The sequence below is a fragment of the Gymnogyps californianus genome, chromosome 10, assembly GCF_018139145.2.
Source record: "Gymnogyps californianus isolate 813 chromosome 10, ASM1813914v2, whole genome shotgun sequence".
NCBI lineage: Eukaryota > Metazoa > Chordata > Aves > Accipitriformes > Cathartidae > Gymnogyps > Gymnogyps californianus.
In genome coordinates, this window is record NC_059480.1 from 26,779,415 (window position 1) to 26,851,503 (window position 72,089).

Here is a 72,089-nt window from a genome sequence, read left to right on the forward strand (position 1 = left end):
GGAGGTCACCCACCACAGGACCTGCTAGCTGTAATGCATTAGGTACAGCTACATAGCTGAGACCTTTCTCAATCTGTGTACTGTAAAAATACATCATGAAAACGCAACATTTTGCCCCTTATCCGTAAGTACAGTTTCTTCTGAAATTATACTGACTGTAGCAGGAAGAGGTATTAATATGAGAAAAGGCAACCTGCCCTGGTTTTAAGGTCAGCATCAAAGCAGTCACATCATTCCAAGTTACCGCCTGACTTCCACTGTCAGCTCCTGCTCAGCCACAAAAAGCAAGTTACCACCAGAAAATAGACCCATTAAGAGAGTATTAATAATCCAGCCATGTCTTCTTGGCCATGAATAAATTATAACATAAGCATAAATTAAAACATACAGTAACTGTTGAATACAAGATGTCTGCAAACTATTAGTCTGCTGTGAAAATAGGACACAATATTGCACAACAGAAGGGCACCTTAAATCCCTTGGCAAGGCTTCCTGATCCTGTCCTTGAACTAAATCAGCACCCTAGACAGTCGTGCAACATTATGCATGTGTCCATATAAACACATATTCTTCACCAAAACAAAAGCAGACCACTACAAAAAGCAAACAAATTATTTCTGTTGCTGCAAAAAGTTCAGGATTCCCAGACCTCCGCTCATATATAGGCAGTGACCTGACAATCCAAAGGCTGATATTTGCTCTCCTTCTGGGAAGAGTTCCACAAATTATTTCCCCATGAATACAACATCCCCTGTGTGAAACACCATCAGATATGCACAATGATTCGGTTCTGGGGTTTGTACCAACACAAACTCCATCGATGTCTCTCAGGAAAAAAACAGCACAACAACTTTGGCAAAAAATAAAACACACACATACCTCTTAATTGAGGAGAAAAGCTACTTTCAACACAAAAATATAACTGATGCTTATTTTAAGATGACAGGGGACAGAAATAGCTGTTTGCAGCAAGCCACAAGATTCCAATACTTGTTTGCTTTGCTAAGCATACAACCATACCCCATCGTGTTGGGCAAGGGGAGCTCAGGTCCCCTACACACTAGGCACAGGTTGACTCTGCTTGCTTGATACCAGCTCGCATCAAGGAGGATTCACAGCTCCATCACAGCACCAGTCCCACCCAACCAAGCCCTCAAGCTGCTGGGTGGTGCCAGCTGGGAACGCCGTGGGCAGCATTGAGGGAGCCCCCCAGCAGCTGCACACGCGGCAAAGCTGCGTTTGGCTGGGATGGGTTACTATCCTAAGCCATATGAAAGCAGGTAGCTTGCTGCTACTCCAAGACAGCTTTCTCACATCTTTTTTTCTATGGAGAAATTAAAAAAAAAGTAAACTAAATTCAGATATAAGTTTGGCCATGCACACTTTCATACATGACATCAAAAAGCATCTCTCTATGAAGTATTATACATATATTTCTCATTTTGGGAACACTCTAGATCAAAAAAAGTTTAAAAAAAAAAATGTTATAGCAATCTGGTATTCAAAGCCAGTCCTAGGAGCAACCCCGACCTAACTGGCATGTGACAGCAGAAGGGGAGAGTCAGCAAGCAGCAGTGAAGGCTGAAGAGCAGGGCAGACTTCAGAGGGATGTTACCAGAAAACAGGTTTCCAGTCACACAGTGGGGAAAGACATGCTTGGAACAGGAGATTAAAAAAAAAAAAAAAAAGCAACATGGACCACAGAAGAAAATCCTCCTCCAAAAAAAAAAAGTAAAAGGAAGTAGACTAAACAAGAAAGAGCATATCCTAAAGAGCATCAAGAAAGTGTTGTGAAGTGCCTGCCCACTCAAAGTACGGCCACAGGGGAGGTCTGGGAGAAGATGCTGATAGTTCTCTGCATCCAGAAAGGTCAGCCTGCTCTGCTAGGCATCTCCAGTACAGAAATCATCTTCACTAAGTGGCAGCAGGTTTTTTTTGTTTTGGAGGCCTTTTATCCTGATCTGATCCTTGCTAGTGGTGCCTTAAGGGGGATAAAACTTTATCTAGGTAGAGATATCTCACCCTTTAGGGTCAGACTGTCCAGTTCCCAGGCTCAGACTGAGCCTGTAGCATTGGGGACACTCTCAGAGGCAGGTCACGTGTAGAGCAGACAGCTATGTGCAGCTGATCATCCTTCTCCGACATTTAGACCCCTACACTTGGTGTTAGGTAGTAGGTTAAATCCACTGCATGTGTAAGGGAGTCACTGCAAGCTTAATTCCTGAGCCCCTGGATTCTTAGTCTGCATATCCCAAGTACCACTTTGAAGTAATTGCTAATTTCAAACCCAAACCCAACCCAATATTTGGTATGAAACCAAGAGGAGCAACAGTTGAAAACAGCACACTTGCACCTCAGATTAAATTATGTGTTGCAGATTAAATTACATATTGCAGTCATTTTTACAAAATGGTTTTAAATACTTATTTTTCTCAGAGAAAACACTGACATAGTTTAAAGAAGTTTTAAACATCATTAGTTTAAAAAAAAACAAAGAAATTTAGCATGTAAAAAAATTTATTAACAAACTCAGCTGCCTTGAGTCTCACTTTAAAAAAATTGTCTAGAAGGCACCTTGCTCAAAAAGTTGATGTCCTTGAGTCTGAGCTCACTTGGATAGAGACCCAGCACAGCTGGAAAGGAGGGATATCACTTTGCTCCTTCCTTGCACCACACAAGCCTCCTATCTGTGACTCTTCTCCAGGGTCCACAGAATGAAAGCAGGGAACCTCCAACACGGAATACTGGTGTAAACAACTAATCCAGAAGTCAGACATCACTATTAGCAGATTAGGCTCCCTTGCCAAAAATCACTCCTGCTTCCCCGGCGCCTTCCAAAGGACAGAGCGCAAAAAAACAAGTTTTGGCATGGAGGGAAGCTGGTTCCACCGGTGCTGCCTCTGAAGCAGCACAGATCCACTGCAAAGTCTTCTTGGGCAGGAGCTGAATTTTATTTTTTACAAGTAACTGCTAGACTTCAAAGGCCCTGCAGCCTAGCTACAGTACTTCAGACACCGTATTCACTATTGCACTCTGTTTCAGGTTTGCAACCATTTTTCAGTGAAAATAATGGGGAAAAAATACTCTTCTGTTTAGAACAGGAATGGGTAAAACTGCACCACATTCTGGTTTCCCAGGGTTTGCTTCTGATAGTCTGCAAAGGGCTTCTGAATTCTCTAGACTTCTTCCATGTTTGCTGAATAGCAAACAATTAAAAAATCAAGTTATGTCCATTTGTTTTAATGTATTTTAAGGATGGAGTCTGCGACTGAGCACCCAATGCCCTTCCTTTATATTTGCAGCTGGAAGGCACCATATCCAGTGTTATTTGTTTTAATGACAAAACTGGTACAGACAACAGTAGTGTGTTAAAGACATGAAAAATTGAGAGTTAGCACTACAATGTTTTGGTGTTGGTTTTTTTATATCTATCAGTTTTATTTCAGTGATTCATCAGTATCCATGCCTTGTGCCTGTGTGCATAAAGTGTGTTTATGAGAATGAGATGAGTTTCCATCTGGGATGGCTGTCTTGACTTGATTTAGGAGAACAGATTTAATAAGTGGTTATCAAACATTTTTTTCAATTCTGCTTTTAATGTAGCACGGGCAGAGATTTAAGAGTCCTGTTGATAAACTAGATGTGAGGGACACAATGGCGTTTCTTTTTCAAAGTGCTTTTCAAATATCTTGTAAATATTGATAGATAAAATGAGGAGAATTTATGAAAACATAAAATAAATCCCCCCTTCCTATAAAACTTGATTAGATGTATTGATTGTATAATAAAAGCCTACAGTTTGGTTTTAATAAGCTACAAATGATGTGTCCAAAATGAGGAGCATCCTCTTTAAAGTTGCTGGAGAAGTTGCAGCATCCCCCCCTTTCTGAAGTCTTTGTAATCCTGTTCAAAGCCAATGGGATAAGTAAAATCCAAGTCAGACCTTTAACATACTTCGTTTTTCTAGTGATTAATGGTATTGGAAGAACTCTTACCAGTTACAGCTGGCTTTGAGTCATGCCCCAAGCAGAGCTCAAGGATAAATCCACACCGGCGATTAAAGAGAGGCATTATCTGGATTCTAAATACTTGCAACAAGTTGTCCACAAGAAATCCATGGGCTAGGATGTATTTGCAGAATTCATTAAAAAGCTAGCACTGACTTTCAAATGAGCTCAAGAAAAATCTTACGGTGTTCTCAGACAATTTGAAATGAGAAAAAGTTATATTTCCTGGATAACTTCTTCACAGTGATTATGCATTCATCTCAAGCGGCATTTTAGATACAGACACACTTGGGCTATAAGATAAAGCAGACATGCGCTTATACTCTGAGTACATCTGCAGCATCTCAGGAAAAAATTCCACCTTGGATCAGCCTGGGGTTCATTGAGACTGAATATCCAACACATGATTTTTCGTGAGACAGTGCAAGATACCAAGAAACAACAAAAAAAAAGTAGATGTAGAGACTGGGATAAGACCAGAATAGCAAGGAAGTCACCTGCAAGTGACAAGTTGTTTCTAGCCCTGCAACCTTGTCTGCTAAGTGTTCATTGGTTAGCATGCAATAACAACCACTCTGGACACACTTAATGAAAACACTAAACAAATTTTCACACCAGCAACACCACTGTAGAGCAATTGCTGGCAGGTACGTTTCCCTACACAAGCAGCGTTGAGTCAGAGGCGCTAATTAGCATTCTAGCAAGAACAAAACCAGGAAACAGTAAGCAAGACTTGGGGGGACAGATCGCATGAATGTTGTGAGGAGACTCAGTATCTGTTACAAGTCTCTGCAGTTGTTACGCTAACACTTCAAAAATGGGAGATGCTAAAGAGGGCGGAAATTTGGCCAAGATGAAAGAGCATGTTGGGAGAAGAGCTAGCAATAGAGAAGCAAGGAAATGGGAATTCCAGAAAGAATAAGGAAAAAAGAAAAAAAGACATTTGAATACTGAAGTCTAAAGCATTTATACCACTTAATGAAACAAAATAGAACAGCCTAAAGCCAGAATATCTTCTACTAAGTTTACCAACAACTAAATTCACCCTGGACTAATCAAGCTGGTCTGATCAATTAGTCTGTTGTCTAATGGTGAAGCCCTTTGAGAGGGATTATCCCACTCCCATTTAGTTGCTGGTACATTATCTGGTTAAACAGACCTTCTGTTCTTTCCTGCTTTGCCATGCATTGTATGATTTGGGGATTCTATGATCCTGGTGTATAAAATATTTAAGATATGCAAGACTTAAGTATCACTTGTAAGTGCTTTGCAATATTGATATCAATCATGTTAGATGCTAGAATATTCTGTCACTGGCTCAGAGAAAAAAAAGCTCACTATTAGAGCATGGGTACAATTTAATAAAGCTCACTGAAGGCTGGTGCACAGCCTGAAGGGACACAGGAACACGATACACAGCAAGAGCTATTACTTAACTACTTTTTTATTACTTTTTAATCACTTTTTTTGAATGGGATAAGCAATCAAAAATTTTATTTGCAGATGGCTCTAGCTGGATTTCTGGTAGTCCTACTCAGGAGTATAAGGAAGACTTTAATGGCAGAGAGAATTAATCATTGCTGCATCCTGACACTGACATTACACTGAATGGAAGAACTGACAAAATGTAAATCTTCTCTTCTTCAAAAATGTCATCCTTTGCATTTTGTTTCCCCTCAGACTTTCCTGGTATTAAAAAGCTGATTCTGCTTGAGAGGAAGCAAATGGCATGAAGACACCTCCATTCACGGGAGCTTGAAGGGTTGTCAGTGGTGGGAAGCGAAATAATCAGGAAGAGCCGAAAAACCACCATGTGGCAAAGTTCCTGCTGCAAAGCAATAAAAAGCCCCTGTAATAGAAGACTGGAACCTCAGAAAGAAGAGTGTCAGGTTGAGAAATGCTTTGACAAAGATAATGCACAAATAATAGCTAGAATGTTTGGGGAGAGGCAGCAGTGGAAAGGAAAAATAAAAACAATTTATACATAGCAGAGGCTTCAGTAAGTGCTCAAAGCATGAAGTAGACTAGACAAAGTTTCAAAACAGCTGCTGGAATGATAATACACAACCTAGCAAAATTGTGTTAAAATTAACCGACTTCAAATACCAGATCTGAATCCTCTTTACCTCGTTCCAACCTCCATTTCATGTCTGCGAGCTGCCTCTTCAGAGAGAAACACAAACCCAAAAGAGGAATGAAACTGCTCTCACTTTTGTACCATTTCCCCCCCAAGAGCAAGAAATTGAATTTTTTTTTATAACTTTAAATTTGGTTGCAATGCCTATGCGACAGGGCAGATACCACAGGCCTGAAAGCAGCTCTGAATAAGTAATTTAGGGTTTGATCCCCTACCCTGGTTAGGGCCAGGAGAAGATACCCATGAATAATATTTCTCACACCTTTCTGGTGTCACCAGCATTTGTCAACATCAGCCACGTACTTCAGAGGGAACAATAAGCTGCCTTGCACTAAAACGGACAGTGTTTGTACAGAGCATCAACTCAGGGTGGACTAACACACAGAGCCAGGCATGGGCCTGCTCAGCTGCCTGCTCCTGCCATTGCAAACGCATCCTCAAAGCTTGGAACAGGCTGGAATTACAGATTTTTACTAAGCTCAGTTATATATTGCAGTTACCAACCCGCTCCCAGCCCAATCCAGAGAGCCGGCATGGCAAAACATAACATTTTTTTACACAGCGCACATAGCAAATCATTCGCAACGCTCCCTGAGGACAAGCCATATGCTCCTCAGCACGTCATCCAGAGCTGCACGTAACCAATTCTTCCTCTGCACAGCCCGCAGCGACAGCTCGGATAGCCATGGAAATCGCCGTGTCGAGATCTGAAGGGGCTGTTTCAGGGTCCCATCAGTTCACGTCCCACGTCTCCAAAACCCCTAACCCAGCGATAACCTGGAGCATCCAGAAGCACTCACAGCAAAGGAGGTCTTACCTCCCCGCTTTGTGAAGCAAACCTGCACCGAGATCCTCTAGGAAAGTTCTCCTCAAAAGGGCAGGTTTGCCATCCAAAGATAAACCTTATTTTCCTTTTGCATCCCGAGTTCATTCACACTGAGAGTAAAAACTCCCACAGGCTTTGGAGACCTCTTACAACACGTTACACATGTGGAGAGGCTCTGAAGAACAATTTGCACCTGAACAAGACAGCTCAATTTGGCTTTAAATAGCTCCTTATTATCCAAGGCATGGAATTGCAGATTTCTGTTCAATTGCATGTTGTACCACACACTCCCCAGGAGTTAGGGAGCTGCTCTACACCTTTCTGCTGGAGAGAAAAATGGTTTTATTTATTTTGATTAATAAAGACTTGCTCAGATAATGGCATTTCTAGCATTTGCAAATTTGAAAACACTGTAAATCCCCAAAGCTTCCCTGCTCTAAGTCTTTTAAATCTCAGGCAGATTTGAAGTCACTTTAAATCTCACGGAAAGTGATTTGCCATAAATCCCAGCACAGCCAAGGTGCGTTGAACACATTTTGGCTGATAAGAATACCTCGTGAACGCACAGCTATCGTAACAGGTCCAGCACACCGATCCTGCTCACGGCTGCTATAGAATTCATAGGAAGGGCTGGCTCCAGCAAAACAGTGAGTGCTCCTAAAGCATTATAGAAAGAAAACCCATCATTTTCTGAAAGTATAATTTTTTTCTGCCCCACTAAACTTTTTAATGTTTTCAGCGGTGCCGATTTATTAGGATTGCTTTGGGAGACAGCACTCAAGCATCTTCTGCTGTAAAATCCTGATGACAGAGAATAACTTTTACATCACTCAAACCGACTACTGTGAAAGACTTTTTCATTAGGATGAAAGTGTTTAGGGATTTTCACTGTAATATGGAATGATAACCCCTCAGAGAGCACACTTGGGCTTGGTTAGGAGCTCACGAATGAGGAGGTACTCCTAGACGGACAAGTTACTCTTTCAGCAGCAGATATTTCTCTGTTTAAATTAAGTAAGCACTAGTGAAGAAATCCTGCCACCAGCAACTCACTGTATAAAGCTCACCAGGATATTTTTTTTCCTTGAACTGGGATCTGTAAGATCCAGCAAGGAAGCAACAAAAGGACAGAAAACTAATTAGCAGATCTCACATGCAAACAGTGTTTGCCATATCATGCCTTGGACTTTTAAGGCAAAAGCGCTAAGAGGTGGCAGCACCAAACTTCCACCGGAGCATAGAAACACAGCACGGGGACTGCACCGCAACCCCCATCCCTGTGCCCTGGCATCTGAAAGTAATTCTGTGATTGCTTTCTTGGAAAGCCTGTACATGCCAGGAAAACCTAGACAGGCACGTGGCATCGGCCGGGAGAACATCACCCTTCCCACCCCGTCCAACAGCCCAGCACACATAGGGCTTGTATAGCAGATTATTCTGTACATTCAGTGGTGAAGGAATAGCTATACTTTTTACACCAAGAAAAATTTTGCCCCACGCATATTTGGCTTTTACACAAAAAGAAGCCAAAATTGCTGGTTTTCCATTAAAACTACACACAGAAAAAGCCAGGACAATTTTCATATCCCATACTACTAAAAGGTATTTTTTGTATCTGTTACACATTTTGTTAATGCATAAATGACAACAGAAAATATTTTCTGTCTTCATCAAAGCCCTTCCAGTGGCATTAAGCAGCTCCTGTGACAAATAAAGGCTCCACCAGGAGCCAACACATCTGGAAGGCCACAGGTTTGCAGCTGGCTGGCACATATGCTGCACGCTTCAGCTTACCTGCATCAGGCTGCGCACCTCTCGCTCCAGAGTGCTCAAGAAACTCTGAAGTACCCAGGAAATTAATAAGCAGGTTATTATCTGGGGAAGGAAGCATTGCCTCTTGAATACCTTCATTTGTAAACAAGAGAGGGGCATGTGGAGTTGAAATCTGAGTGCTGTTTTCCGCACTGAATTCACATAATTTCAGATACTGGTGTCTGTGGGTTCACTTTAGATACTGGAGTTGTTGAGATTCCTGTAACTTCAATTATAACTTGTTTACTCAAAATAAAACAGAGATGTGGATATAACTCTAACCTGATAGATGGTTTGACCAAGCTGACAGTTTGTCACCAAAAATTGTTTTTATTGTAAGTTACTTTCTTGCTCAAGTGCTTTATTTTAGTTTTAAAATAGCTTTCCAGTGCCTGAGATCTTTTTAGTTTTACTTCTTGATTACTCTTTTTGGCTGCCAAGAGATGCTATAACTCTAAACATGTTGCAGATAAATTTAGTCTCCTTTGGGAACAGCAGCTCATATATGGGATTTTTTTTTTTTTTTTTTTTAGTTTTAGGCAAGGTTTTATGAACCTCTGAAAGAATATATTTAGACTTTTTTTTAAGTTATTTTCCTTAAAGTGACTGAGTCAATTACAACCAATTGAGTGGAAACATTTATATTAAACACGGATAACAACAGTGAGTAAGAAATGGGAAGATATATTTGGAAATAGCCAGAGAGACTGTGACATGGCTGTTTATAACTGTGATTACTGCTTTAATAGCTTGAGGTTCTTTCCCATTATTGTTATTCAACTGAAAGTTCAGTTGCGCTCAGTTTCAACCTATAAAGTCTAATTCAGGAATAAGAGTCATGATTCGGCGTAGCCAAGCCCAAGCCTCGGAGCATCATGAAGGTGTCCTGCCTGCAGCCGCTGGGCTGAACCTAAAGCAAAATTTCTGCTCCTTTTAAAGGGCATTGGAGCAAATTTCGAGGGAGAGGTCTGAAAGTCAATAGCACTCGGCAGCCCTGCCTGCGTGAAGTTGAGAGGAGTTAAGGCAGAGTACAAAAGCTATCTTCAAAAGCCACACGTAGAAGCTAATGGCATCAAGAGCAGAGTGCCTGCTAGCTGGGAGTCTCCTTTTTGCGTGAAGATTGAACAAAATCAATCAATTTTAATTATTCTTTATGTTGTCTCAAGTGCAGGAAGGTAGGCTAAACTTCCCCATTTTGGCGCTGGGATCACACGTTCAATAGGACTGCAAAGCACTGCTACACGTGAAGTTATTGGTCCAAATTATCTTTGATCATTAATATTCCAGATTAACAGTGAAAACACAAGCTAGGACGTACTGCCTGCCAAGAGGCAAACACAGGAGTTGGGCTGACCCCCCCATCGGGCATCAATGCAGCCACCTCACTTCCAGCTTGCGAGTAGCTCAGTGGCAGCCAGCATTGATGTCCCCAAATTGTGTTTCACACAATATCTCTACGGGTGTGCCTTGAGCCTGCAAAAATAAGCGTTCAAGCCAGGGAAGGACGGACCCTCTGGAGTCAGCGAGATAAAGCCCATGAGTAACAGAGCAGAAGCCACACGTACGCAGAAGCAAAACAGAAGACCAGCATCTAATGTCAATACCATCATCATCTTGAGTCAAACACACAAATCAAAAAGCCTGTTCCCTTCCAAAAAGCGATGTAGTCTTTCTGCCAAGGAGCAGTTACCCTTAATCTCAATATCAAAAATAGCACTAAAAAGGCCTGGAGAGAAAACCGCACTCGTACAGAAAGATCAGCGTGCTATATTATCACGATGCACAGCAGATTCTCCAAAAGAAAGTACATCACACTTTACCATTCATTGCAAGTCTGTTTGTCCAGTTTTCCAGAGCTTTATCAATACATTTTGGAAGCATAAATTCCAAGTCTGATACTTATCACCGGCTTAGAAGACAAGTTTGGGGGGGGGGGGGGGGGGGGGGGGGGGGGGGGGCGGTGTCGGGATTCCTGGTTAATACTCTCCTCAGTGACCTCCTACGAGTGCACAAGAGGAATTTTTTTAAAAGAGTTTGGGATACCTCAATATTGTGTCATTCTGCACAGTTGTTATACCACAGAACACGCACCACTCTCGTGGGCCACAGCTGGATCTGGAGTGTCCAACTCATTCATAAATACATTCATAAAAAGGTCTACTGCAACGGCTGTAAACAGCAAGGTGATTCCACAAATACACTTCTTCCAATTCACCTGCCACGGTTAAATAGTATTTCCAAACTATAGCCACTGGAGGAGTGTTTTTAAACAAATTCTTCATGAAACCGAAGTCGCAAAGTCTACCAAGCAAGTCTCTTTATCCTCAACACTTTCATCCAGATTCCTCTCACCTGGAGTCACCAGTAAGTAAACCTTACAGAAAAGCCTTCAATGCTGAATATACAACGCACTAGAGATGGCAAATACCATTTGATCTTCGTGAAACTCTGGTATTCCAGAGCTCTGAGCTTTCAAACACTATTTGTTGCACCTTGGTATCTTTATACAATAGCAGTGCAAGTAAAACTACAGCAAATAGAGCCTGTGACTACTTCTCACACACTAAATCCACATGAATAAATCTTATTAAGCTTAAAGGCAAGCGGTTACTGCACCCGTTTGATAGATTTATTATCCCCGAAACCTAGTGCACTGATGCGAAATGCAGGTATGAATTGAATAGTTACACCGTACAAACAGCCAGCTATTAGTTATATTATGGAAACAAGAAGAACGTTGATAAGGTGCTCCATCGGGATATTTAACAAGTGTCAAAGCCTAGATTGAAAGAGGCATTTGTCTACGAGAGTCAATGAAGACACACGTCCTCGTACCACAACTAAATTTCACTCATATAGCGCACAGGAAAGCAAAGGAGGGGAAAAAAAAAGAAGGGGGGAACCCCCCCTTCTATTATGTTAATCAGCTTTCTGTAGATGACACTACAGGACCCCAATGAAGCTACTATGGCTTCAAAGTTGACCCTGCCTCAGTTGGGTGGTGGACCAAAGACCTCCAGAGGTGTCTTCCAACCTAAATCGCTCAACAACCTTGCTTCCACAGCCAAGCCATGCGTCAGCCCCACCAGCCCGCTGCGAACTGCCAGTAGCCACAGGTCCTTGTCAAAGCATCTGATAAACTGGGGGTGGAGGTTTGGGGGGACATGCCAGGTACCTCTCACCTACACCAAAAGTCCTCACTTAAAAGCACAGATTGAGCTTTCTAGGAACACCAGAGAGCACTAAAATTGTCTGACCTTTGGGAGCCAGTGATTAAATACTGTAAAAGAACCACCTCGGGGATGAAGAAAACTCAGCTACCTTGTAGAGGTGGTCTTTCACTAAAAGTCACACTGTTATGCTACACACACACTTTAAAGCCTTGCTCAGTGCAAGCAACCCTCACATCTGGCTTCAGTCTATTCTACACGACTTAATTTCTTTCCTCAGTGCTGTTAGTAACGCTTTTGTCTTCTCTTATATGCCCACACTATTTATGTTCTGTCTCCTAATGAGAGATTTTGCTGGTGTTACTCATTTGGGTCTTCTGACAAGACAGGATTTGTTCTTTCCTACATATGAACTGTGTGAAAAATCAGCTTTAAACCATTTGACTTTAAAGGCTACTTCCATTAAGCTATACTGAATCAAAAAACCAAGATGTTCATCTCGTCTTACTCCCATCTGCTTCAGTACATTTCAGAGAACATTACCATATTAGAGATTTCTAGTGAAAAAAATAATTATTGCTATTCTAAAATAGCTTAGACTGTTGTGAGTGTTACTGACAGTGTTTAAGAAATCATTGCATTGCAGCCTAATGAGGAAAGAAGTCTGTGGTGTAAGAGGTACTTTAGAAAGAAATATCATTTTATGTTTGTCTGAAGCTTGGCAGCATAGTAGGAATTAAAACCCCAGCACAGAGCTCTTCAGGGGCCACAGTCCAGCCCAGATCCAAATTCAGCATTTCTACAGTGTTTGTTATGGGCTGTTATTCCTGCGGTCAGCATGCACTTGCCAGTTGTGAAACTGTACAAGATACAGAAAGAACAGATTTAGGAAATGTGATGAGTTCATATGTTAATCATCGTTTTGTCCAAGAGGATTTCCAAAGTCCAGCTTACAGCTGAAAAGAGAAAATAATGTGGCTACCCAATTTTGATGCTCTCTCACTATGACTTTTTTTTTTTTTTTAAAAAGCACACAGTTCTTCAAGTGGACAGACAAGTGGCATCCACAGCGTAGGAGCAGGAGGGGACACAGGCAGGGCAGCGGGCAGCCTGCCATCACAGCACAGGCAGGGCTGGCGCCCAGCTCTGGGGTTTGGGAAGCATCCACCAGTGCTGGGTGTCAGCCTGCATCACTGGGGGTTGGTGTCTTCAAATATAAGGTGTCTTTGGGTGCTCAGGAGCAGATGCTGCATGAGCTACAAGCAGACAGAAAAGCCAAAAAAAGAAAAAAAAAAGTTTTCCAAGCACACACGGGGGTTGGGGAAGGGAGGGCAGGAACAAGTGCTATTCTCTCCCTTGCCCCAGAGTCTCACAGCATAAAAACAGCTTATTGATTAACCTCACACCATCCAAAACGAGTCTGCCTCTGCCCAGCTACGCCAGGGGAAATACCTTGTGAAAATGAGATTTTTTAGTAAATGGGAAAGCTCCAAGGCAGAGCTTTTAAGGGAGGCTTATGTCATCCTTCACAGTGGAGGCAGTAGTTAAGGACACAAGACTATAGCAGATCCAAATCCTGGCTCATTCAAAAATTAGAACAGATCTTCCAAAATAAGAGCATGAAATTAAAGAGAGCTAATATAGCCATCAAGTTAATCACTCACAGTGCTTGCAAGCTCTTCCTGAACAGTGGAAAGCACAATCATTTCATAATGCATCTTCCTGAAAAGCCTTCACATTGTGTTGCAAACAAGATATTTACTGGTTCACCCATATTTTCTCAGCTGTCAGTCACCAGATCGGTCATGACTGCCATTCAGTTATTTTCCACTCTTCATTCACTAGCTTCTGCTAATACCTCTGGGCCCAGGCAGGTTGCTCGGAGAGGATCCACTCCCAGTCCAAGTGCTTGGCTGCTGTATTCACGTGCCCTCGCTACTCACAGCATCTATTTCTTCAGCTTGGTGAGAAAGTCAAGACTTCAAACCTTCTGGCACCCAAACTAGGAAATACTAGTGGGGTCCTTCAGTCCACAAAGCACAGAGAAGTTAAATTCTGATTTTCTCTTTGTTCGTTAGGCCAAGAATTAAGCAAGGGGAAAATATACTTTTTTTTTAATATAGAACTTTCCACAATCTCCAGTGTTTTGAGCATGCATGAGTTGTGAAATAGAGGCACCCAGTAACAGCTCCTCAGTGCCATACAACTATATTTGAAGATATGCAGAACACGGGCCTGACACGGTTTCATTTGCTTGGTAACCATAGCCCTGTTCTTCAAAAGAACTCCCACATTGCCCCTCTTCTCCCTGCTTTTCCATCCAAAACGAGCTCCAGTGCAAATGAGGCCCCTGGGAAGTATCAGTACCTGCAAAGAAACTGATAACATCGTTTCCTCGTTCTCCAGGCAGTAAAAGGGAAAACAGAAACATCTCTCACATTGAAAACCCACTGGATTTATTTATGCTTTCGGCTCCAGAAAGGCTAATGAACTTTTTTTTTTTTAAAAGACTGCTGGTACATAATTAGAGGTGATTTGTCATCCAAAAATCAATTGCAGGTGCAGATAACAGCATTTGGATGTCTAACTGATGAGTCTCACAAATCAAGTAGATGTCCAAGTGCTGTATGCTGCACTTAGAGCTTTTCTGCCTCCTAATTTTGCACATGTGGAGACACAAAAAGTGTGGAGTCTTAGGTTTTGTTTTGCTTTTAACACAGGCCTTATATGCAAAAAAACCCCCACCACCAGAGTCCCCCGTGGGGTCACACACTAATTAAGACTCTGGACTGCAATGGTTGGGGAATAATGCACGTATTACGTGCTGAGGTTTGCACTCCAACTCTCTGCATCCCAAGCTCCCACCATGGACACATATCCTCTGCAGTAAAACAATGTTTCATTCAAAATAAAACACAAAGCTAAGTTCAGGGATTTGATCAACATTCATGAGTCCTCAGCACCACCCCTCTTGAAGATGCCTGCATGCTTTTGCAGGCCATATGTAGGTCTTCAGCATAGCATGCCATGACGACTTATGTCACATAGTTTATTATATGGCTCCCAAATAGCAAGGCTAAAGAGGAAGAGGCTGGAAGAAACAGGCAGGTACAGAGGCATCGGGAAATCCCATTCTTCATGTCTATAACAGCCCTAAAATAGACATAGGGAGCCACCGACAAGCATGAACCACCCCACTCATGGACCCAAGCTTGGCCTTTCATGCAGCTTCTAGGGCATAAAGCCATAAACTGACCTTCCGTAAGTGGAATGGACACCCTGGTAACACCCCACCATCATGACAGACCCGAGCCCAGCGCTCTCCAGCCTAGCCAAAATATCAGCTAATGGCAAAGAGGACACAGTGAGCCCGAGGATAACGGACAAAGCAGCGCGCTATGCGGAGCCTCGCTGTTACAGGAAGCCTGTAGACAGGTTCATCATCAGAGCTGTCTGTACACTCCATCCGATTACACCGGAGACCAGAACCAACCATGCAGCCCCAACTCCAGCATAAAGCCCCTCTCTGCACCCACCCCACCAAGGTGGGAACCGAAGGTAGGTCCTACACAGTAGCAGCTGTCTTGATTTCAGGGGACTTTGTAGGCCTGAGCAGAATTTCCTCGAATTTGCTTGTCCATTTGTAGCACCACATTGCCATCTGCTGTCCCTCACCATCCCTGGCAGCCTTGCCAATAACCAGGTGAAATACAGCAGCACAGCTAGCGCAGTCTAAACAAAGCTGTTCAAAATGCAAATAGAGCCACGATCCATCACTTAATTAAAATGTTAAAATCCATTTTAAAAAACTATTTAAGAAATACAAGAGATGAGCTGGTGTGGTGGGTTGACCCTGGCTGGATGCCAAGTGCCCACCAAAGCCGCTCCATCGCTCCCCTCCTCAGCTGGACAGGGGAGAGAAAACATAATGGAAGGCTCATGGGTCGAGATAAGGACAGGGAGAGATCACTCAGCAATTGCCATCACAGGCAAAACAGACTCAACTTGGGGAAATTACCTTAATTTATTACCAGTCAAATCAGAGTAGGATAATGAGAAATGAAACCAAAGCTTAAACACACCTTCCCCCCACCCCTCCCTTCTTCCCAGGCTCAACTTCACTCCCAATTTTCTCTGCCTCCTCCCTGCCACCAGCGCAGGGGGACGGGGAATGGGGGTTTGGGTCAGTTCATCACACCTTGTCTCTGCCACTCCTTCCTCCTCAGGGGGAGGACTCCTCACACTCTGCCCCTGCTCCAGCATGGGGTCCCTCCCACGGGAGACAGTCCTCCATGAACTTCTCCAGTGGGAGTCCTTCCCATGGGCTGCAGTTCCTCAAACTGCTCCAGCGTGGGTCCCTTCCACAGGGTGCAGTCCTTCAGGAACAGACTCTGCTCCAGCGTGGGTCCCTTCCCCGGGGTCACAAGCCCTGCCAGCAAACCTGCTCCAGCCTGGGCTCCTCTCTCCACGGGGCCACAGCTCCTGCCAGGAGCCTGCTCCAGCGCGGGCTTCCCACGGGGTCACAGCCTCCTTGGGGCATCCCCCTGCTCCGGCGTGGGGTCCTCTCTCCACGGGCTGCGGGTGGAGATCTGCTCCCCCGTGGACCTCCATGGGCTGCCGGGGGACAGCCTGCCTCACCATGGTCTTCCCCACGGGCTGCAGGGGAATCTCTGCTCCGGCGCCTGGAGCACCTCCTCCCCCTCCTTCTTCCCTGACCTTGGGGTCTGCAGAGCTGTTGCTCTCACATCTTCTCACTCCTCTCTCTGCTGCAGGTTTTCTTTTCAGCAGTCTTTTTCCCCTTCTGAAATCTGTTACCCCAGAGGCGCTACCACCGTCGCTGATGGGCTCGGCCTTGGCCAGCGGCGGGTCCGTCTTGGAGCCGGCTGGCATTGGCTCCATCGGACATAGGGGAAGCTTCTGGCAGCTTCTCACAGAAGCCACCCCTGTAGCCCCCCCCGCTACCAAAACCTTGCCACGCAAACCCAATACAGCTTGCAAGGACACAGTTGGATGAAGTGTCACAAACAAAAAGCAGCGTACAATAGCAATGCAAGTATTAAATCTTGGCACATTAGGATGATAGTATGCACAGGTGTATCACTTTGAAAACAGCTTTTTATACTCCAGCAATTCAGTCATTCAAGACTAAATCATGCCTCTTCAGCTAATATCTTGTTTTTATCATCCAAACAGACAACAGTATTTTTTAACTGGTTCCTGAAGTGATACACCAAGCTATTTGCAGTAGATTTAACCTTCTGCTTAAATCCTGCGTGCAACCAGGCAAGCAGACCTCAGCTACCTCCTTTTGCAAACAACCTTCATGGCTTGCCCATGGTCCTGCCCATTTTTTTCCTAAAGAACTTGCAGAAAGGTCTCCATTAAATAGAGGTTTAAGCAGTGGCTTTGGGACAAAGCTAACCAGACTCAGGGGATGGAACCTGGGTCTTAATTATGGTGGGGAAATTGGAAGAATATTCTTTTTCAGAAAGTCACCTGGGTATGAAAGGTGAGAAAATAAATCTAGCAAAGGGGACTCCTTCCTCAGCAACCAGGAACACCACAAACACGGAAAGAACAAGGCATAAGGCTGTTCCTTACTAATTCTGACTAGCCTAACTCGTATGCCTACTATATATACAATAATCCTTTTTGCAGCTCACAGCACAAGCTCAGGAGGAAGCAAACAGATGGACAATGACTTATCATTGGAGAGACTTGGATCAACAACTTAGAAATTCAGATTTATACAGGAAAAGCAAGTTAGTCATCCAAACAAATAGATATGCCCTGGGGAAAAGAAAAATCTGGATAGCAATAGAACTAAAATAAAACCTTAAGAAAAATAAAGACTACAAGTATGCAGAAAACAAAAAGACATAAAGGGAATATAAATAGAAGAGAGCCAAGGCAACACAAAGCAGGCATATACAACTCTGCTAAATGCTCATTTCTTGTGTGACTGCATTTATAACAATGAAAGACAGACCGAGACCTTCAAAGCACTGAATATACTAGCTTTTGTAACACCCAGGTCCATATATTTGCGTTTTCTCAAACACTTTAATATTTCCTGGCCCCAGGTTTTGCGGGGGAAGACGGAGGCTGTCGAGCTCCCAGATGTGCCCAGCTGTGCACGCACAAATCCCTTCCAGTACAGCTGTGCCGTGAGCCACGAGGCTGCGAGCAGCCGGCAGAGCCTCCCCAGCACTGCGAGAGCCACATACCCACCGTGTCTGGCTGGCCCCACATACATTCTGACATCGCAGAGTGATTTTGGCACACCCTACAAGTTTTGGGTAGTCCAGGCACGGGGTCACCCAGGAGCGGACATGTGATGCACCCAGTGTTCGCCAGCAGCATCGGACTCCCTGCACAAGCACCGTGCAGTGCATATTCACCTTCTGTGCATCGCAGCTAGATGTGATAGGATATTCAGGCTATGTTAAGGTTCAGAATTTAAGATTAAAATTATTAGAGGGGGCAAGGTCACAGGGCAGGATCTCTTAGGCAATAAATAGCTTTTCTGAAGTCATTTCTCTTCGAGATATTCTAGAGGAAGCAACCTTGCCAAGGCAGAAGATGGTCTGGATGATCTAATCATCTCTCATGTCAGGGCTGTGTCATTACCTTCAGTTTGCATTACAGATTACGTGTAATACTCAGTGTCTAGAAATAGCATATGCACAGCAGGTTATTCTCCTGGTCCCTGTTGCTTTCCACCTGTCCAGAAATTGTTTGCCAGATCCACAGATGCAAATTCCGGTAAGTCAGAGGCTATCATCTTGTTCAGCAAGAGGACACAGGGATAAAGAGCCGAGATATTGTTGGTATTTACCCTTCACAGAAGGCAGGAGAGAAAAAAAGAAAAAAACAGAGCCACAGGAGTATTAAGTATTCTCTCCAAGAGCAGGTCAGACACCTGGATTACACTTGGCAGTGGAAGACAGTTACAGTAGTCCCTGCCCTGTTTCCATCTCCTTGGAAAATTAACAAGGATGAGCTACTTATTACTGGGGCCGCTATTCCCCACTTCTCCATACAACGATAGCATCAGAACGGCAAGCAGGCTTTGCCTGGGAAACAAACCCAAGGAGAAGCCCAAACCAAAATCCACTTGGGCATCATTTGATTAGAGCAGGAGAGGTCCGAAGGCTTTATCTTCAGATATTTCCAGATGGAAGTTGAGATTATCAAAACAATAAATTGGCTTTAATAATAAAGTCATCAATATTCAGTGCCTCAAAGAAAGTGTTAGTCAAAATGTATACTTTCTTAAAAATACAGCCCATAGCCCATTTTGACCAGACTGGACTTCAGCCTTTCTCCATCAATAAGAATTCTTGCAGTTTTCTCGTAAATCCTGTAGAGCTGGCTACCTAAGGACTTTAGGCACTTGAACAACAAAAAACCCCATGCTTGTGTCCTGAACACAGGCAGAAAAATCCTGACTTTCCAGCCTGCCTACACCAGTCCTTTATTTCCTCCTGATGCCACGGAGCTGCGCTGGAGCAGGGATTGCAGGAGCAGAGATATCACAAAACAGCCAAAGAATAAGAGCGCCAAAACATTAGAAATATTTCAGTTCTGAAATTGCTCCCAGCCCAAGCATCATGACTCGATACCAAATATTTTTGGGTTCAAGAACATGTATCGTTACAGTTATTTAACTCAAAGAAATCAATTTTAAATATGCAAATAGTTTGAGCAGAAACATTTGAAATCTTCTCATCACCAAGAGTCTACAAAAAACTACCTATTTCGTATACTTAGTGAGAGGCTCTACCACTCGGTGACATCCCTTAACTCACCGAAAGCTGTCAAAGAACAGAGCAGTCTAGAGGTACAGTCTGCGTATCATCGATGCGAGACATACCTGTCCACCTTTCAGTTATATCTAGCACTGCAGAGAGGTAGGAACCTCCAGTTACAGCTGTGTCAGCCGTGGCAAAACTGTTGGGGAATTAGTAGTTACTCACTCTTTCCCTCTAGTCATCATCACAAGCAGAAGTTGAGTAACATATGCATCAACTGCCTTCTCCCCATTTATTATCCAGGAGAAGCAGAACTAATTAAATATCAGCCTCAAACAGCCAATTCTTTCAGCATGAGGGAGATTGTGAAAAATCACTTTCTCCCATTAACTTCCCATGCAGTACCAGAAGAGCTAAGTGAGAAACCCACCAGCCTGAAGACATTTTCTCCTCCAATTTACATTTTAATGGGAGAGCAGAGGACTTATTGCTAAGTGCCAGGAGCTGATAGAGCTGTGCACATTCTGAGGGTCAAATAAACGCACTGACCCATCTTTTTCACATTTTATGGGACAGTGGGGAAAACTGCTGAAAGAGCTCATTTGCAGCTATGTTAATTACACTTTCTATGGGAAAGCAGAGGAACACGCCACAGAGAGCGACTTGCAGCTGCATTTGTGGGACAGTTTAATCTACTGTTTAGAGCAGGTAATTGTACGCTGGAAGGATCCTAAGTTCTCATGACAGCCGGACCACTGGGCTCTGTGGTGGTCATGGTCAGACCTTGACCTTTCTAGGCCGTTCAGACCACTTACAAAAGCTATAAGTGCAGTAGAGCTTTCCTGGGCTAAAAAATGCATTTGAATTGAGCTCTGTCGTGTAATTAGGTCCTTTCAAGTAACTGTAACGAACTATGGAGGAGTTAATAAAAAGTTCTCATCTGTGGCATTCATTCTCTCTGATCTAGCCCCGACACTGATTGCAGCTATTGGATAGGTGTTTCTCCTCCTCTTATCACAGCGGGGAAACAGGCAGAGCTAGAGGGAGCCTCGTGCCGCCGTCCTGCTCGTCAGCTTTCAAAAGCAGAGCAGCTATGCAATTTGAGAAACGTCAGCTTTCATCACATACATCAGAGCCCTTCAATCCACGTCTTGTGGCAGAGGAGAGAAGCTGAAGATGACATTGGTACATGCGAACTAGGTAGGAAAATGAGCTACGGAACAGACAACAGAATTACTCAATTTAAAGGTAACGCTTCAGCAGAGCGGAAAAAGAGTTGGTCAAGGGAGAGTCAGGTTTGTCCTCTCTTCTGTGCAGCGTGTGCAGCTCTACCAGAGCTCACCAGCTAACCCGGCCCTGCAGAGGCCTTCCAAAACCTCTAGGAACAAATCCCTAAGAGATGCTCTGTGCATACTCTCATGTCTATGGTGATTAATCAAGGTATCTCCTGAGCAAGGCAGTAACTGGGACACGAGGTTTCTCAACAGCTTCCTTACACCACTCACTTAAGTTCAGTCCGGGTCCCTATTCAAGCAGACAATCACCCTGAATGTCCGTGTACTCTAAATACAGAACACTATTGCACTGGAAGCAGAAGAATCCCTGGTTATTTTATTACTTTCTTTTCCCTTCTAAAGATCCCCAAAGTAACCACCACCTTGGCTGTTATTACTGATCCCTGAAGAAACACTTGGAGTAGTCACTGTTAGCTAAGTTTTAGTGATGTTGATTTTCAAGAGCTGTGATTTACACGCCACAGAGACACCAAAAGCTTTAAAGGTGATTTGTCAGGTTTAACAAGAGGTTTTTATCTGGTTTTGAGACCAAAAAGCTTACTAAGGATCTGGAAACTTGTAAAGTTTATTTCTTTGTTTCTTCCCGTTCTCAAGATCTCCTGCAGTTTCAGCCATACTTTCCAGGGCTCCAAGCTGCTTCACTCGCTAAAGAGAAAATATTCTGAACAGGCTGATAACAGTTTTATCCAGCAAGAGATGTTCTGTAGGGTCATAACTGCTTTGAATCTAAATTATTACAGTTTGTGTTTATAAAGCTATCTTCCATAACCCCAATCTGACACCTTTAAAGCCAATTTACTGGCCTGTGTTATGCAGCTGAATACCAAAAGAAAAAGGGCAAGAGTCAAAGTGAAAAAATAACAATTTAGCTCACATAAAGTGATTGTATTATCCTGACATTTTATCAACTCTTTAAAATGAAACCACCACCGAGACAGATATCTTTATTGACTAGGTTGGTGCCCTTTCAATACCAAACTGATGAACAATCGTATTAAGCTAGCCACATATTTATGAATACCCTATAGCTTAATAAATTGTTATGGAGCAATGAGAGTTTACACAGATAACTAGAAATGTCAGAATAATATTACACAGGCACCATAAAATAGAGTATTACTCATTTGAATCACAATCCAACTAAAATAAAACCCAGTGCTTGTTTTATGACTTCGCTCTCATAGCAAACTTCAGCTTTCCAGCCCTTTCTCACTACTTGGTGACTCAGCACAGCAAGATACTCCACAGATGTAATTCTTACTTACCGATAATTGCTTTTTCATTAGAGAGCAACAGGCTTAAGTTTAAGGTATAGAAAGAAAAACATGCAGAGATAGAGGTGGGCAAGAGGCAACTACAGAGACAGTTTAACAATAAGGCGAGAATAGATGTTTCCTCTGCTAGGGAGAAAAGGTGCACCAGCGATTTCCCCACTGCCTTGTGGCTCCTTCTAAGAGAGAAGCAATTAAGCATTATGCTGTCCAGAAGAGACACATTTACATTGATCTCTTACCAGAAGAGCATCAGAGAAAGAAAACGCAGCTCTGTCTGGTTATCTCCTCTCCCAGACATTTACCTGGCTTCCTAAGAGAGACAGAGCCAGGATAAAACAGACCATACACACCAGCCCCTTTGCAAAGAAAAACAAAAAAATAAAAAAAAACTCATTTCAGATGATCAATCTCCCATCAAACACTTAAACTGAAAGCTCCTTGGAGCAGGAGTGGGCATCTTAAACATTTATATTATCTTGGAGGGGATGCCAAAAAAATTAATCATCTGTTTCACAGAGTGTCCACCAGAAACACAGGAAGGGAAACCGAAAATAAGTTTTCAAGCTACACCCTACCCCTTCTGTGCCTGGCTACTCTACTGCAATCTTGAGTAACGAGCACTGATCTTTAGGGGGAAAAAAACACCCTCCAATTTTCATCCAAATGAACTCAGGCTTTTCATCAGCACTAGTGGGGGAAGAAAAAGTTGGTTCCCCCTAGAAGCAGCAGCAGCAGCTGAGGGCTTGCTGGGCTGCTCTCACACACAGCGTGTGAGGAAACAGGCCCAAAACCCCGCATTAAATGATGCAGAGCAAGAATTGGAGCTCTTCTCTGAAACTGTGCCTTGACAAATAAAATATTTCACCGAGAAACACATCTCTGGAAGCTCATCTGTTATCAGAACATGGCACTTGTGTTCAAAAACCTTCTCCAGAAAAACCTACCTAGAAAAAGAGACAGGGAGAAGTAGGGAAACAGAATTACAACAGATTACCAAAACATTTTGGTCAGACTGTAACACCGAGTTAGATGTACTCAGCTGTTACATACACAACTCCAGCTAGGGAGGACATAGGAAATGGCCAGGGACCAGCAAGGAGCCAAGAGTAAACACATTTTGCAGCCCCTGCTATAAATGAAGGTGTGTACACCGGTTATGCAAAACCTAACCCGTAATCTCTTCAGATGATACTACACTCTTCCCTGTAAATACTCCTAAACCAGCTTTGTTCCTATAGATTACTTCTAGCAACACCAAGGGCGTTGAAACAACTAACCTGCCACAATTGCCCTGGAGGTGCAACGGGGATTTGCTGCTCAGCTCTGAATTTGCATTTGCTGAGCAGAGCTCACCAGAGCACTCCTTAATGTTGTTCATCCCCCCAACTTTCTTCTAAGAAACTTCCCTGCGTTGCTTTACTGGGACAAAACTGCAATTTAAAGGCATTTGTTTTTTTTTCTAAACAGCCCAGTTAGCCATGCTCCCTTAAACACGACATGCTGTGGCTTGTAACTGAATTCATGAGCATTGACCCGTTGACTTCAAGCAGAACCAAACCATAGATTCCCCAAAAGCTCACTGCTCCTGTTAATCTGCTCTCTTCTAAAACACATAGGTCCAGACTCCACAGGGATATAAATTTAAGTAACCTCATTGAATCCAACCAAACGTATCGGGGGGAACCCAGACCACCACCTTGTTTACATCCAGAAAATACAAAGCAATTAGGACAGAGCCGGCATATTTAAAAAAATACTACAGATATTTTTAAAATAAGGCATTCCAACCTCTTTTCCCATTCCCTTCCTCTCCCACTACCTCTGCAGCTTTAGATCAGCCTTGCTATCTTTTCTCCTGTTTACATGAGAAGTATATTTAATATTATTGACTGCATTGTTCACTTTCAATGGAACTGAGTAGGCGATGCTGACAGCCAGTACGTGCAACCCAGTACATAGAACAGCCCCAGCACCCAGAGACACCCACCAGCACGCTACCCTAGCACACAACATAAATTTGGGTGCTGGTGTCCACAGCATCATGGACATGCAGGGAGGTGGTGGGGAGGAACAGGGACACGACAACACCACTCCCAAAGCAGGATTTGCACAGCGATCTCTGCCAGCCACAACCACCAACGCTCGTGACAACACAGCAATGGGGTTTCCAGAGGTCGGATGTGTCTACAGGAGTGTCAGTCATCATTTAGATAGCCTGAAAATAAGTACTAAAAGCGATGCCTTCCTCCCATGCATGATCCCATTGGAAATACACAGACACATCAAAACATCCATCTGCATTGGCATGTGCAAGCATAAAGCTGCATACAGGTGCACACCCAGATGCAAGCATTTAAAGCCTAAGTGAACCAACACCTTTTTTTTTTTTTTAAATACTCCTAGACATAGTCCCATAATCAATTTCAAATCTGTTCACCATAAAAAGGATTTATAGCAAAACATTTAACTGCTCTGGAACCAGCTGCATTGGGCTTTTTGACCAAATACCAGAAAACTTATTGAAATAATTTATTAGTTTAATCTCTCAAACAGCGTGCATGTTTTTTGCTTGATTTGATGGCCCTAATATCACAATCTGATACCAGGCCTTTAGCTTGGTACCTCACTCGCTCACCCCCCAGTGTCTCAAGCACAAATACCCATTTCATGAAACAAATTCAGAGATATCCCAGTTCTAGCATGACTTACTCTTTTTTTTTTTTTTTTAATTTGAGTCAAAGCCTGGAGAGTCTCAAACTTAAAACAGATTGGTTTGGAGGTTGCAAAACAAAGTTTAAACTGAGAAAGATTAGCTAAGACAAAGCCAGTGCATTTTCCATCCATCCTCAATTTTATCTTATTGAAATAAAAAATTTCCTATAAAAGGAACAAAGTATGAAAGTTCTGGCTGCAGCAAGTGGAACTTCACCCAGAAAGCTTTTTCATCAAGACAGAAAATCCCTGCTTGAAAAAGGATTTATTTACAAAAAAGTAAGAGCAATTCAAAGAAGTCATTAAAATACACAGAGCAATTCAAATTCACCCCAAAATTGACTTTGCAACTTTTAAGCTATGCATCTAACTTTAGGCACCTCTATAGAAGACTATAGCTGTTGTTAAACCAGACCTTGTAACGCCATGCAAGAGCGAACCCTTTTCATTTTGGAGTTAAATCATTGCATGGTGCAGCACTCTGCCATTCTGAAACAGTTTCAAGGAATATTTCTGAAACTCCAGCCTCAGAGGTACAGCTCCGCAGACAGGGCACATAAAACTGTGACAGAGCTCTTACTGTGAATAAATAATGGTAGCTATATCTAGAAAACAATACCAGCCTACACACCGCTTGATAAATATCCCCTATTAAGAAGCTCCAGCATTTTACAAGCATACCAGATAACTAGCAGTGATCACACTGTAATCCATTTTAATTCACATTGAAAAGTGTTTTTTTCTCCTTTCAAGAGAGAAAGACTTTCCACAGCCCAGTAGTTGTAAGCAAAGTTACAAGCGTCTGAAAAAGCAAGGCATATTTCAGCTGAAATACCTGAATTTGGATTATCATATAGTGTTTTTAAACCTATTATGAATTCCTATCTTGAAGTCAGCATGCCTTCACTGAAACACATCCATTTTCATCCAAACCAGTCCGGAACAACAAGCATTTGCTTATCTGGCTGCTGCCTGGGACGCAGCATATCGATCCAGGAGGGAAGGAGGAAAACCTCACCGAGGATAGCTGCCTTCCTCCAGCCAAGGCCACCAAGACATGGTCTCTGCTCCCAAAGAGGCACAGCACTCCCAGCTCCTGGGACGTTATCCCTTTTATTAGCCACCACGGCAGCCCTCGGGCTTTGCAGGTGGCTTTCATTCTGGGGCAAACTCAGCTCAGCTGCTGAGCAAGATGAGATGCCTGAAAGCAAGCGGTGGCTCCAAGGAGCACGGGGTATCTCAAAAGCCACAAAACAAGAGCAAGAAGCACGGGGAGACCCAAGCTACTCTGCGTAGGACAGTGCCTCCGATGTTCCTCTGGGCAAAAACCACAGCCCGGCCAACAAAATTATGAAAATAAGTGCTAATATTGTGGCATCTGTGTAACATCTGAGACAGGGATGAAAAGGCATGAAAAATACCAGGAGAGAGGTGTTTTTCTCTGGAAATCAGAACAGCTTTGTAATCTCGTTAGAGCTGATTGCGGGAGGATTTGTGCCAGGCGAGAGTGAGCTGCCCTGACACCACTTCAGGTACTTTATTCACTTTGAGATGAAAGCAATGGTATAAAGCAAAGCTGTATCAGATAGGGGCTTTATCAAAGTATCAAGAATGATTTTCCTTCCCACCAGCATACTCTGTTTTCTGAGGTTAGGAAGAGCGCTTGCAGCAAGGCATCGTGACTGCTCAGGATCCATCCATCCGATATCCCTCGCTCTCCCCTGGTTGTATACAGAGGACTTAGTTGCCTAACTCAGGGCTCCAGGATGTTTTTGCTAGCGAGGCATCCAAATCCTTCTGTAGATTTAGCCCTCAACATCCTAATTAAAGAAGCAGCTGCTTTTTATGGCCTTATGTCAGCTTGGAATAATTTTTCTTAGTTATTGAAAACAGCTGCTCTTCTGATTAGTACACTGAGCATTTATTTTCTCTTATACCAGTGTCAAACTGCTTCATTGCAGCACAGACAGGAGACAGTTTTACAAAATAAATCTGTGCTAAGTAGAAGCAGAAGCGAAATGGAACAAATATTTTGGCATTTTTTAGCAGTGCTACATAATGAGACAAAGCACATCCTCAATCAATTCATTCACTGGTGTTCTGACACGGCATGAAAAATGAGGAAAGCCATATAAAAATGAGGGCTTTCTTAATACTTCAAAACTTCCCACAGAACAGTTTGCTTCAGTTAAAAGTCGTCGGAGCAGAACGCTTCACCGAAGTACCCCACGGCAGTGAGACTGCAAATGCCTTTGCAAAAAAAAAACCAAAAAAAAAGACCTTTTAAAATGGAAAATGGCTTGGATTAAAGTTTTCTAGCCAAATGGTCTCGGGGAGGCTACCTGGGAGCAGGCAGGAGAGGGTAAAGCCCGGGCTGCAGCAGGTCGAAGCAGAGCTGGCAAGCAGCAGGTCGCACCCAGCCGGGCAGCAGCTCTGCCCCTCTCCTTCATTTCAGCCCTCCTGCAGATCTGCTGTGTTTAAAGCTCCAAAACCCTTTGAGCAGGGAGGTTTCACATGGCCTTTAAAAGACAGAAAAAGCCTACCGAGGCACCAGCCCCGTGAGCCTCTGCTGGTAAAAGGAGGAGGTGTGTACATTTGTTTGTGTTGAAAATTTCAACTAATTGGGGGCAATTTTTGAGCCCAGCTGTGGACTGATCTGATTAAAGGTACTTGGTTAACAAACAACACATGGTTTGGCCAAGATACCAAAGTCGAAACAATAATAATGTAGAGAAACAATATTTTCCAGGTGTTATTGTTAATTCTAGTTGATATTAGATAAAGATAACTCCCTCTCTACAAAGATCCATATTTATCCAAACCACCCCTCACTGTGCTTAGCACGCTTGACTTTGCAAGATACTTGTTTAATGTATTTTAATTAAATTTGAAAAAAAGAAAAACCAACCTGCTTTCAAAATAAACATCAACGCTTTATATTAAACTGAACGTACCACTGGCACAGCTATAGACCCTAAGAAACTTATGAATATGAAGGAGCTGTGTGTTATTTCAGTAACTTGTATGCATGCTTCTTGCCTTCTCAGTCAGGGTTTCTAGCAGAAATCCCTTCCACTAGTATTGGTTAATGATAAAATACGTCCTTAGCTCAGGAGCCAGCACAACCTACCATCGCCGCCCTCCCATATCCGTTATGGGGGTTTAGAAATCAGTGGGATCGTGTCATGTGCATCCCACGTCCTTCCCCAGGACCTGTGAGTCTGGACCGTTGCAGAGCCTGAATTGTCTCCAGCTGCTCCTATTAACCTGCTCTCAGAGCACCTTTGCAGGATTTAAGCAGCTCAAAGTCTCCTAATCCGGCTGCCCCCTCCATGGGTATATTTTACAAAGAGATTTTTGGAAGGAAGCAGGCGCTCTCCTAGCTTGTATGGTGTTGCCAGCTCCTCTTTTCTCTAGAGGACCAGGTAAGTAATTTATGGAGAGGATTAGATCTGAGCAGATTCTTGAGAGACCCTGAATTTTTGCATTGTTTTCTCAAGAGCTTTTGTAGAGATTATTTATACAAAAAGTGTAAGAAACTTCAGTAGGAGAAGAGAAAATTGCTAGTCAGATGTCCATATACCACCCTCTGTTACAGGGGCCGTACAGGAAGCAGCATGAAGGCACAACAAAAGAATTGAGGGTGTTGTGACAGTAGGAATCCAAAATTATTATTACAGCTTCTTGGTTTTCCTCAATATTTAACAGCTGCTAGAGAATTCATAAACTGAAATCTGCATCTTTTATACACTTAGTACTCTGGATTTGAACCACATAGGAACTAACTCAGATTAAGCACTAAATTAAGTACCAACTTTTTGACAAAGCCAGTACATCTTACACTTGAATTGCTGATATTGGAAGGCTGCAAAGCTGATGAGTTGAAGGACCCTTTACATTTACTGGATAGATAGGATCAGCCTTTTAAAATTGCCTTGTTTTTATCTTAAAATTTAACAGTGTTTCTCTGCTGTTAATTTTCTCACTGGATTAAAAAGTCTCAGGAATTCTTCATCTTGGTGCCATGTAAAAAGAAGACATTAGGGACAGGGACATGATTTATGATGGTATTTAAATATGGTATGGAAAGCACCGTGGCAATTTAAGCAAGGAAACCCAGTCCAATGGGAATAGTAGCCTAATTCACCTTGTCCGCATTGGGGTCAGACCCAGCATTCATCAAATCACTGGGGAAATGTCCCAGGCTTGCGACTGCCGGAGAAGACAAGTAAATCCCAGTGTCACTGAAGGCTAACTATGGGACCTGAGTTTTATTTCTACAAAAAAAAGAGTGATTGGAACAATTTTGTGTGCCATAGTTAATATGCCAAAGGTGGCGTAAAGTTACTACGACGAGAGAAGGTGCATTAATAAGGAAATATATCCAATCTGACATCCAGAGATTATTTAATGTCATACTTTTATTTCACAAGATTCAGTTCCATTTTGGTAAACGGCTTTTTAAAAACGTGCCCACACGTCCACTGGGCCGTCACAACGCCTTAGGACTCCTGCGAGTGCCAAAGCCTGCTGCTGGCTGCCGCCGCGCTCCTCCTCCTCCTCCTCCTCCTCCCCGCAGCCAAGGGCTGACCCAGCAGCATCAGCTGAATCGTCAGCAGCTCAGAAACAGGGGGTTTCTGAGTAGCCTAATAAGGTGGATTATGCATCTCAGATACTTTGGAACGTTTCAGATATATTTTTGCCTAAGGACAATAGGTTTTTTACACTGATCAAATAGCTCTAATACTCTTTTAGACAAACCTTTACATAATTCATGACCAAGTCTAAAGTACTAGATAATACTGATTCAATGATAAAACAACTTTAAATCTTTTCATGTGATTTCAAGAAACCTACTGCTCAGGTTCACGTCTGATTAAGCTCTGTAAATCAAACTCTGCAATCTTTACCAAAACCAGTGGTTATCAATGCTGATTTCCAGAGGAGTTTTGACCATGCAAGGATTGCAGGAGCTGGCCTGATTAAAATTGCAGTCGGACAATGAGTTTCATTACATAATTTGAATAGGCTAATTACAAACCTGAAGACTGTGATGTGAAATCCCCTCCCCATGCCGATCCTGCTAGCATTTGAACAATGGTTTCTCTTCGCCATCACCCACCTGCACAAAGGATGGGCCGCTTCTTGGGACTGCTAGTTAAAACTAATCTATATATTGCAAATATAAATATTTTTGTTAAAAGATCATGAAACCTAGCAACTAAACCAACAGGCTAAACCGATGCTCATTTCTCCTCTCACAGGCAGAGGGAAAGGCATGTTTCTCAGTATCATCTTTGCCCTTCAAATCTACAGCAGGATCTCAAAAACATCTGGATACAGAAGAAACCCAGTAAAGACGCTGTCGTCCTCAGCACTGACATAGACCCCGTTCCAGTCCCGCGCAACCTCCAGCCACACCTGGTCGCCCGCACTCAGCTTCAGGACGGTCAGGAAGGATGCCTGGTCGATCTCCTGGCCGTAGATCGTCTCACGGGCTTTGGCCACCTTCCTGCTGCGGGCGACAAGGCTGACACGGGCTGGTCGCCCTCTCACCGTCAGGTGGTAGGCGAAGACGTATGCCCCGGGCACGCTGCAGTTGAATTTCCCAGTGGAAGGGTTGTAATCTTCTTGGTCATTGTACAAGATCTTGTCAAATCTAATGGGGACGTTGGGCGGAGGGAAGGGTTTGGACAAGCCGGCACTGAACGCTGATCGGAGGAGCTTTGCGGTGTCCCCTCGGGCGCCCTTCGCCCCACGGGAGCCTTTCTTTCCCGGGGCCCCTCGGCCTCCCTTGCTCCCGGTGACCCCTTTGGGCCCAGAAGGTCCCATCACACCGGCAGGTCCCAGGTCCCCTTTTTCACCCTTACTTCCTTGCTCGCCCTTTTCTCCCTGTTTTCCATCCACCCCCTGAACACCCTCAACCCCCATCTCTCCTTTGCTCCCTTTTTCTCCCTTTGTCCCCCCTTCCCCTCTTTCTCCCTTCGCACCTCTTCCCCCTGGCTCCCCGCAGTACCCCTTCTCCCCCGTGTCTCCCTTTTCCCCTTTGTCACCCTGTTCTCCGTCCACTCCCGAGTCTCCAGCATCCCCCCTATCTCCCTTGTCTCCTTTGGTCCCGTTCTCACAAGTGTCCCCTTTGGACCCCTTTTGTCCCTTCAGTCCAGGGAAGCCATAGTTGCCCTTATTGCCTTTTACTCCAGCTTCACCTAGGAAAAGGGGAAAGTGGGGGAAAAAAAAGATTAAAAACATTCATATTGGATGGCTTTGGAGATGGAGGGGTATCACCACCAGCAAAGGGAAAGGTCAGCGGAGTATTCCTGGGTTTCCCAGCCTGTGTTACGTACCTTGCAGCCCAGGTTTGCCTGGATAACCGGGGTTTCCACTTACTCCTCGCTCGCCTTGCTCCCCTTTGCCTCCTAGGACATTTCACCATTAATATACTGTTGGTGGTGGTGTCTGCAGCACAGCAATCATTACACAGAAGATGACTGGTACCATTTCGCATGTGTCCCTCACTTCATTAATAAAACAGACATGAGCAATGTGTGTTTTCAAGAAATGCCTTCAGAAACCTCGGCTGAATCTCACAGCACCAAGCGCCATCACACAGACAACTGCATCTCACTCAAATGTTGGATTTCTGACTCTGACCAGCGCCTCGTTGGGAGGCAGTTGCTGCTGTTGTCCTGGTTTTGGCTGGGATAGAGTTAATTTTCTTCCTAGTAGCTGGTACGGTGCTGTGTTTTGGATTTAGTGTGAGAATAATGTTGATAACATGCTGATGTTTTAGTTGTTGCTAAGTAGCGCTTATCCTAAGCCAAGGACTTTTCAGTTTCCCATGCTCTGCCAGCAAGCAGGCGTGCAAGGAGCTGGGAGGGAGCAGAGCCGGGGCAGCTGACCCGAACTAGCCAAAGGGGTATTCCATACCATGGAACGTCATGCCCAGTATATAAACTGGGGGGAGTTGGCTGGGAGGGGCTGATCACTGCTCGGAGACTGGCTGGGCATCAGTCAGCGAGTGGTGAGCAATTGCGTTGTGCATCACTTGTTTTTCTTGGCTTTTATTTCTCTCATTATCTTCCTTTTCATTACTACTACTATTATTATTGTTATTATTATTATATTTTATTTCAATTATTAAACTGTTCTTACGTCAAGCCATGTGTTTTACTGTTTTTTTCCAATTCTCCTCCCCATCCCACCGGGGCGGGGGGGAGGAGCAAGCGAGCGGCTGCGTGGTGCTTAGTTCCTGACTGGGGTTAAACCACGACAGCTGTTTAATGGCAAGATGGAGAAGATGACAGCTCTGCATTTCTCACTCCAGGATTGCCAAAAGTCTTGTTTAAGAAGTGAATCAAAGCCTAAGAGACTGCCCTGACTGAACTGTGCAGCACGCTGCTGCTGGTACCCCCGTTATCAGCTTTGCTGTGTGTTTCTCCGCGACCAAAGGCAGCCGCAGGATCCTACCAGTGGTGTGTGGCAGCAGGACAGAGCTGCTCCGAGCCTGAAATGAAGGGCAGGGTTTCCTTTTGGTTACTACTAATGGATAATAATTGCTCTCCATCTTAGCTGAAATCATTTTGCCTGAGATACTTAAATGGAAATGCAGCTTCTATACCTGCGCGTAGCTTCCATGGTGGGTTTTTGCTACTTATTTCCCTAATCCAAAGCAAATTTAACTCAGTTTTTAAATTCCCGTTCAGAACAAGGAGTTTCAAGTGAGATCTTTATGAGCAGCTGTTCCTGTACCGCCTGTGCATACGCTACCACCATCTGAGTTATTGTCCCTGCACTAATGCCAGCTAAATCTCGCAAGGTGTCAATCCATATCAGTATACCCTGTTTCCTTTGGGAAACATTTCTTCCTATAATTTTGTGGTATTTGATGAGGACAACAGCATCTGTTTTCAAAATGAGCAGTTAGTCTGCTTTACCTCTTTCTCCTTTAGAACCTTTTGGACCTTGAGGACCTGGGGTTCCCGGTAGACCTTGCAGACCAGCATCTCCCTTCTCCCCCTTGGGACCTGTAACGTAATCACATCAACAAAATTATCTTAGCAACTCAAAGGTTTAACTTTATACAGAAAATTTGCAATAACAGCTAAGCAACATGGCATTGAGGAACGCATGTAAGGCAAACTCTGTTTCCATCACCCTGGGAAGAGCTGGCTATTTTATTTGACATCACACAACCAATGCAAAGAAATCAGGAGACGGACGGGTTTGGCCTAAGCCCTGCTCCCCTACGCCTTGCAGACACTGCAGCTGAAACCCTACAGCGGAGCGAAAGGCGAGGGGTGGTAGGGGTAACGGCACGCTGCTCGTGCTGAGATTAGTGGGGTGCGTGCTCGCAGGCCCCCGGTCAGGCACGCAGCTCCCCAACCTTTGTCCTTCAGCTACTGCAATCCCCAAATCTTACAGTTTTGCATTTCACTCTGGGCTGTAGTTAAAGACTTTTTAAAACCAACTTTCAGCTGCCTCAGAGCCACAGGAGCTCAGACATTCATAAAACATCAGAAGTAATCTGTCTTTAATATTTGAGAGCATCTAAGGAGCTCCCATAGCTTCGTAATTGCCCCTCTCCTTAAAAAGAATTAAGTCTGCAAATACAAAAGTGGAACCTGGCAGACAGCTCCATGCTGCACAAAGGATGGGTTGAGAGGCAAGCATGCTGGCTTCAATCTTTTTTTTCACTTTTTCATCCACTTGGGAATCTAGAGACTCCCAGTGCACGTCTGGGAGCAGACTACGGCAGCTTCAATCATCATAACACAACCCATTTGACACAAGGACTATTCCATCAACACTCAAGAGACGTATGAGTGCAAACTCTCTCTGCAGCCACTATAATTTCCATTAGCTAATCCCTCCCGAGCTATGGGAAGTGAAAATCCCTGGACTACATTGTATTAAAAGAAAATTATTTCATGATTTTACCACCTTTCCTCAGATGAATAGTTTCTATCTATCTCCAATATTAGTGCTATTAAAATGAACATTTACGGACTAAGGCACTATTCATTATAGCAGTATTAGAATTAGGTGCTCTATAGATATGTATTTTAGCAGTAGAAAAAAGAGAAAGCATGTCTGATAAAATATTTAGGTGCTCTATACAGAGCTGCCTCTTGTGAGAGAAAGTATTTATTTTAAAATTTGAACCGAAAATTATTTTTGTATTTAACTTCCTCTTTTCCAAGGGGAAAAAAAAAAAATCCAAGAAAAAGAGGCTTTTATCATAAACCTTCAGCAAAGATACAGAACTGCCTGCAGATAGTTTTGAGGGTCATAAAACCATGGTTGAAGTGAATGTGAAAGTACATCTGTGACTCCCAGGGGATTAGACACAGGGACAGGGAATCAAAGAGTGCGGCCACGTGGGGCACCCGTCAGCAGCGACGTGGTATGGGGCCAGCTCCGCACGTGCTCCCACGCCAGTGTGGTCCCCAAAGTGAATGCCATGAGGAGGAAGCTCCTTTTTGGGGCTTTCCCACTCATATTGGTGTTTTATAACTTCTGGGCTGTGGCTAGCAAGTACTTTTTTGCTCTGGCTTTACATGAAGTATTCGGCATTTGCTGCACAAGTCTTGCCGACACATTTCTTGAAGGAAAAGCAGGAGACTCCTTGCGCTTTAGCTGAGAGCGGCGAGTCAGGCATCACCATACCTGGGGGTCCCTGCTCCCCCCGATGCCCCTGGGGCCCCGCGGCAGGCGGGCAGCAGTCACAGCAGTTGAAGAAGAAATCGGCCGTGTCGAGTGTGTAGTTCTCGAAGGGGAAGAGCGTGGTGGCCCCTCGGGCCGCGGGGCTCGGGGTGGCTAACTCGGCTCTGCCCAGTGCTGCCGGGAACGGGCTCTTGCCTGCGAGAGGGGTGAGGGGGGGGTGAGAGGCACCGTTGCCCACCAGCTGTAAGGGCTTCGTCTTCGTGTACTTCACAGCTGGGGTCACCTTCACTCCCGCGTGCACGGCGGTAACAACCAGCATCACAAGCGCCGACACGGGCCCCGGTGAGCTCCACATGTTGGCAGCTGTAGGAAAAGACGAACGCGATAATAAATGGCTGCACAACACCCTTTGCCTTCGCGCGTTCCCCACAAAGCCAGAAGACCTGCATGAGTAGTGTCAGGCACATGTGGGCATCTGGCTGCAGGACTACGTTACGAAGCCTCACTTTTTATGGGGAAAATAAAGCAAAGTTAGCAAAATCTCCTGCCTGTTCACCCCTACTGACCAGCACCCTACAGAGCACTTGCCGTCCAGCTGCTGCTGTTGGCTGTGGTTGGAAGTGCTCCCATCGGTATCAATAGAAGTTCAAGGGATTGACTGAGAGTTACACGATCACTGGGACACATGATGTCTCTCTTCTGAGTGTATGATTAGGAATAATTCAATAATGATTTCAGAGTCCAACACAACTGTACATTATAAAAAGTTTTGCTCTGAAAGAATAAATGGAAACAAAATGAAACAGCAAGTATTCCAAAATTTTTATGTTGATTTTTTCTTTGTTACAGACTGATTTTCTGGACTTGCATATTCTTTTAGTGTAAACTTTCAGGTCCATTCTTTTTATTTTTAAAGTGTTGATTTAGCTGAACCTGGAAGAAAGAACAAAGTAAGAAGCACACATTTTTTCCTATAGGACAGATGACGCCTCTCAGATGACTTGTCATATAAAGCATCTTTGTTTCTTTTTTAAACCAGTGTACTGACCTGTAAATACAAACGGAACAGACTCTCTTTCTTGCTGAACCTGTAATCTAACCTTCCTTAGCAGCTAAGGCACTTCATTACATGAAAAAGTCACCAGGAGAAACGCTAACTATCCTTGCCACCAAGAGGGCAAAAGGAGGTCCGACTCAAAGTCAGGTATTTGCGGGCTGGATTACAATCTTTCCATTTTAAGAACTCAGTTTTAGAGGAAAGCGTCATGATTTTTTCCATTTTCACACAAAAAACAAATCATTTAATGGAAAACTGATTATCCACACAAAATCCCCAGTGGTCACTGTTGCCTGTTGCTGCCATTCAACCCATTCTTCACCCCATCGGCTCCAGTAAAGGATAAATTATCCCTTCTCCATGCATGTGTCGCATTAGGACAGGATACCGCGCACCGATTTTTGTCATAGGCTCGTATTTGCTCCCAACCAGCCCCTGCCAACCTTACCATGAAGAGTTTAACTCCGGGGCGGTTGGCGCAGGAGGGCAGCACTCAGCACAGGCAGGCAGAGAGGAGCCAGACCTTACAGCCAGCAGCAGGAAAGCAGCCGCAGTCGCAGAGGAGGGTCATCTGCCGCCTAGGAAGAGAAAAAAAAAGCACCAAATTCTCCTTTTGAAGAATACGTTCATGCAGGAGTGTTTTGCCACTGCTGGAGATAATTAAATAAACCCATAACTTCCACATGCCTAAAGCCAGCAGCAGAAAGAAACTGCAACTTTAGAGACCTAGTAACTTTATGGGGAAATGCTAAATCAGTCTTCAAATCAAAACCGTTTCTGTGTTTTACTGTCACAAACGACTTCTGCAACAAGCTCTAAAACCAGACACTCTCCAGTTACGTAGCCAGATTGACGGATTGCCGTCAAATACTGGAAAAACATAATTAATAAAAAAATCATACCTTACTGGTCTGTTTAGAAAATAAATTGCTCAGAGCAAGGAATCGTTAAACAGATTTTCATTATAATGGGCAAGACTGTTCCTAAAATAATTATTCCTAAATATATAAATGTACTTTAATAAAACTGAAATTTTGGACTTTTTCTTTACGTTAGCTCACCACCACTGATTCTAAAATCATTCACTGGAATCCCCCCACTAGGAAAGATTATGATTCACAGTGGACACAAAATATGAAGAACTAAACTTTGCTGCAGTGACATCTCGTTCAGTACATCTATATTTAATTGGATCTAAATATCTACTTTAGCATGTGTCCCATAATAACATTGTAATAATACACTTGTTCTTTTGTTTGGTCCCTAAAATTATAGTATTTACATATTCCAGTTCACAACAGGTATTTAACCCCAACCTCCCAGCTTTAAATATCAGGGAGATGATTGCACTTTCTATTATCTAATTATTTCAAGTTCTTATACAGGGGAGGAAAAACACCAGTCCTCACGCAGCTATACATTCTTTACAGACAGTAACTTTTCTTGAGACAAATTATATTGCCACTATGTCTGAAACTCTATGACTTCATTGCAAATATCCCGCCTGAAGACTAAACGACCAGTGCGTGCTATCTCCTACCTTATAAACGGTCCTGCTCCCAGGACGACCCCCCCTCAACGGCACTTTGAAAAAGACAATCTTATTTTCGGAGAGAATCAGTTTTATTTGTGTAACAGCTGCTCCTGTGGCCAATGAGAGCCTGCACGGTGCGGGGAGAAGGGGGGATTGGCAAAGTCCCCTGAAAGGAGCAAGGTGACATTGAAATCCAAGGAAATTCAAACGCTTTCCCCGGGCTGGGACACTGCTCTTCACGTGGGACTTTTTTGGCTCTTCCCCCAACACCAGTTTTCGGGGCTTTAGGGACACTCCTCTCTCAACTCACAGCATCATGTTTTGGTACCATCAGACTCAGCATGAATTTGTCCATTTGCTTCAGCAGGGTCCACGTTTCTCTCTCAGTATTTAGTGTGCAGAGTTCGGCATCGCACTCCCCTCCTTGCAGTGGGAGCTTTAGAAGGGGTAAAAGAGAAATTACAGAAATAGCTGTATGGGATCATGAGTGCATGGGTGCATGTGCCTGCATGGAAATGCACCAAAAGGGGAATTCAGCCTCAAATCCAGGCTGTCCCAGGTAAATGCAGAGATGGAGCAAGCAAACGCTTTCTTCTCCCTCCACCTGCGGTGCAGAGCAGGGTACCTGCAGGCGGCCGTGCTGCACAGCGGGGCAGCAGAACAAAATCCCGATGGGAAAAGGGACAAATCCACCCCAGGAGGGTTGCTACAACGTTGTTCTTATTGGAACTGATAACCCCTCTGGATTTCATAGGCTAATTGGTTTTCCTTGCTCTTTCCCAGCAATCACAGCACTCGTTTCCTTCCCCAGTGACCTTAAAATGGGCCAGCATTTATTCTTAGATTTCCCAACCCGGTTCAGAGTGCAGTATGAAACGCAGGAACGTAAGGCTGCCTTTCATTGCCTTGTCTTGGTGAAATATGAGCAAGGAAACCGTCTCATTCAATCAGTCTGAATTTACTACATACCAGTACACTCAAAGCTCAGCTGCCGGACAAGAAAAGCTGCTTGTTTCAGACGGGCTGGAGAAAATAATCAATTCTCCTTTAATGTAAGTGGAGAGAATTGTAATCCTCCATGATTTATTTGTGACCATCCTTTCCTGCACAATAGTCTACAGCTTTCAGCAATAAAAAGTTGATTAAGGAAAGTCTATTACTAAGCATACCAGGCTAGACTGATTCACCAGCTTTGCAGGCTATTACAAAGAAATCAATTAGGGGTTTTGCAGTGAGATGCTCTAACCCCATGTAGGACTTGGGCTTATCACAGCTCCTGCAATAGAACCTGCACCAGCACTCGCTGACGCTCACTCGTACTGCTGAAAACAGAGCCGGATCCTGAATTCAAACAGTTCTTTTTTAAAAATTAATAACCCTTTTCACTACTGTGATTGGACTCAATGTTTTAAACTGAAGTTAAAAATACTTGTGTCTTCAGCAGTTATATTTCTGACAAGATCATGGGCACATAAATTGAAGATAAAAGGCAATCAAATCAATTATAATAAAATCCTTATTTTGGTCTTAACTCAGGACTTTTCATTAGCAACAGAAGTTATTCAACAGGGGAAGATTAACCATTTTTAACCAAGATTACCTCATTTTACAGTGTTGCCTCCATATTCACCAAAGCTACTCTTTCACAGACTTCAATTTAATGCTATATTTGCTGCACACTAAAGCTAAAGCAAGAAACACAGCTTTAATCCTGGGTTAGTGTATTTTCCTGAATAGCATGAATAGTAGCAGTCTGGAATAGTATTATTAGATTATGTGACAACTGCAGGTTTTTAAATTATACAGTGCTTATTGAGTTACTGAAGCAGTTTGGAAAACTCATGGGGTGAGAGTGTAAATTAAGACTTAGCACTAGATTAATCACTCTGTTTATTCAGGGGATCTGGATCTACATTTTACTGATATAAATGATGCATGCGGGCCATTAAAATTTCTTCAAAGTACATTTCAAACACACTCCTAGCCTTGCATATTTGCAGATAATCGTTTTTGACTGAGATTTGCAAAGCTAAGTAAAAAAAAAAGCTGTGTCCATGCTACTGATTTCTACCGGCATGTCCACCAGCCATGGGTAGGAAGGGCTGTGATCTTCTCATAACTGCCAGGTCACTAAAAGCCCCTCCTGGGGCTTGGCAAAAGCAAACACATGAAAGCCAGTGCATCCTGGAGGAAGCTTTAACCAGCATAAAGCAATTCCCCAAGGAAGCAGCATCCTTGTAACCACTAATCCTTGCAACCCTAATGCCGGCCCCCCATCATTATCAGAGATGGGGAGGAAAGGAAGGACTTCACCAGAGACCCTCACCTCTCCCCTCCTCTGCAGCCTGAGGCTCCTCCTGGGACACAGCGGGGTCCTCAACCTGGATGTGGCCACAGCAACCTTGTCCTTGCGGGATCCTCTCCCTGGCTGCCATTCTGAAACACAGAGGGACAGGGCAAACTGTGTAAATATATTTTGTATTAAATTAATGGAGTGTTTCTTAAATGAGATCAGCAAAGAAGATTCAAAAAGCACCTCCCAGAGGGTTCCACTTCCAATTGTTTGCAAATGAAAATAGAAAATTGAGACCTGCAGAAACAAGGTAGACTGATAAACTAAAAAAATCTGGTTTGGAAATACAATAAAGGAGGAAACAGTGAAAACCGAAGCAGCATAGAATATAAGCCAGGTTTGTAATACAGGTAATTTAAAATCTTAAAGATCAAGTATCAAGAAGGCAAACTGGAAAAGAGAATATTCACATAGAATAGGAAGTGCATAAAAATGGAATTAAATTATATTTGAGCTAAGTAAAAAGTGTTAAAAGGAAATTAACATTTCTGTGTGAAAAAACAATTAACACTTTCACAAGATTTCCCACAATTCAGCAGGCCTCCTGGAAGAGGCCCTCCTCCCCCCCAGTAACTTTATTTTCTGAAACATTGAAATGTGTTCTGGTTTCCTTTATTCATTATCACAAAACAACTGAGCTAAACAGAAAACAGATTGAAATAAAAATTTCTGCTATGTTATTAATTAGGGGAGGGAATATTTCCATATGAGACAGCACAATAGACAAATTTATCAAGTCAAGATACAAGTTTTTTCCTCCTCGCTTATGCACTCAGTATGCTGTAGCCTCCTAAATGTCACTTACAGGCAGCACTTTTAAAAGGTCAGCAGGAATTCACCCTTCCTGGGTGGAAAAAAAGCAGAAGGCTGCTTCTTTTTTTTCCTGAAGACCCACTGGAAAAGCTACAATTTCATTTTCTCCCCCATTTTCCTTCTGTTCTTTCTCTTCTTTTCAACCTGGAAATCCAGCCAGCCCCTGTTTTCCAGGCTGGCCTCTTTTTCCCAGGGACATCAGGGTGCCCTTTGGGCCCCAGCACTCCTTGAACACCAGGTGACCCCGTGTGTCCCCTCCAGCCCTTCCCACCCACTTCTCCTCTGTCCTCCTTGGACCCCTTTTCTCCCTGGTTTCCTCTCAGTCCTACGTCACCTCTGGGACCCAGTTGCCCTTTGTAGCCTGCAGTCCCTGGAGTCTTCTAGGACCAGTTTGTCCCCTCCAAGAAGGAAGTCCTGCTTCACCTCTGAGCCCCTGATCTTTCTTTTCTCCTTGTGGTCCTCGCTGTCCAGGTCCTCCAGGGGGTCCTTGTATTCCTGTCTTCCCAATGTATCCTGGTTTATCCACAAAAGGGAAAAAATGGTTAAATTACCTTTACTAAGAGCAACATGTCAGAATAGACAGAATGCAGCTCTGGAGGAGAGCCTTCACTGGTCATCAAATTACATTTTCACCTAAATAACGTCAATTTTTTCTATGCAATATATGACTATATGAACTAAGCTGTAAGTGGTGTAAAAACACCTTAACAAAGCAAGCAATATATTAAAAGATCAAAATCTTTTTCCATCTGGGGATGCTTCTCTTGAGATGCCATGGAGAACAGCCCACGCTGGGGACACTGCAGCCATCCTGGAAGTCAGGGGGTCACGTGTGGTCTGTCCATGTGCACAGCACTTGGGATGCTAGTTCACATTTTTTTGCAAAAGAAAGAATTATGAACTAAATGCTTGAGAGAAAGAAAACCTAAAAATGAAAAAAAAAAAAAATTTATTTGGATTTTGCCTTTACAGTTGTTCTGTTTTCAGCTTAAAATTTGAGGGGGCTTTCATTCGTGATGAGAACTTTAAATACTGTGTGGTATAAAAATTAAACAAATCATTGATGTAGAAAAAAGAGCTACTGCTCATGCAGGATTTTAAAATGCTTGACTTCAAAAAAATACTGCCATAGGGATTTTCATTGGATGCAAAGGAATAAAATAATCCCCCTGTAAAATCACTATAATTGCATTTAGTGTTATTAAGATTCAGATATCAAGGGGAAAATAAGATCAGAAAAAAACCTGCATCAGTCTATGCCAGTATATCCCGTAAACCCTACGCCATATGTTGTTTTAAATTTCCCAAGTCTGCAGGATGGCAGTGCAGTTACACCTAAACAGAGATTTATTGCACTTTAAAGTATAATGGCTAGAAGAATCCAAAAGCTACCAATTCACATAAATAAGCATTTAGGGAGTTATTTAAGGACTATAAGAACTTCATGATACCTATTACATTCTATCGAGTCAATCACTCTAAGAGTCCCTAAATGCCTATTTAAAATACCAGTAACATGTACTTATTTATGTGAGAGACTGGAATTACAGCACACGAGTTGCTGTAGCTCTTCGGGCTGAACTCCTACACTGGTGCCGATTTTTGAAGCCCTTTTAGGAGTGTAAAATGGCCCGGCAAACCAATGCACTCCCCCACGCATCGTACTGCTGCAGCGGGGAGCAGAGCGTGGCCCCGCTCCAAGCCCCGCTCCGGGGCACGGATCTCCTTTGTCAGGACCTACAGATGCTCTGGTCTTGACTAAGAAACACATCCATTGTGCTCGTCCGGAAACTCTAGACGGCCAAAGGTAAAAAGTGATAAAATTACCTGGCTCCCCTTTTTCACCCTGGTCTTCCTTTGTGTGTCGGGCTCGGGGATGTCACAGAAACCCTGCTTCTCTGGTGTACTGCTGTTTTCCTTCAGTGTGTTTAAGAAACAAAATAGTCCTCAATAGCCGTGCCTTTGCTCATAGTAAGTGGTGGGATTGTTTCCCTCCTTGTCTCCAGTACCACCTTTCAGGGCAGATGATATTTGCTGGGGGAGTGGGTCTGAAATGCCAGGCTGGTTGGTGATAGCGGCTTGTCCCTTCGGGGCTAGGGTTGTCAGCCTCTCCGCCAGCTGCATGCTGCGGCGAGGCTTTGCTGAGCATGTCAAAGCAGCCCCGGAGCCCCCGAGCCCCTCTGGGACCACTTCAGTGGCACGTGTCCCCAGCCTGGGTCAGCGGGGACAGCGGGTGCCCATGGCAGGTCCCCTGTTCCTGCTCCCTGTCCCCCGCTGCTCCTGGTATCAAGGGGAACTGGCTGAATGCACCACGAGCAAGAGCTTTCCCAGCAAAATGATTACTTACAAAAGAAGTAGAGAAGCGATACGCAGTCATAATGCAGTGCAAGTACCTCACCTGAAGATTATCTACCAATGCAGAAACTTCTTTCCCATCCACAAATATGGAGATTGTTGTATTCACAGGATTAGATGTTAAAATAAAGACGAAAAACTGCATATATTGTACAGTCCTTAAAGAAGCACAGAAAGATCTCCACTGTCACTATTTGCAGGACACATAGAGCAACAGTTGCTTTATTGCAGCTTCCTGGAAATTATATTTTCTGATTGAAATCTCCTTTTTCATGTTTAATATATGAAACCCATGAGACAGACCCAGTACTTACTTGAGGAAATGTGCTGCCTTTGTGTTCCTTCATAAGCAAATTCTGCAGCTTAAAGTGGCCACTCGACACTTCATGATGTATATCCCAGTATTTAATTATTCTGAGATCAAAATAATCCCAAAGGAAGTACATTATGCCTATAGCATATTACAGACCAGCAGTTTTATGTATCCAAATTTATAATTGATCATGTTTAAATAGCTACCTAACTGATTCAAAATATTTATTTCTCTCAGGCTAAATATTTGTCTGTGAATAATCATAGAACCATAGAATCATAGAATGGTTTGGGTTGGAAGGGACCTTAAAGATCATCTAGTTCCAACCCCTAGAACTAGACCAGGTTGCTCCAAGCCCCATCCAACCTGGCCTTGAACACTGCCAGGGAGGGGGCATCCACAACTTCTCTGGGCAACCTGTGCCAGTGCCTCACCACCCTCACAGTGAAGAACTTCTTTCTCATTTCTAATCTAAATCTGCCCTCTTTCAGTTTAAAGCCACTACCCCTTGTCCCATCACGACATGCCCTTGTAAAAAGTCCCTCTCCGGCTTTCTTGTAGGCCGCCTTTAGGTACTGGAAGGCTGCTGTAAGGTCTCGCTGGAGCCTTCTCTTCTCCAGGCTGAACAACCCCAACTCTCTCAGCCTGTCTTCATAGGAGAGGTGCTCCAGCCCTCTGATCATCTCCGTGGCCCTCCTCTGGACTCACTCCAACAGGTCCATGTCTGTCTTGTGCTGAGAACCCCAGAGCTGGACGCAGTACTCCAGGTGGGGTCTCAGGAGAGCGGAGCAGAGGGGCAGAATCCCCTCCCTCGACCTGCCGGTCACGCTTCTTTGATGCGGCCCGGGTACGGTTGGCTTTCTGGGCTGCAAACGCACATTGCCGTGTCATGTTGAGTTTCTCGTCAACCAACACCCCCAAGTCCTTCTCTCAGGGCTGCTCTCAATCCACTCATTGCCCAGCCTGTATTTGTGCTTGGGATTGCCCCGACCCATGTGCAGGACCTTGCACTTGGCCTTGTTGAACTTCATGAGGTTCACATAGGCCCACCTCTCAAGCCTGTCAAGGTGTCTCTGGATGGCATCCCTTCTCTCCAGCATGTTGACCACACCACACAGCTTGGTGTCATCAGCAAACTTGCTGAGGGTGCACTCAATCCCACTGTCCATGTCACCAACAAAGATGTTAAATAGCGCTGGTCCCAATATCGACCTCTGAGGAACGCCACTCGTCACTGGTCTCCGCTCGGGCATCAAGCTGTTGACCACAACTCTTTTGAGTGTAACCATCCAGCCAATTCCTTATCCACCGAGTGGTCCATCCGTCAAATCCACGTCTCTCCGATTTAGAGACAAGGATGTCGTGCGGGACAGTGTCAAATGCTTTGCACAAGCCCAAGTAGATGACATCAGCTGCTCTTCCCTTTTCCACCAACGCTGTAACCCCATCATAATCTGGTAGAAATCACAGTGACCTCTATAAACAGTCATGAGCAGTAATTTACTTTTAAAACTACTCACACTGTGGCCTATAAAATTGTATTTTGGGTAATACCACGGCAAGGAGATGAACTGTCAGAGTGATTTTATATGAACATCCAACTTTAACTGGATTTTCTGAACAATCTAAAGAGGCAAGGGCCCTTTCTGGCTTCTGGTGGGTGCAATTCAGAAACCAAAGTGCATTTATGGAGGCAAAGTAAGGAGGAGAGAGGATCAGCGAGTTGCCAACAGCACACCTGGAGAAAGATGCGCAGGAGTAGTCAACAGGCTGCTTGGACTGCCCTGAGCACAGGAGCTTCTACATCTAAGCACTGTAGTGTGTGTGTGTGGGGGGTTATATATATATATATATATATATATATATATATATATGCGCACATATGTATAAATGGGAAAATTTCTAGGAAATTTTCCTATTGCATATTGTTGAACTCAAAGAATAAAAAGTGCACCATAGAGTTTTATATTGTCTCTAATTTTTTGTACCCTTGGTTGTACTGCCTCATTTGCCTGTTGTCTCCCTCATCCCATATGTCTGCCTTCCCCAAAGTTTTTAGGGGTACATCCCATCATGCCAACACCTCCTCCTTCCAGCACACACCCCTATATCACCCTCACTCCAACACCAGGCTTGGCAGCTCTACCGATGCGGTGCAGGCGTTAGAATTTGGGGCTTTTTCAGGAAATAGGCAGTTTCTCACTTTTTCTTTGCAAAGACCCTACAGGCCCATAAAGGCCAAATACCTAAAGTTCAAAATCTGGTCAAAAATTGTGAATCACCATTGTTTAAAAATACATACTCTAATATTCAAAATTTTTAATTTTTTTTTTTTTTTTTTACAAATCAGGAAAGATTTGGCCGTACAGCTGCTGTTGTACTTGGATCAGGTGCAATTATTCTCATATATGTAAAGTTCCCATAAAGTTCCCATAAAATTCCACAGACAAATAAAATTGACTTGGCTGGCTGCCAAGTTTTACAAAGTTTTTTTACTATTAGAACAGGCAACATTTACCAAAGGTGTATGCCAGGATCACTAACACAGCGGCAGCCTATTAATCAGCAAAGGGCAGGTGGTGTTTTGTAAGAATCTTTATGCCAGCACTGTAGATTACGCCAAATATTATCAGTTTTCATCTAATTATTTCACAGAGCGTCTCTCTAGCTCCATACACCTGCCACTTCCCCTTCTGAAAGACAAGATTTAATTAAAATCAGGGGCTTATATCTACGCACCTTCTTTTTAAAAAGGGAGATGTAGTATCAAGAAGCAAGTCAGGCACCACTACTACGAACCCTCGTAGTTTTGCCATGAGACTTACGATATTTAGTACTCTTAAAGCTTAATCTCTTAAAACCCTGTGATTGCAGAAAATTGCAGATTTCATTTTAAAAAGTCAGTTCTGAGCCTTGTGTTAAAAAGGCTCAGACTCTAGGAGGTAAATGACAATAATCCCAAATGTAATTATATTTAAACTTTTCCAGTCTCATAATTTGAGAAGAAATGACTCACAGCTTGTAATATTTAAGGGACATCAACCTGATAACTACAACCATTTTTACACAAAGAGATAACCTGTGTTTCTGATTTCTGAGTCGGATTGTGGCCTTGCCAGTATTAAGATGTATACATATGAATAGCATCAACTAAAATACCAGGATACTGGACTCAGTGATAGACTCAGCGCTTTCCTAGTCCTCAGCTACGCTAGCGGGCTTTTAATTTTTGTAGGTTTTAAACAAAGTCTATGTTCAAGCTGCACCTGCCCAAGAGATGGCAATGTCTCACTGTCGGACACAGCCTGCCCAAGGCAAAGTGCTTTGCATTAGCAAAAGCTTTTGTCCTAAGCTTATTATTCCATACTAAACACTGCCATCATTATCTATTTTAATACTGTGAAATCCAGTCAGCCTGAAACTACCCAAGTTAATAAGCATCTTATGAGACAAAGGGCTTATAGATCTCCACAACAGCAAATTTTATTCAGCAGAGAATCTTGTCCTGCTCCTCTGTGGCACAATGTCAACACGCAGTGATGCAGACTCCTTTGCAGGTTATTTTACATCGGGAGGTGTTGCAACACCCCTTGGTAATAAGGAAATGGAAATACCTGCTTTCCTTTTACCCAAATTCTTTGCTCTGGCAAATACATGTTTTGTAATAAAGCAAGGTTACAGCACAGGTCACAGCGTTTTAGAGTCGCATGCTGCAACCTTAAAATCATGATAGGAAGCAAATTGCCTGTATGTGTGCTGGACTCAAAAATTGTTGGGAGTTTATAGCGTTTACAAAATTAAAAAGCAACGGAGAGAGAGCGAATTGTTTTTTCTGACATACAAACTAGATGCAAGGGACTTTGGATCAACACTAAAGTCAGAGTAAAGACTCCCACTGATTTCTTTGGAACAGACGCCTGATATCCATGCAAGGTGAAAATTAACTATCCTAGAAACACAACTCCCCATTTAACAACAGGCGAGAGGCAGTGTGAGAAGAACATGGTGGTTTGGGGCTCATTTCTCACCTCAGCACGCTCAGAGACGAGCTGCAGAGGCAGTGAGACGCACATCGGGTTTGCATCTCCCAAAAACCACCCGTGGTCTCTTGCGCGGTGGCTGCGGTTGCCAGAGTGGGGCTGGCAGAACATTTCTGGCTCTGCCACAGCTCTGTTACGGGGCTTTCATAAGTAGGAGTATCTCATGTTCTGCAGGGTTACACTCCAACCCACCAAAGCACCATCCATCTTTCTCCCGCACACATTTATCCTAATTTCCCCTGAAGATCTCCTGAGAGGAGCCACTGTGCAAACCTCTCCACCTCCTCTGCACCTCACCCAGCTGCAGCAGAGGCAGCAAAAGTATCTCCAAAAGAATAATACAGGGCAATGTACAAAAATAATAATAAATTATAATTATAAATCAATTATAAAATACATTGTATTTTTTAGATCTTCTGATTAGGGCAGGAGCAGAGTGACTTCCTTTCCATCTCTCATAGCAGGCCTTGAAAAGGGAGAAAGAGCAAAACGTGCCTCAGTGGGAAGGATTTCTACGGCAGTAGCTGCTGTTTGCAAGGAGGCGACAGAGCCCGGTTTGGGCTCCAAATGTAGTGACAAGCTTTGCCATATGCCAGACCTCGTGATGAAATGGAGCATATTTTTACAAACAGAGCTGAAAGACGAAGAAGGGGGTTTCCACGTTGGCAGGTGCAGCTGTGAAGAAACAGGGATGAGGGGGCAGAAGGTGGGATGGAGAAGGATAACACAAGAAGTCTCAGCAAAAGTGGAGAACTGTTGCTTCAGCCAGAGGCTCAGCACAACAGGGCAGTCCAAGTGCTCCCAACAGCCCTGCCAAGGATGGTTTTACAGCCCGCACCATCCAAAGATGAAGCACAAACATCCCAGCCCTAAGCCTTAATCACCCCCACGGACCCCGGACGTCATGCTCCGCATCCTGAGCATCCTGCTCCATCCAGGACAAGCACAACAGGATACAACAAACATTTTCCCGGGATAACTTACCAACAGCCTCTAGACCAAAATGGAATTTTTGAACACTGAGTATATGTGATTAACAGATAAAACACAAAAAATCAGGTATCTGTGACACCTACACTTTTCAAACTTGTTTCCATTGAGAGCAGTAATAAAGGCTGAATCTGGATGCTCAAAGTATATAGAAGAAAACAAAAAAAACCCCACCTATTAGTAGGAACTGCTCATTTTAAGAAAATTTCCCATGGCAAACTGGTATCAGAATAAGCAGGATTAATCACAAGGCTGGCTGTACTCATGCAGCATTGTGAAAGAGCATGAGGAGATGAAACAGATAGTGGATTGGATTGCATGTTTTTAAAATGAAGGCGAAAGCCTTCTCCAGCAAGTGGGTGCAACCCAGAGCAGCTGCAAAACTGGCTGGCACTGCCGTTCAATGGGCAATTCCTTCCAGACCACCACAAAACACAGCCGCCTTCTCTAGAGGGAAACTTTAAACTCCCAAAGCAACTTCATTTTTCTCTAAAACACTTAGGAAGCAGTTATAGGAGCAAACCACACATTCACTACCACAGCCGTAGGTTGCTGCCTACCTGCAGGATGAAGGTAGGTAATAGCGCAAGTCATCCAGCAGATGTGGGAAGAGGAATGGCTTCTGTCTTGAAGGGTATGACCATCCCTAGCTGAAGCTTACAGCAGCTTTGCCTATCAGAAATGAAGGTCTCGTAGATGAGCCACTCTGCTAAGAAGAAAGAAAGAATTCTGCAATAACTAGACCTACTTGTGAATATTCATCCAAAAACAATACTGGTTTGATTCGCATTCACTCCTCCTGTTTTGTCTTTATGATTATTCAAATGAATAAGCTTTGTAGCAAGTAGGTATGTCAATGAAACAATAAATTTTCCAGTAACATTTACAAAAAGAGGTATTTTTAATCCATTAGCACAAGTATTCACACCTGATACCTCAGTGGGGATGTGAGTACAGACATGTTCAGATCTTCTATAGGTCAATAACAAGATTACAATTATAACAAGAGATCACACACGTGTTTATACAGACCATTAAAATGGCTGTAGCAATTTAATATTGTCAAAGGGACACATCAAGAGCAGAGAGTGATGTGAAGATCTGACTCATGCAGGATTATAGATCCCGCCCAGCCCTTGTACTCAAAGTTGATTAATCCTTTACCTTCTAATTACTTGCTCTACCTCATCTCAGAATGCCACCCAGCCCTTCCTCTAGCTGGGGTACAGGCAGAGTTACCCCAACTGGAATTTATCCAGAACACCAGTTAATATTGATATTTATGAGGACAAGTGATAGGCTGCTTATAAATAACCACAAATCTGCTGTATGCTACATATAAGCAGTTCCCCATGTAACATAATTACTCACACAAGACCACGGATCTCACCTTGCATAAAATTCCAAAAGAAATTGCACCACAAGGCAGGATCAGACCCGACCACTGCTGCGACCACTGTCCCGCCAGCCAGCGTCTGCCTGGTGTCCTGCGCAGCCTTTCCTCCCTTACAGGCACCTTTGCACTAACACTAATTCCCAATATAGAAGCTATAGACCGAGGTGGTGTTCATCTAAAGCAAGTGGAGAGATAATCACCCACAAATGGTTTTCACACACACCCTACAGAGGTGATTGCTTTATCCAATCCACCCTATAATTAGACAAAAGGTTGTTCTCTAATTTGCCAGGTTGACTTTAAAGGCAGTTTTGTCAGGAGATGGGTCTGTGACTTTCAACAGGACCACAAGAGAAGAGTAACACCAAGTGAGGACAATAATCAAAGGTATAGCCAGAGCATTACCTCTGCCCAGCATCCCAGCCTAGGGATGTTTTACAGGAATATTCTGCAAACTCAGACAAACCAAGCCTTATACTTACTCTGGAAGTTTTCTTTCCATTACTCAAGACAGCCTGACTAGCTAGACAAGATCTGAAAAAATACATCCAGATATCTCACTATTGCAAAAAGAAAAGAGTTCGGGCCTGTTGTTTTCTTAGGTTTGCAGGAACATCCTTAGGTCTGCTCAGGTAACCAGGCCTGCAGAGGACCCTGCAGTTATTTTCCTCCTGCACTTACAGTTAAAATATACTTATCCAAAATAAGACTACAAGAAAGAAAGTGAAATTTCAGACCTTGCCTGTGAGACAGAAGAAGATCTACCATATGCAGAAGACAGGTGCAGACTACTTAGTGGAGTTAATAAAAGCACCATCATGCCACTTTGACATGACTTAGTAAATATTTGGCATTCAAAGCTTGCACACAAATACCCAATGCACACACTGACTAGGACACAAACGCAGACATCTAACAAATGAAGGTCTTTATTTTTAGAACATTCATCCCTTTCTGCCCTCAAAGAGTCGCCTTAATCCCTAACGAGCAGCCTCACAGCCCGGTGGTTTACCTTCCAGGATGGATGAAGCCTGCATGTGTGAGTGAAATAACCAGCAGAAGACAAGGGGCAGGGGCACCACAGAAACCTCTGCGCCCGCTGGCAGGAGCCAGCCCCCAGGCAGCAGCAGTGCAGCGGTAACGAGCAGTGATGGGGTCAGGCTGCAGAACGGTGCTCCCTGGCAAGAAAGCAACAGCTACAGAAGTCACCCTAGCTCCTGCCCGAATTCAACATCCATGTGTTGAATCCAAGTCATGCGGGCAAAGGCAAACCGCAAGAGCCAACAGAAGGAAATGGGATGGAAACGCACCCGGACAGTGAAGCCTGTCCTGGTGTGCAATCCAGCCACCCGCTGACCCGAGCTGGAAAGAAAACGTGTCTGTTGGCAAGTATTTCCGCACCAGGGTGTGACAGAGCCTAAAGACTCATGAAATATTTAGACTATAGGTTTGACTTTATAAACGTTATGTTAGCCTTTACGGCAGGTAAGCGATTTTCCTCGTGTCTCAAGGGGGTAATCTTCTGGATGTTTCCTGCAGGAGTGAAAGCCGGTGCTCAAATCCCCAGTAATAATTAACACAAATCCCCAGCCGTGAAACAAGGAGGGGAGCAGATCTTCCAGAGCATCAACCCCCGGGGAGACAAGGAAACAAACTCCCTTATTTTTATATACTTTATACAAGTAACAACTTTGGTATGACTTTTACCATGAAAAGCACAACACTCTTAGAGAAGCCTGAGGTTCAAGCGGCTTTGGAGCGAGGGGATGGCAACCCCAAGGAAAGTGATGGCTAGGCCTAGTTTATTCGTGTTACTCATCTTTTATTGTATAGGCCTGTTTTTAAGGCATTGGGAGGGTTTTCAGCTCCTTTGCTCAGGGCAGAAGGGCCTCCACGGCCCTAGGGCCATCCTGCAGCAGGGGCTGTGCTGGTAAATGCGAGGGATAAGGGTGGGGGGGATGCACGTCTCAGCCCGGCTGAGCAAACCCACCCACCTCCCAACACGGCTCCGCAGCCATCACACTGCAGAGGGGGGCAAACTCATGGGAGAGGGAGCACTCAAACCCGGCGCATCAGCACCTGCCTCCTGGCTCACCGCACGCTGCTGGCAAGGGGTTTAGATGATTTTTAAAATATATTTATTTGACTACATGAAGTCTCTCCCTTTCAAACCCTGGCTGGTCCAGCTGGCCTACTAGAAAAGTTAACTTTTCGTTTCCATTTTTTGCTCACTTTCTTTTTGTTCCGGTTTCATTGCTTTGCTTTTCACTTCTGCCAAGGCGCAAGCCAGCAGGCTTCTCCTGGGTCAGCGAGCGGAGGAGACCGACAGGAGCAGGCAGCTCAGGGAGAGACAGCGGGTGAAGGGAAAGAACCTTCCCTCGCTCAGCAGCAACGCACGATAAATCAAACCACAGCCTCCTTTAGATGAAATCCTGTCCTACTTCTCATGCAAGAGTTATTAATCCTGAATTCAATCAGGAGGCAGTTCTGACCATCCTCCTTGATGAGGTTCCTCCCTCTGGAAACACCAGCCCTTGAAACACCAGCAAGGGCTTGGCGGGGCCCCTGCAGCCCTGTCTTGTCTTAAGGCAAAAAACACCTGATTATCAGCAAATCTGTAATTCATTGTAAGGCAAATCCTTCTCCATTTGATAAGACAGTGCGTGTCAAAAGACCAGTGTGAAGCATTCATATACACACTGAACCTTCCTCTTATATAAATTGGCAAGTGCACCTAGTGTAACCATCAGCAGGACCGAGTGAAGCCAGAGAGTAACAGATCATCGGGGTGATAATGAGACTGTGGGAAAGTTATTTGTAAACCCCTCTTTGAAAAATACTCTAACAACAGCTAAAGCTGTTGTGGAGCAAGTGCTCTGATAACCGAGAATGCTTTTGCAAGTATTTTTACAGGATTGGTGTAAGTGATACCCACCCGCTGCTATATCACTGGCAAAAACTTGCCATTTCAAGCACTGTCCACTCGGGCACTGGGTATTTTACCAAGCTAAGCTGCATGCACAGACACAATGCAGGCTCCCGTAGTACTCCAGGACCGATGGGAGCTCTGCTTCGAGCTAGAAAGGGGCACAACTATTCATAAGTTTAAAACAAAGCCTCTGCATAAGTATTTTTAAGATCAAAGAATGAGCAAGCATCAGTTCTGCAGTCAACATCCATAAAAATAGCAGCAGAAGAAAGAGGCACTGTTCTCGCTGTATGAGCTGGGAACGAAAGCATCACATCCTGATTGCGCCTTTGTCGCCTGTGCAGCTTTGTTTGTGTAAGTGCCTTTTAAAGATACTAATTGAGGAAAGAGCATTTTTAAAGCATCATTAAAAACGTGTTCAAATATTAAAAGAACAACTTCAATAACAGCAGTCACACCTGGCCCTTGAAACAGTTTGCGTTCCTTTATGGCCTTCTGTGGTTCAGAAGACACCAGCCAGTGCCAGAGCAGCAATACAGTGGCCCCACTGTGCTGGACGTGACCCCAGCTCCCACAGCCGCACGCGTGGGATGAGCCACCCCTCTCTGCAGGGAGGTCCCCAGTTGAGCCAGAGGCTTCAGGCAGAGACAGACTGGGGAGTGCAGCCATGACCGGCTCTGCGGGCAGAGCTGTGGTGACAGTCACCTCTGGCAGGGTGAAGCGATGAGCTGAACAAACCACTGCACAGCTGCAGAGAACGTGCAAACTTCAGCTCACCTGCAAAGGCACATCTTTAAGAGGCAGCTTGTTGCACGGAAAAGTAAGCAATTAACCAACCCCAGCTCTTTGTCTCACAGCTCCCACCTAGTTGTAAAAAGCAGCTCTACTTGTCAACGTGAGAACAACAACCCCGTGGCCAGCTCCAGCCTCTGGGCTCACTGCGGTACCTGCTGCCTTTGGGGTGTGTGTGCGTCTGGCTTCTTCTGCAGCGTCAGCACAGCCACAAGCCAAACAGACCTCGGTGCCTATAGCCAAACATGCCGTGGTCAAACCCTCAGAGCACTGCTTCATCAGCCACATCCCCGTGCTGTCCCTGGCCATTTGCTCTCGCCTCTGTGGCACAGAGAGCCACTGGCAAAATAAACTTATTTTTCAGCTGATGACTCCCTCAGCCCAGCTCATCCCTCTGCCACAGAAGGGGACGTGCCCCCAAAGGGGCAGACAGGGAGAGGGGCAGGGCCCCGGGTGGCTCAGTGCCGTGGCTGAGGACAGGCACACCACGCTACACCCATGGGCTCCATGGGGATGGTCCCTCCTAACGACACTCGAGCGACTTTAGCCAACCTTCGGCTGTGGGAGCTGCCCGCTGCCGAACAGGGCAAGGACCTTGCACCAGCGACAGCCCTGGTCCCACCTGCACTTGGACCACATTCGCAACACCCTCATTTTCAAACCTGGGAGGCTGAAGTTAAGGATTTTTGCCCTGAAATGCAACAGGAGTTTCTCTGTAGCTCCTGCTGCCCATGTAAGTCGCGGCATGTCCCAATGCCCAGGTGTGCCTGGCTTAGGCAGTTTTTACAGGAAGGCTTTGTACAGCAGCTGCTTCGGTGCTCCTTCAACAGCTCAGGGCAGAGCAGGACAACCAGCTGCTCCCAGCGCTGCAGAAATTCGGATCTAGGCTGGCAGCACATCCAAACAGCGTGCACGAGCCCACGTGGCAATGCCTGGAGCCTCCCTGCTCTGATGAAAAGCGCAGATGTTTCACCGAGCCTGTCACGCTGTGCTCAGAGCCAGCACACCCTGTAAGATTCATATGATGTGTCCATTTAAATGGGATCCTGGCTCGTGCCCATGTACCCGGCAAGGAATTTGCTCCATCTCCATGAGCTGTTCATTTTGCTACAGTACCGGCGCGAGGTTCTGGGTGCAGAGGCTACACTGGCAAAACTCATTTTGGAGAGGTCACCAGGAGCGATCCAGGGATCCCTCATCTCAAGTGGCGCTACCTCACTGGCCTCAAAGCTGAAGCCATAGCCCAGCAGCAAAAACCATAATCTTAAATGAAAGAACACAAGACAAAAGCCAACCTTTCCTAATGCCACTCGTTTGTCACTTAATTACTGTCACAGAGTAACAGTTTTGAAGGCTGAGAAATAGGATCAGCCTGTCAAGATCAGGTCTCTGCGATTGCTTTGCTTAGTGAGATTGTACCTGGTATCCTGCTGCCTGAGGGGAAAACAGTGAACAAAGCGTTTCTGTTTTATTTCTCACTTACACTGCAACGTTAAGTTCTTAAGTAGCTCTTTGGTAGCGAGCAGGACACTAAATCATGCTTTTTTATATCGGGGGCAGAATAAACTAAGGAAATCTAAGCCTCATGGTTAGCAGCATCATGTAGTATTTCACGGGATTTCAGATAAAGTCTTGTAAGTACTTGTCCACCCATATCTCTCTTTTCTGGAAACACCTCATCTGATACATTATCACCGTTTCCCTCTTTACACGCCGGTAACACTGGTTTCTCACAGCCATGCTGTAGCGCATTGCAACGCTCAGGTCTTTCCCACTCAGCCCCTTTGATCTGGGGAGCTCCCAGGCACCTGCCAGCACCCGCCGGGCACCCCTTTGCACACCCAGCCTCCCCCAGCTACGTTATAAGCTATATCACAAGCTTAGCTGTTACAACGTATGCATATAACGTAAAGCATTAACAGTAAGTAAAAGCCGGTTTGGCGGCAGATGTCCAGGGGAGGGTTGGTGCAGCCGGTCTCTGGTTCACCGGAGCGCCCCTGCTTCCTGCAGCGGGGAGACGAGGTGCATTACGCAAGTGCATTAAAACAGATGCCGCCTATAGACGCAGGATCGCGACATTAAACATCGCGGCTCCCGCGGCCCGGAGGTGACAGCCCGTTTAATCCCACGGGTTTCCCCGAGCCTGGCTCCGCTCCCCGCCTCCCCTCCCACGCCGCGGGTTCCGCGCTGCAAGCCCGAGCCGCAGCAGCCAGAGGCGCGCAGCTGCTGCGGCAGCGGGGCGGGGCGGCGCGGAGAGGCGCGGAGCAGCGCGGAGCGGCGCGGAGCGGCCCCCGGCGCGGTCCGCGGCCGGCGGGGCGGGGCGCGGAGCGGAGCGGAGCGGGGCGGTAGGTATTTAAGCGCGGCGGCGCGGGTAGCGCTGGTGCGCGGAGCGGTGCGCGGGATCCCGTGGAGTGGAGCGGAGGTGAGGGCGGTGCGGTGCCGGGGAGCGCGGAGGCCCCGGTTTTCCGGGGATGGGGATGGGGGGGCGGCAAGGCCCGGTGCGGGCGGTCAGCCCCCGGCTCCGCTTGCCCAAGGGCATCGCGGCGGAGGCGCCGTCCCAGGGCTTCCCCAAATCAAGGGGCCGGTGACCTTGGGCGAGTGGAGCCGCGTACTCTCCGCTGCCATGGGCAGTTCACAAGCAGCTGGGTAAGAAGCGCTGGAGTAAAGGCCTTGGAGCAGGGGTGGCAGCAGTAAAGCCTCCAGGATTTGCTCTGCGTGGCTTCCTCAAGGTGGCTGGTGGCATTGCAGAAGGACCTACAGCCTTCAGCAAGGTCTCTCTGGACTTGTTGCTGTAGATCTGCAGTCAGAGATTTCCAGGTGTTGTTGCTGATACGGCTGTCAGGAAGATGGGTTGCCTTAGCAGGGATTCACTGAAAACAAGTCGAACACCCAGAAGTAAAAAGGTTGAAAGAGGTGGGGAGTGGTGAAGGATGGGAGGTGAAGGTGCTGCTCATACCAGCATGGTGGCAATACTCATTGTTTGCAGATTTCTGCTCTTTGGTTTTCTTAGAGTTGCTGGTTGCTTCCAATAATCATGCAGTGTGACGTAGGTGCAAAAGTACCTCCCTGTTGTATAAGCGGAGTTGGGATACTATAGAGGAGAATCCCTCTAATAAATGCTACTACTCCACTTAATCAGCACACATGGTACTTTTTGGACTATGTATTTTAGAATGCTTTAGGAATTGGGATGCTTGTTTATCTTTTGCTCATGAATATCATGAGTACAGCACAAATAACTATGGCTTGAGAGCAATTCTGTGAGTCCTTGGACTGATTTCTAGATGGTGCGGTTTTGGCAGAGGAACGCAGGGAAGCTCTGCACAGAGCGTGCACGTTGTTCTTCCAGCAGTAATGGGAGATGTGGTGAAAGGGTGCCTTGGGGAGCAACTCAGGGCCACGGGAATACTTGTTCCATCACCCCTGTGCCCAAAAAGTGTCCAGGACATGTGATGTAGTAAACAGCACCAAGATTCAGGTGCTCCAGCTGGCTGATAGGAAAAAGCATCCATTGCTCTGCACTACGTTCTGCCAATCCAGTTTTTACCGAGCTTTTAAGTTGCGCAGTAGTTGCATACCTCAAGCCTGGCCACGTTCCTGGTGTAGAGCCGAGTGAGTATTCCCCAAGCCAGCGCCCCAGGAGGAGAGGAGCCCGGGCGGTTGGGCTCTGACACGATGCTCGGCTGCGTCCCCGCAGAGGGGAGCCCACCTTGCCCTGCTTAGCAGGTGCTCGCTTCTCAGCTCCCACTGCCTCGTGTGCGTGTATACAGGCATGCGTAAAGCACTTGAAATAAGATGTCAGCAGGTCACTCTGGAGAACTCCTCCTTTCTCTTCACCCGTGCCATCTGCTCTAGTTAAACACAACGTAACCCAGCCCCTACCGCTTTTCAGGAGAAATGGGCATAGCGGCATGTTGCAACGTTGAAGAGCCTTGTCTTGCCCACTACCTGACAGGAGTATTTCTTGTGTTCTCCCCTCCAAAAATTAAGGATAGCTTTGCTCTCCCCACATTTGAGGTGTGTTCTGCTGTATCAATAGCTTTCTGTGTTCAAAACTGTTTGCTCATAGGGATGAAGTGGCCTGCGAAGGAAGTTGTTCCTTACTGCATGTATGGGGTTAAATCAGTTTCTGTGAAAAATGTGAATCTCCTTTTTTACTACTTATCTGTTGCAAGTATCTTACTTCATTCTTCTTTTCCCCTTTTAGACCGGTAACTGGCATGGTGCAACGCTGCTTCCTTTCATTAGATCTCAAAGGAGATGCACTTGCACAAGAGTTCGGTACCTGTTTTCCACTAATACCTGTCATAACTATGACAGGATTCACCTTCTCATATTACATACAATCCAAGATGAGCTATTATTTTCAGCTGCTTCAGAAATGACTCAGAGCAAACCAAAGAAGTCTGAATAAAATAAGAACTACATTTGAAAGTAAATCTTTGTAGAGCCCAAACATCTTAGCTATTTTGTTTATAGAGTGATGTGTTTACACAACCTTCTGAACTTTAAAGTCTTTTAAGTCCCCTTGAGGGATCTAGCTGATGTCCCAAATCTGCAGAGTCTCGCAGGAACTGAGGCTTGTCACCAAAAGCAACACCAAAAGCCCTCTAAGATACCTCCTGGAACAGTTCTTCAAGAACTCTCAATTTTTAAGTATTTGCAATTTAAACCTGGTGCTGGTCTCTAAGTAACAAATTTGAGGTCTTGTTTGGGAATCAGCTCTGTTCAAAACCACGTTAATAAACTATGCTTACACTGAAAATACAGGGAAAGCTTGCCCTGAGATTTCAACTTGCCAATTTACTCATCTTCTCTGGCAGAGCTTATCACCAAAGGCCAGTTCTGCTTCAACGTGCAAGTCCTGTCACAGGGGGAAGACTTAGAGCCCAGAACATGGTCAGCCCAGAGAAAGCTGGAAAGGAAGGGGTTTGTCCATAAATTGTAAGAAGCTAGTTATGTAAGAAAACGACTGAGGGAATTTCAGAGGAGGGATGAGCAGAAAATTCTTTGAAAAATTAATTTGGCCTTGGAAGAAAATGGGACAGAGCTGCTCCGAGAACGTTTTTGTTACAGAGAAGCTGCATCTTCTCCTTCCTCTGTGCCCAAGTAGAGAAAGGAGAGTGTGCCAATAAATCAGCCAGGCTTCAGAGTTAGGGGGAGTTCATTTTTTTTAAATGTTTTTTTTGCTAGGAGCAGCCTACAGTTTTCAGGGAGTAGTTAAGGCATGAAATCAGTCTAAACATTAACTGCTTTCAACTGCTGTGCTGTTCCCTCAATGGTTGGGTGCCTCTCTCCAAATGAGATCCCTATGGGTGCTGCAGATCATCCTCTCTTTTCCTGAGGGTCAACAGTTTATACATCACATTTAAAATTACTTCCCGCATTGTTGTAGGCCATCATACACTCGATCTGTGTACTTAACTCGACTGAAGGAGCAAACAGTATTTCAGAAATCATCCGGGTGTACTGCAGTCCAGGTGGAGAGACAGTCTGACAAGAATCCATTTGCTCCAGTTACAGATGCAGCTAAATTATAGCACCAAACCAATGCTTGGGACCACAGTATTATTGAAGAGCTGTTGAAGGAGCACGCATGTGACATGCAGATGAGCACTAGGTTTGTGTTCAGAGCTGGAGATGAGGCAGTCTAGGTCCAATTTTGTGCAGGTGTGGCAGTGCCACTCGATGAGTGTTTTGCTGCCTTGTTTGAAGCTACCAAAGGTAAAAGGAAGTCTTTTCGTCAACAGCAAAAAGTGCTAGTCTGCTAGACTCCTAGGTCTTGTATGCATTATGTAACTTTTCCCATTTAAAAGAAACATAATAGCACCTATGTGCTACCACTAAGGTCAGCAGGAAGGAGGGCTAATGTTGACAGCTTAGGAAGCTGCTGAAGTTCATTCTTCTGAGCAAGGTAAAGCAGAAACATGGCTGAAATGCCATTGCCTTTTCTGCCTTACCGTTTCCACTCCTGAAGTATTTTTCCACTCCTGGAAGATTTTTTTTTTTTTTTCCCAAAAAAACCCCATAGGCGCAGTCGAACCATGTTCACCCACATGCAAAAAGTCTGAGTCATGTACAGCAATAAAATTTTACCAGCTCTGAGCTTCATTCTGGTGTTGCGTGGACGGTGGCAAGAACACGTACGTAAGAAGAGTTTACAATTCCTATAGCGCAGTAGCTGGCAGTAATGTATGGCCAAGCATGCGATGAGGTGCTGATTCAGGAAGATGAATGCTGAGGAAGAAACCAGAGATGGCCTCATTGCTGCTGTGCATTTTTACTCCAGAATTAGAGGAGGGGGGGGTATTTATTAAAATCTGTATGTGAAAACATTTTTAATGGTGCATAATTGTCCGTAGTGGGAGCTATGCTGGGATTATTGCTGCTGTTCTCTTTCACATTCTTTGTCTGGCATTACCTCCCTGTGAAAACAAGCTTTAGGGTACATTTAAACATCCATGTGTAAGTACTACAGTAACCTGAGAGTTCTGCTTGTCAGTAGGTAATAGGCAGCTTTCTAGGCTGAGCTGATGCTCTAAGGCCAGGGGCCACGCTGTGTAGGGGGAATCTGAGCAGCACAGATGCAATAGAGGAACAGACTGAGACGGTGTCCCTGGGAAATGCTGGCGTTCGGATTCTCTGCACAATTTTAACTGCTGCCTCAGCTAAATTTCTTCCTGATTTCTTCCCAATTACTGGTCCGCAAGACCTGTATTTCATTCCTTATGCACTATGCTTGGTGCTTACTGAATAAAACATACTAAAGCAAATGCATGATGGACTGGGAATGTGAATCCCTTTGTTGTTATATTTGCACTCACAGAAACATTGGTCTACATAAAATCAACGGGTTCATCCCAGAGTTATGTCAGCATTAAGAGGGACAAGATTGGTGCCTTGGATAAGTCAGGATATTCTGTCTGAGTAACAGCAGAACAAACCCATTTAACACAATAAAATTACAAATAAGTAAAAACAATTACAGATAAATAACTTGCAGAAAGGATATATATTTCAATACCCAAAGGGGATGACTACCCATTCCTCTTCTAATAGCTGAAGTTATTTACATATCAGACAACTTTAAAATAATTATTGCACTTTGCCTTGTCACACCTGCCATTTGGAGCCTGCATGTTGTAGGTGTCCTGCACACCAGACCAAATACAAGTCCAGGGGCTCATGGCAGGATTTTACTTAAGCTTCAGCACGTGTGTAATCCCTTTGGATTCTGCCAAACCCACCAACTCTTGCTTCTGTGCTATCACAGCACAGAATAAAATAAATTAAATAAAATAGTTTTTAGCAAATGGCCAATTTTTAGCCAATTCAATGTTTGCATTTTGGGGATGGATTGATTGTTTATCTTCCTACCTTGTTTATAACGCTTGGCTCTACATTCAAAGCATCAGAGACCACCTGTTTATGGGGCTATCTCCAGCTCCAGGGTTTGTTTTTCCCCGGTCTAGATAAACTTATCTAGACCTGAATCTATGTTGGAAACCCTTTTTCTCTGTATGTGTAAGTCAGTCAACCAAACTCTCCTGCTGAGGGTGTAAGGTGTTTTTCAAGCATTCTTTGGAAACCAGTCTATCCCAGTTCCCCTGCAAGAATGTTTCTTTCCACAGGAATTTCCCAGCAGGTGCATTTTGCCAGGTGCTGTCCAGCCACCAGTCAGAGTTGCAGCCTGCTGGTGTGAACAAAGTCCCCCAAGCCCCTGTCGCTCAAAGCAGAAATGATATAGTAAAGTACCTAACACTGGCATCTTCAGGTTACAACTCCAAACACTAGCTCCGAACACTGGGAACTAAGGTTATTAATAAAGACATTTTTGAGATTAGGCACGCTCTTAAATGAAACCTGGGATTTTTTTTGATGATGATTTATCTTTTCAGCTGCCCTAATCAGAGACATGTGTCAACAAGCAAGAAAATCAGGTTGCCACTTAAAACAATAAAAGCTGCTTTACAGGTTTCTCTTCTTGCTTTTTTTGTTTGGAGGTGAAACTGCTGAAAATAATTTGAATATTGCTTAATGGCTTTAGAAGCTGAATTCTGTTCATTTTATTCATAGCTGGTTGTAACAGTCCCGTGACCTCTAAACAGGAAGGCACAACACAATTGAATACTTAAATTCAAACTTGTAGACAAATGAGCTCTAAGTTAAAATTGCGTAACAGCGAATTATCTCCTGTTCTGGAATACTGGGAACTGATGAGCTAATAACGTGGGCCCCTTTCAACTCCGAGTGCCAGCTGATTGTGGCATTAATGCAATAAAAACCAGTAATCCTTAAAAATGTAAGTGGAAGCCTCTCTAGGAACAGTCCTGTTTAAAATACAGAGTTTTTAGCCTCAAGAGTTTCTGTTTGTCTAGTGACCTGCCATTCCCTTTGATCATTGCTACAAGGTAATTGGCCTGGTGGTAAGGCTGCCCGAGACCTCTGGAGGTGTGGAGCTTTGGGCTATTGCTTATGCTTAAAACTAGCCCTGAATTAATGCAAATGGGGTACCTTCAGAAAAGGTATCATCTATGTCACAGTAACACAGTGGATTCTTGTATGTCATTGACTGAGCAGCTGGTTTAAGATGGCTTTTTTTCCTTCCCTCCTATGTTTTCCTTTTATAAATTATGCATCTAGAATTGCATTATCCCAAGATGCCCCTCGTGTTTGCTGCATTTCCAAGACAGTCCTGCTAACGGAGAAAATCTCTGGGTAGATTAAATGCTGTAGAAGTGTGTTAGTGGTCTGGACAAAGACTGTAATTTGACTTGTTTGTCTTTTACTTATCTCAACCTCTATCATTCATTTGGAGACCGCGCAGCCTCTGCATTAAGACGGCTTGCATTCTCGCTGGTAGCCCAGGGAGTCCCATTACAGGTGTGCCTGAGTGCCTGGGGATGGGGTTATCCCCGTGCCGTGAACGGGAAGAACTGAAGAGACACAGGCTGGCTGCTGGGACTTGGTGACCGAGCTGAATGGAAACACAGTCCTCAGGCTGGAGAAAGTGTAACAAGGTCTTTGGTATAAACCAAAAGGTCTGCTCCTTATTTTAATTACTTCATACTTTATTCATGTATCCCTCCAAGACAGCAATGTCTAGTAAGTGATAGTGGCGAGTCAGCAGCCTGGTAGACAGGTCTAATATCAGTAAAATCAGCCTGGGGAATTTTTTCCTGTCTTTGGCTTTTCCTTATATCAGCTCTGTATTGAGATATACAAGTGTATGTGCCGCTGTGGGCAGAAAGCTCCATTAGCCTGGGATCTCTCCCCTCAAAACCACTGCAGCACCCCTCTGATAACCTCGTAGCCTTAAACACACACAGCAAGCGCTCCAGCCTTGCAGTTTCTCTGTGCGGCGGTTAGGCTTAACAGATATTTACCCAAGAAAGGTATGAGTTTAACTAGCACAGGTATAACCCCAGTGTAAATACCATAATCCTAGATAGTATGAGAGGGCCCTTATCGTTTTCCTTTCAATTGTATAGGCTTACCTTCATTGAAAAATGCTGCTCTTTTCGCAGAAGGTATAAATAGAGACACTTTTGTCTGCCAGTGAGTCACAGTTTGCCAGCTGTGCCATTTTTATTACAGGCTTTGCAATATTTACAAGGCTTTAAGGCCTCGCTTGAGTTCTGCCTTAAAATAATTTATCTGAAAGGAATCATCTTCCATTCATACCAGGACAGAAACCAGTGCTGGCCTTTCTCCTCAGCCTGTACCCTTGCAAGTAAAGCTGTTCACAGCAAAGACAGTCACTGCTAGATTTAAAATGGAAGTGATCTGCCCCCCAAAAGCACTGTAGGTGGCCTCTTGGTCTAGATGTAGTCTAGGAGATATGGGGAAGATGGAAGTGAAGGAAACGGACTGCTTTGGGAGAAGGAGGGGAAAAAAGATATATTGGGGAAGGTACTGATGGTTGGAGGACACAGAAGAAGAGGGGCTGGTGGAAAGTAAAGGCTGGGTGGGTGATGGGGCAAGTACAGAAATTTTTCTCCATAAAAATCTGCTAACACAAACAAGCCTCCCTCCCTTTTTTAATGCACAGCGTTTACAGTTTCACTGCGCTTGGTGCCAGCAAAGAGGTTGCATTCATGGGGGTGTTGAGAGTTGAGGAGCAACTGGGGAACAGATGCGAGTAGGTCTGGACAGGAAGCCGAGGGATGGGAGGAGAAACACCGGGAGAGGAGCCAGGACATGGATGGAGGGGGAGCACAGCCAGCTCCCTTATCAACAGTGCTGGACAGGCAATCGGAGTACCAATTCAACCAAACAGTCTGCCACGCTTAGGGAGAGCCTGCAGTTGTTGCCTTCCCAATGAAGAAGGGGCAAAAATCTACCTTACAGCATCTCCAGATGGCGAGGTGTAAGCTAGTCTGGCAGGATGCTCCGTTTGCAGCTTAGTACAGGAATGTTGAACCTTAACAACTGGCAGTACCGGTGACCTAAAGGAAGAAAGATGGAGAAATACGATCCGTCAAGGTGTGTGCACTTAACAGTGCATCCACCGGATGAAAATTTTACACATCAGTAACCAAAGTAAAGCTGTTACACAATGAACCAGGGATCCTTTTTATTGGTAATTTGTCTTCCCTTCAGTAAATACCCACATACCACCAGAACACACTGTACAGCCTCCAGAGGCAGTAACCCACTGCATATTGTAATACATTTGGCCTATACCAGTGGCCCATCATTATTTTAATCACAGGCTGCAAATTTTCCAGTGCTACCTTAGCATTTGTTGCCTTGAGGGACAGAATATTTCTCTTGCCCAAAACTCACTACGAACCCAAGACCGGAGGGACATGACATGTCCAAGCATCTCTGTTCCTGGCATTTTAGGCAACAGAAGTGTAGAACAAAATGATACACTGGAAGGTTTTCCAGCAGGACTAAAATCAGCTGTATTCCCTTTTACTGTGAGCTGACCTGGTCAGCATGTGTGTCCTTAAACTCAACCGCCAAAATAAAGGAGTCCCTCTGTGAAGCCTCGTACACTTGCTTATCATTCTGTCTCAGTATTTTCTCTAAGTAGATGTTTTTAGCCTGAATTTAAAGATTATTTAAAATACTGAAAAGCAATTTTAACAATAAACAGCGGAAGGCAAAACCCATTTCCTAGTTAATACTTGCTCAGGCATTCTTTCTGTGTGGAGACGGGAACAATGAATGCATAAAGGTATTACCGGAGAGGAAAATCTTTCCTAGACTTGTAACTTCCATTAAATACTCTTTTAATCTGTAATGTATCTTATTTCTTTGGAATGAGCTGAAAAAACTTCTTATGCTATTTGAGATTACTTTTTTCCCTCCCTTTCATAGCTTGTCTTTTCTTTATTCCCAACAATTGCAGAATAATAAAAATTATTATCAGAAGTAAGCAGAGGAGTTTTTACAGAGCAGTTCTTTTAATCTCATCTTTATTCCAGAGCATATGACTCTGCCATCCACATTTATGGAAGCTGGCCCAAAGCCTTCCCTTTTAAATGCGTATCTCCCTGACTTCCACGTGAACCCTGTGCCTTTGTAAGCTAATGCGGTTTTAATTCCTACTGCAGAATGAATAGTAAAACACACTCATAATCAGAACGTAGGAATTGAGAGTGCCCAACTGATACAGCTTCAATAACTGCAAGCGGCCGTTGCTAGAGCTAAAGGTTGTCTTCCTCTGCTCCAGGGCAGCAGGGGCTGCTGATGGCACCGATGTGTTATTTCTGTTTGAACTTTATGCAACAATTGCATGTGGTATCAAACTTGAAATGATGGTCACCGCATCATTTTTTAGTTCCAGGTCTTCCTTTCCACTGCAGCTGTAATCCAGACTTCTCTATCGTTACAGGTCGTCTTCTCAAAATCACTGAAAGCTGAAGATGGATATTAAGCGTGTGAAGGACTATATCTATTGGCTGTACTACCAGTACCTACTGATCACCTGCAGCTATGTGCTGGAGCCCTGGGAGCGGTCCATGTTCCACACCATCACCGTGACTGTTTTCGCTATGGTGGTGTACACGGCTTACGTCTTCGTCCCCATCCACGTCCGCTTGGCTTTTGAGTTCTTCTCCCAGATATTTGGAGGCCAGCCCGAAAGCACAGTTTCCATCGTGAACTGAACTTACCCGATTAGCAGCTCTTGCAACTTGCGAAATGCAATGTCTTCTTCAATTTTGTGTATTTATGGAGCAGTTCTGCAGTTATGAAAATGCCGTTTTCTCTTACAAAACATGGCTTGCTTAATTACCATAGCTGAAAACCAGAATAATGCACTGACCACTGGCTGCACAGTCCCCGTTAAATGAAACACAGGCCAGCTTTTGCTGTGCGATAATGAAACACATCACCTGGAATGCCACGTGTACCTAATATTCAACTGGCTCCCTCTTTCAGCACCCTAATTTAATCACATTGGCATGTATGAAACAGCAAAGACTGTTTTATGATGGCTGTGAAGAGGGGTACTACGCTCATTATACACAAAGTTCTGCCAACAGAGTGCAGTGGCAAAACGTACCATGCCTTCTTTGACCCAGGTTAGAGAATATAAGGAGATGAGTAAAATACAGCGTGATTTGAGTACTAACTAGTATCTGGCTGGTTACTGACTTCTGCTTTTTCACGGATGGGAAAGGAAATTAGAGAAAGTAACAAGAGTATGAACTTGAATCCAACTTTTTGCATCTAAGTTACTGTGTCTGCGTTTAGATGGTCTAAGATACTAAAAAAAACATACTACAGGTAATCTTGCATTTTACTGAAAATGACAGAAAGAAACAGAACTGGCTCTGTTTCAGTGCACTCCTGCCTTCTTTGATAAAAACCGAGACATCTTTTCTTTCTGCTCCCATTCACCAAGGCAGGCAAAGTGCATGTCTGCACCAGAGGAAGATGATCCAGAAAATAGAGTGGAAGTAATATTTTAATAACTGCAGGGAAGTCTGAGTGCTTAAGGAGATCTCCTTTATAAAGAAGAAATTAGATTTATTATAATTGCCTGTGGGGAGTTTCTTGAACAATGGAAGGTTTGTTTCATTTTCACTCTACACCTAAATCAAATGCCAATGCCAAATCATAAGTTATAGCTATACGCTGCATGTATCTAACAGCTGATGCTACTGTTATTAGAAGTGAGAGGTGCAAAATGTAAATAGCTTTCAAATTTTGTTTGCACAGTTATAGGATCAAAAAAACCCTCTTAACTTCTTTATCAAGCTGCAGTGGGGTCCTGCATGCTTAAAAGAACATGGTTTGTTTGGAAACAAAGACATATTTTGAAGGTTGAACAGATCTGAACATGCGTATGCAGTTTTTTCAGAAAAAAATAAAATTTTATTCTTCAGAAACAACATTTCAGTGTATGACTTGGCTCTTCCTGTGTTTTGTATTTGTTCATAAATACCCTGGATGTGTGTGGGCCAGCCTGATGCCATGGCAGACAGACTATTTTGTTGCAAATGTTTTGGGGCAAGGTTTTCAGAGCCCCTTAAATAGATCAGTATGTGGACTGCCATGTTCATCCTCATTAGTGCTCCAGCCCAAGACCTCTCCTCTCTCTGATGGTGGGGGAGGGAAAAAAAAAAAAGGAAAAAAAAAACAAAAAAACCAGAAACTTCATTGAAGATCCTGCTCTGCAGACCTGTTCGCAAGGTCCTGAAGGCAATTCTTGGAGATGCACAGGTCTCCTGCTTGTCAGAGGCCACATTCATCATATCATACTTGCTAGTTGTGTTCATGTTCTGGCTCACACCGGAGCCACTTGTTCGTATTGCCAATACAAGCAGATCATGGATGTGCCTGAATTCTCTTGCAGACAGCCACTGATGTGCTTCAAATTAAGGCAACGAATACCCGTGTGTGCTGGTGGCACAACAATTGAGTGGTTTAGGCTCAACTGGGAGCCAAAGGCTTAGCTGTCATATCAGTTTAATCACAGTTGTTAACCTGCAAATATGAGGTACCAAGCTGCAATCATGCTTACAGTAATAAACAGAGCATTGGAGGAGACGAAAAATATCAAGTACCTGTGAAAATTTCTATGAAAGCAGTCTATAAAACAGAATAAAAGTAACAACCCCAATGTTGGAGGTGAAAAAATGAAAATATTTACCTAGCAAGTTGGTGCTTGAACCAAAAATACTTCCCAATATCCTATCCTCAAGAGATTCTACTTTGTAACTAGATAATGTGATGATGTAAATGCCATGGCATCTCCTCATCAATCCTGTTTCCACTAACATCTTATTTTTTAATTTCTCAAAAAGGTTATTTGTTCCCAATGGCATCAAACACAACTGACCTGCTTTTAGGAGCAGGAGGAAAAACACTTTCTTATAGGTATGCAAAGGCTGGGTCTCGTATCGCAAGGAGCACACACCCCGATGTAATGTTGCTATTTAAACATTTAACTTAAAGCAAACAGAACAAGCAAATGGCTTTGTTCAGGAAGAGGGAATTTCCATTGACCTCTCATGGTGGGATTCCTGTAAAGCACTTCTCTTCCTTATTATTCCTGTTATCTTTGTTTAGCTTTGCAGGAGGTGCTCGGAAGATGGACGAAAACAGCAGCAGTTTCTCTTTGGGAGGGTCCCTGCAGCCTTACTTAAGTGAAAACACTTTTTTTGTGTGCGTTCTTCAGCTTCTTTACTAAATTTTAAAGTTTTGGGGCAAGAGGTATTCACCAGGAAGGAAAGAGACAGCTGAAAATAACCTCTCTCTGCTAAAAAGCCTTTGGGGATTTTTCCAACCCTTTTTACTTCTCCTATCTACTAGAAAAGCTGAAATAACTCTAGCTACTTAATATTCAAAATTAGTGAGTTCCAGCAGGAGATTTCAAAGCATTTTTGGCACACAGCAGTGAACAGAAACGTTTTTTCCCCGGCTGAAAGAGAGAGGAGGTGGGATATAATTTTTGACAGCTTGAGACCACACCACGGCTTAGGAAACTCTGCTCCAGTTTTGAAATCCTTTTCCCTGTAGACGAAGCCATTCATACACGATGGAAAGAGGTTTTCATCAGATTACATCTGCACACTAACGTGGAAGCACCATTTGCTGTAACAGCAACAAGCCGCAGGAGGAGGGTCACATTTCGGAGAGCTGCCAGTAACACCAGCAGACGGCTCGGGTACGTACAGCATATGGGCAACAACTCCGGTGTGAAGACTGTAGTGTCGGGCTCTTTATAAAACACCTTGGCAGGGCACTCTTTTCTCCTGCTTCATTATTACTCCGTGTTAATTGTAGTTAATTGCTCCATTATTACCCTACGCTAATTGTAGTTCAGGCTGAGCACAGCAGCTGGAAGTTTTTACACCAAAAAAAGCAAATGAAAGGACTATGTTAAGAGTAAACAGAACCAATAATCCAACAGGCATAAATGAAACAAAAGCAGAAAGGGAGATGAACTAGTTCCAGTTGCATTCACCCTGAAAGTACAAATGCATCACGAAATTAAGCGCTGAGAAATTTTGGGGCTCAGCTGGCCACCACCATACCTCCCTTGTTTAAAATTCATTTTCTTAATTTCATTTAACCGAAGCTAGCATTTATCCTGCCGTAAAGGTTTCCTGGCCAATTTCATGGATCACCTCCCAAATCCATTACCGAGGGCAACTACACATGCACGTGTCCAGACCATAAACCTCCAGAAGCTTCCTCCTGAAGCCCCTCCAGGCAGCCTTTACCCGAGACTATTAAAAAAAGCTTCTGAGGGACCTTTTCCTTAGCGGCGGTCTTGCACAGGAAACGTAGGGATCAGCATCGCCACCAGTGACTCTGCACATCTAGCAGGCTTATTTCTAAGTTATTTTGGTGCGCTCCTTTTATCACATGAACTAAAATGCAGAGCTCGAAATAGGGTAGCAGCAGTTTATAGCTCGGAGGGTCGTCAGCGGGATACAGAAGTCTCTCACGATCAGCTGGCTGCCAGCGAAACTCAGCTTACGTGAGCAGTGACTAAATGTAGTGCTAACTTATTTGAAGTGTGATATTCCCAGTCCTTTTCATACCTCCAGAGAGCTTTACAGTGGCTCCTGCCTGACTGCTTACTCAACAGAAGAAAGAGAAAGCTCTATTTCCATCCTTTCTCTTGATCTTTCTAGGAAAGACTGGCAAAATAGTCCAAGGCAGTTCGTGGGAAAGCGCTGCCATTGCCTATCCTACACATCTTCAGGGCATCTGGGTTCAAACCAGTCACTTGCAGAGACAGGCCATCATCTGAGTGTCCGATTTCATCTACATGGAATTCCCTGAAAAAATGAGATCCCGTATTTATGAAGTTTTGAAATCTTAAGGATGTTCGAGTACAAATTTTTTTCTGAAGTTTTATTATTGCTGTTATTTGGCCATAATTTAAGATTCTTGCTTTGGATGCAAATTCAGTGAAAAAAGTTTTTTTTTTCACTTACAATGATTCATATAGTTATAGTTAAAGGTAAAAAGGCCCTAAAGTTTTTATCAAGTGAAAAATGTCATTAACGTATTTTAAATAACCATTTTTATAAAGGCTCTGTTTTAGATAAACCTTCCAAAACAGCAAACGGATATCATCAATCAATAGCATGCAAAAACGCATGTAACACGTGAGAAATGTGCCTCCACAGAGATACCTCTTTGAAACTTGCCTACAAATAAAAATGGTATGTAAAGGGAAATAACTCTGATCTCCATGGTAGGAAGTTTCTGCTGCACTACTGCAAAGGACAGATGTTGTCCTGATCTTGTGCACACAGAACCAGCCCTGCCCAGCATGCACCCAGCACAGACCAAGGAGGACTGTGAATACAATACGTTGTGCCCGTCTCCCTTCACCTCTTACCAAGGCAATGCTCCATTTCTAGAGTTTAATTTCCCTAATTACTTGGAGGCTAGGAAAAAAAAACAAAACCCAACTACTTAAGCCATCATAAAAGAAGTACAGCAGGGTGTAGTAACAGTCAGGAGAACCATACAAACTGCAAATCACACTTGCGCAGCACCAGAACGCGTGTGCCGAAATTGGGCCGATTCTTGCAGATGGATTACTGCACCCTGGGGCAGAGACACGGACAAGTGGCAGCGTGCCAAGCTGAGCATTTGAAAATTAAAGCAGAAAAGGCTAATTTTCAAATTAAATATTACTGAACTTGTAATAACTTTCTCATCATCACAAAAAACGATCAACATCCAATGTTGCATCAAAAGCAGTGCTGTCCTCCCGCAGCGCACGAGTCGGCCCCTACCCAAGTCATTTTAATTATTTACTCCTAAAATACCAAGCTGCAGCTCTATCAGCAAGTTACTGATATCCTACCACAAACTGCTTTTTGCATGGAGCCCGTTTCTCTCTGCTTGGTAACTCCAGATATCTTCCTAGCCAAGACAAGATAACAATTCATTTATCTGGACTCCCTGTGTGTATCTAGGTACGGACAACAGCGGAATTTAGTGGTAAACCATGACAAAGATAGGCACTCCTCTCCTTTCTGGAGTATTGGTTACCTTCTTCAGAGACAAGAGAGCATGTGGCAATGGACTCGTAGGACAGCAGGAGACATCAGCTTCTTGTTTCTCCCTGCCCCACAACCCTGCCGGCAGCAACTGCCAGTCCCGCAGGGAGCAGTCCCCCACGGAGCTGCGGCCGCACCTAACTCACCCTCTTTGGAGAGTGACTTTTGCTGCTGTTGCCCAGATGGGAGGACGGGTTGGCTGAGCAGTGAGCGACTGTTGTTTCACACCCCTTCTGCTTTGAAGAAGTTTCTGCTGCAGACGTTGATCCCCAGAGGAGGAGGAAAAGAGAGCCCCATCTATTCCCCAAGACTGGCATCCGGCACGCTGCATGAAAAAGGATGCACCACTTTGTCCTACTGTCGCAGTGAGAGTCCCACATCCCCTCCTACTAGACTTCCAAAACCAAGTGGGCTCCTCATTATTTCCAGAAAGATAGTGGGATGGTCTGTCAGACGAAGGCGATACAAAATCACAATTAAAAACCAAATCTATCTCTTTTGCCAGCTAAATTACTTGGTGTTTCTCAGCTTGCACTAAGCTCTCCAGCTGCCTGGAGAATTTTCCAGCACAAGCCCTGAAGCGCCTCATTCAGATCATACCAGCACTTCTCTCCAAGCCAAGCCTGATCAGAAACTGAAAAACTGGGGACTCAGTAGAAAAGCTAGACTCCTAAAGTACAGATCATCAGTTCCTACAGCCACAGCAAACTTCACCCAACATGCAGCCCTGTTGCAAACTTGTTGCAGTCATCGGAACCAAGAGAGTTGAAATTACCAAAAAGTTCTGGTAAAATAAACTACCTTAAATCTCAGGAAACTGAAAATACAGTGTACTATCAGTGTTTGTCCGCTGACAAAGGAGGTCAGATGCCTGTAACGTTCCCGAGGTCCTCCGAAGGCTGGATCCGAGCGTACAGTGACAGCACAGAGCTCGTCCCATGAGTCCAGCAGCGAGAGCCGAAATGAAACGGGCTCCTCTTTACTCTCTGTCCTTACACACAGGAAGGAAAACTCAGCCTGAACTAAATAAAGACACCTTGGTTCAAAGCATGATCAATTTTGTCCTTAATATATTTATTCCTTAGAGTAAGCAATATTTTGCCTGAATTTGAGGAGCCCAAGTTATGAAAATATCTCCAGGCAACTTATATGGAAACTCCCTAGCTGTACGGCTGTGATTCAGAGGTGGAGGTTAGAATTAACTCTGAGAGTTCACACTTGTCATCACTGGTGTCTGCTCCACCCTTATTTCAGAGGCTGCTTTCAGTAGTTGCTACATCAGGACAGCCAAGAGCTGATAAACTCTGCTGATTCCGGTGTTTCAGTACAGTCAGCCCCAAAGTGGGGCTGTCCTGGAGTTGTTACCAGGATAACTGAG

General features: G+C 44.3%; 2 protein-coding genes across 2 annotated transcripts; one reads left to right on the forward strand and one right to left on the reverse strand.

Moving 5' to 3' along the window:
- Positions 1-30,277: 30,277 nt before the first annotated feature.
- OTOL1 (otolin 1) lies at positions 30,278-35,005 on the reverse strand. The gene is made up of 4 exons (XM_050902710.1): positions 34,654-35,005; positions 32,922-33,011; positions 31,332-31,403; positions 30,278-31,193 (listed from the first exon to the last, which is right to left on the reverse strand). The coding sequence occupies exons 1-4, from the start codon at positions 35,003-35,005 to the stop codon at positions 30,298-30,300; spliced, it is 1,410 nt and encodes a 469-aa protein (XP_050758667.1). The 3' UTR covers positions 30,278-30,297.
- A 23,113-nt stretch (positions 35,006-58,118) lies between these two features.
- On the forward strand, positions 58,119-65,341 carry SPTSSB (serine palmitoyltransferase small subunit B). Its single transcript, XM_050902834.1, is given in 3 exon segments — positions 58,119-58,155; positions 59,766-59,772; positions 65,068-65,341. Coding segments are annotated over 3 exon segments (318 nt in total).
- Positions 65,342-72,089: the final 6,748 nt, after the last annotated feature.

Coding starts and splice junctions, on each gene's coding strand:
- OTOL1 (XM_050902710.1), bottom strand. CDS start 35,005: ATGTGGAGCTCACCGGGGCCCGTGTCGGCGCTTGTGATGCTGGTTGTT. Junction 31,404..32,921: donor AGGTTCTAAAGGAGAAAGAG/GTAAAGCAGACT, acceptor GAAATGTCCTAG/GAGGCAAAGGGGAGCAAGGC. Junction 31,194..31,331: donor AGGCAAACCTGGGCTGCAAG/GTACGTAACACA, acceptor CCCTTTTCCTAG/GTGAAGCTGGAGTAAAAGGC.